Source organism: Labrus bergylta, chromosome 2 (assembly GCF_963930695.1).
Source record: "Labrus bergylta chromosome 2, fLabBer1.1, whole genome shotgun sequence".
Classification (NCBI taxonomy): domain Eukaryota; kingdom Metazoa; phylum Chordata; class Actinopteri; order Labriformes; family Labridae; genus Labrus; species Labrus bergylta.
In genome coordinates this window covers 30,786,072-30,855,432 of record NC_089196.1, presented here as the reverse complement: position 1 = coordinate 30,855,432, position 69,361 = coordinate 30,786,072, and the positions used below count along the sequence as shown (strand labels likewise).

The window sequence follows — 69,361 nt, the reverse complement described above, 5'->3', positions numbered from 1 at the left end:
AGAAATAAAGATGTAGAAATACTCAGTGAAGTTTGGTGTTTGAGTCACTGACAGCGTCCAGAGAAGCTTCACTCTGACAGTTCAACATGAGGAGCTACATTAAGAACAAAAATACTCAACTGTGCAATCAAACTGTTGTTTTTTTATTCATTGATTATTTTTTGCATCGTGCAAACAAGAGCTTTCTCCCTGAGGACGGATTCTCTCTCAGCTGCAGGAGGAAGTGTTAGAAGAGGTGACTGCAGCTTCAGCTCTCTCTTGTTCTCCTCCTGCTGGACGTCTGCTTGTCTCTGACGATGACCTTGATCATCACCATGGTAACATCTGAAATTTGATAAAGACTTTTAGAGTTTTCAGGACTTTTCAACTGGAGCAGAGTTCTTAGTGTGTGCATCAGGAAGGACTGCAGCTTCACACACTTTAGGAATTATCAGCTGGCTTTAAACACAGCAGATTGTTTTGTTTTTTTTAGCTTTGGATGTGATCTCTGAGGCCATTAGAGCAACTTGTCACTTTTTCTCAGAGAAGATTTCAACATTCAGACAGTGAGGAGGGAGACAACAACAGGAAAGCAGCTTCAACAACTAGTTTAAGTTTTGTGAGATCATGTTAGGTCTAAATCGACTTACAGGTGGAGGAGCTGAAACTCTTCAGGCAGTCCTGGGATCAGGAAGCTTTCAGGGATGTGAGGAGCAAGAGGCAGGACTTTTTCTACGATTGTTCTCAGCAGAAGATCAGCATCAAACTGTCACATCACGCCATGGCCCGTTTTCTTATAGACTTCTTTTGGAGCAGACGAGGCGCAGGTGAAGCAGACACATGCAGCTTTGTTTTGGTGCGTTATCTTGTTTAAACTTTGTTTCTTGCTTGAAACCAAACCAGTGAGGATTTCTGTCAGCGTGTCAGCAGATGAAATAGAGCTCAGCTGTTCTGTGGTCGAAACAGATTTTAGGAGGCCGGCAGACTTTTAAAAAGCAGCTCTCAGCAGAGGAGGAGGACGATCAGCAGTCATGTTTCAGCAGAGCAGAAGGACTGCAGGTTGGATGTAAGAAGAAGATTTCAGGAGGAGCTAACGTCATCTCAGAGAGGTTGTAGTCAGAGAAAGACGAGGGCGAGCTTTTTTCTGTGCAGCCTTAAAGAAGAACTACTGACTGATGAGGAACAAAAAGACAAACTGAAGCTGGAGGACTCATGGGAGGACTTGTCCACCTTTGTGTCAGAGCTCACTGATGTTGTGCTGAATAGGAAACCATCAGGAGTGAGTTGACAGCATGGTGATGGACTGAGGAGCACTGAGGAGTTCTCTGAGCAGGAGGGAGCCACAGTTTGAGCTTCTTAAACAAATCTCACAAGGTGGACTGAGGACTTTAAACCAAAGCCAGCTAGGCTAGCTGAGGAGGAGTGTTGTTGCAGGTTTCAGAGAGAACGGCTGTGTCTGCAGAAGTGGAGGGTTTGGTGCAGGAGGAGCTTGAGGAGACCGTGATCAGCTACTTGAAACGGTCACATGTTGAGGAAGAGATGGTCGGACTTTGTGCAGGTTTTTTAACAGAAGAGGAGAAATACTGACACGTGAAGGAGCAGACAAAGAAGACTGCAACTTCTGTTGTTCCAGAGTCAGACTTGACTTAATGAGTGGGTTTAGGATGGAGAGATAATGTGGAGGTTTGATTGGAGGTTTTTCAGACATGAAGTAAAAGGAGAAGGTGGAATTTATGATGCAGGAGGAGTCTGAGGAGGACAAACACGTGTTTTCATGACCTGTCAGGTGACTGAGGAGGAAGAGGCGGGGCTTTACTGAGGAGGTCTGAGGAGTGAAGCAGGTTTCTGTCCAGGTTTGTAACAGACTGCAGACACCAGGAAGGCGGTGGAGGAGATCTTTGAATGGTGGAGAGGAGGAGGAGCAGGAGGACTCAGGAGACATTTGGAGGAGCAGAGGTGAGGCGTCATGAGTGACAACTGACAACCAGCTACCAGAGGAAGCAACCAAAGGCTGCAACAAACTCAGGCAACTCACAGGAAACAGTTACTTTATCTTCAGTGTCGTCGTTTATCGTTTCTGAGAGCAGAGAGTCATCTTTACCAGAGTTTGTTTTTGAGAGAGAGAGGAGCAGCAACCACCTAATGTTTGTTTTTAACAAGCAGCATCTTTCTTCTGCTGTCATCTCTGATGCTTTCACTGTGCAGCTCTTTGTTTTCTCTCTGCAGATATTAAAAGGTGTCCTGTCTGCGAGGAGGCACAGTGTGGTGAGCAGAGGTCGTCCTCACCTGAGTCACACTCGTTCACTCACAGCTGACCTGCAGTGTGACCACGTTAAAGCGGCTTCACGCCCTCTGAGGGGGGAGTCGAGGGGGGAGGGACGGAGTGAATGAAGTTACATTTCATCTCCGGTCAGCTCAGACTTTTTTTAACCCTCACCATGACCTTTATTTAACCTTCATTTAACCGTCACCAGGTGTTGTTTTAGGATCTTTATCACTTGAACTGAACTAAACCTCGATCAGGAGAAGAGAGGAACTCAGCTGTTTGAGTTCAGAGCAGAAAAATACTCTTTACTTCTTTATCTTATTTTCTCTTTCTTTCATGTCACATCAATCAGGACTGGACGGAGACTTTAAAGTCGGTGACTGGAGCCAGTCCACAGTTTTTTAACCCTTAATGTGTCCTTTATCAAACCTGCCGATGTGTATTTTTATTTTTATATTTATTCCTTCTTTACCTCAGACTGAAACTCAACCAAAGCCCTAACCCTTACAGAGGGAGATGGTGAAACGTGTCAGTGCTCATCACCTGCTGCTGCAGTGTGGAGACGTGTGTTCATACACATCACACATGACAGATTATCAGCTTTAAGCGTCTTTATATCACAGCTGAGAGGTGATCAGTGTTTCTTTGACTCCTCACAGTTTTAAACTTGTGGGTCATTTTTCAGTTTTTTTTATTTTTATTAAAGCACTGAGTCTTCCTTTGGTCTGTTTTCCAGAGCTGTCTTTATATTTGCATCTATACCAGCAGTAGTAGAAGTGACTATGATAATGAAGTTGGAGTTGTGATCAGAGTCGTTTCAGACTGAGCTCGCAGGTCGACCCCGTCACCTTGAATCTGTGTGTCAGACGTTCACATTACAGACACTCTTCATCCTTTAAATATCTTCAAGTGTTCGAGCTATAATTCTCATATAAACGTCATGCTGTTCAGTCTCAGGTTGTCTCATTATCAGCATGTTTAAACATCCCACCACCAGGGGGCAGTAGAGCCTGAAGAGAGAGTATCAGAGAGCAGTGATGGGGTTTCTCTCTCAGTCCCAGGTATCAATAAACATGCACCACACGAGGTCAAAGCACAAACTACATCCCTCTCTAACGTCATCGTTCCCTCTTTGCAGAGGTTTTTTTTTTAAAAGTATGATGATTGACACATCAGCTGTTCTTGTTTCAGAACAGGACGGATGCTGCTGCTCGCTGTGCCTGCTCGCTGTGCCTGCTCACAGCGGCGCCCAGGTCGAGTACTCGTGACTGTGCCTGTCTTAGGTCGTCCCCAGGTTCAGCAGGGGTGATCTTATCATAGGCTATCCAGTCTGCCATACTCACCAGTACTTACAGGATTCTGGATTCTGCCCAAGTGTCTGACTTTCTCTCTTCAGGCTCATGAACTGGTTTACGACCAGTTTCTAAATTTTCATTGACTACTGCCACACACTTATTATCAGCGTGTTTAAACATCCCACCACCAGGGGGCAGCAGATCCTGAAGAGAGACTATCAGAGAGCAGTGATGGGGTTTCTCTCTCCGTCCCAGGTATCAATAAACCTGTACCACCCATCGTTCCCTCTTTGTAGAGGTTTTTTTTTTTTTTTTTTTTTTGATTATTGACACATCAGCTGTTCTTGTTTCAGAACACGCCGGATGCTGCTGCTCGCTGTGCCTGCTCACAGCGGCGCCCAGGTCGAGTACTCGTGGCTGTGCCTGTCTTAGGTCGTCCCCAGGTTCAGCAGGGGGGAGCTTACCCGTCATAGGCTATCCAGTCTGCCATACTCGCCTCTTTCTCAGGTGTGATATTCATCAAATAGCACCAGCAGTGCAGCTTTAGGGAGAGTCTGAACCAGCCCGACCTGATGGGTGCACGATCGATACTTACAGGACTCTGGATTCTGCCCCAGTGCCTCACTTTCTCTCTCCAGGCTCCTGAACTGGTTTACTGGTTTCTAAATGTTCCCTGTCTCACACACACATTAAGGCGTCTTGTGTTCTCATAGGACTCTATGAGTGATATAAGCAACGCCTTGTGTGCTGGATTTAGACCTGGACTGTAACGAGGATGAAGAACTGAAATGCAAACATGAGACCCCCTCACAGATTCCCCCGCGGGGCGCCGACTGCTCCGTTCAGCCCTCATGTCGGTCTGAGTCACTTTATTTATAGCTCCATAATCTGTGAAATAGTTCCTACGACAACAGACTGCTGCACCGTTCACCGCCGCCTGTCTGAACACTCACAGGTCTTTAAGAGCCGGAGCCGACAGCAGCTGTGGTGTCAGCAGGTCGTTTCAGATGTTTGGATCTCGTGGACTTTTATTTACACTCTGAAATAATCAAACGTGTTCTGGATCAAACGGTCACCATCAGAGCTCACGTTTCACTTCCCCTGAACTCAGTCAGGGGTCAGGGTTTGGACTGAGGTCACTTTAGGTCTGAGGTGAAGGCAGGCTAAGTCAAGATCCGGGTAGTTAAGACCCGGTTAGTTAAGACCCGGTTAGTTAAGACCAGGTTAGTTAAGACCCGGTTAGTTAAGACCAGGTTAGTTAAGACCTGGTTAGTTAAGACCCGGTTAGTTAAGACCAGGTTAGTTAAGACCAGGTTAGTTAAGATCTGGTTAGTTAAGACCCGGTTAGTTAAGACCAGGTTAGTTAAGACCAGGTTAGTTAAGACCAGGTTAGTTAAGATCTGGTTAGTTAAGACCCGGTTAGTTAAGACCAGGTTAGTTAAGACCCGGTTAGTTAAGACCAGGTTAGTTAAGACCTGGTTAGTTAAGACCAGGTTAAATAAGACCCGGTTAGTTAAGATCTGGTTAGTTAAGACCCGGTTAGTTAAGACCAGGTTAGTTAAGACCAGGTTAAATAAGACCCGGTTAGTTAAGATCTGGTTAGTTAAGACCTGGTTAGTTAAGACCAGGCTAGTTAAGACCAGGTTAGTTAAGACCAGGTTAGTTAAGACCAGGTTAGTTAAGACCTGTTTTGTTAAGACCAGGTTAGTTAAGACCAGGTTAGTTAAGACCAGGTTAGTTAAGACCCGGTTAGTTAAGACCAGGTTAGTTAAGACCAGGTTAGTTAAGATCTGGTTAGTTAAGACCCGGTTAGTTAAGACCAGGTTAGTTAAGACCAGGTTAGTTAAGATCTGGTTAGTTAAGACCCGGTTAGTTAAGACCAGGTTAGTTAAGACCCGGTTAGTTAAGACCAGGTTAGTTAAGACCAGGTTAAATAAGACCCGGTTAGTTAAGACCAGGTTAGTTAAGACCAGGTTAGTTAAGACCAGGTTAGTTAAGACCAGGTTAGTTAAGACCTGGTTAGTTAAGACCAGGTTAAATAAGACCCGGTTAGTTAAGATCTGGTTAGTTAAGACCCGGTTAGTTAAGACCAGGTTAGTTAAGACCAGGTTAAATAAGACCCGGTTAGTTAAGATCTGGTTAGTTAAGACCTGGTTAGTTAAGACCAGGCTAGTTAAGACCAGGTTAGTTAAGACCAGGTTAGTTAAGACCAGGTTAGTTAAGACCTGTTTTGTTAAGACCTGGTTAGTTAAGACCTGTTTTGTTAAGATCTGGTTTTACTTTTTCTATTTTCTTTTTGCTATTTTTTTCTTATTTTCTTTCTGAGATGCTTTTTCCATTTTTTTTCTTCATGAAACTTTAAACTGAATCATGTGAACTTTCGGATCAATCAGTTTTTTTTCTACATTTGTTGTAATAGGTGGTTGCTGACTCTCTCTCTCTCCCTCACTCTCTCTCTCTCTCTCTCTCTCTCCCTCCCTCTCTCTCTCTCCCTCTCTCTCTCTCTCTCTCTCTCTCTCTCCCTCTCTCTCTCTCTCTCTCTCTCTTTCTAAACCAGCTTGAGGGTCTTTAGCACGTTAGCCGGCTGCATGTGGGTCGATCTTCTCCTCAATCTGATGTAGATCCTCCATATTATTCTAATCCAGCCTCCATTCACCTGCATGCAGCACTCTCTCTCCTTCTTCTCCTGTCTCTCTCTCTCCTTCTTCTCCTTTTTAACTCGTTCTTTCTCCTCCTTCTCCTGTCTCTCTCTCTCCTTCTTCTCCTTTTTAACTTGTTCTTTCTCCTCCTTCTCCTGTCTCTCTCTCTCCTTCTTCTGTCTTTTAACTCGTTCTTTCTCCTCCTTCTTCTCCTGCATGCAGCGCTTTTTCTTCTCCTTCTCCTGTCTCTCTCTCTCCTCCTTCTCTCTTTTCACTCGTTCTTTCTCCTCCTTCTTCTCCTGCATGCAGCGCTTTTTCTTCTCCTTCTCCTGTCTCTCTCTCTCCTCCTTCTCTCTTTCCACTCGTTCTTTCTCCTCCTTCTTCTCCTGCGTGCAGCGCTTTTTCTCCTCCTTCTTCTTTAGCACGTTAGCCGGCTGCACGCGGGTCGATCTTCTCCTCAATCTGATGTAGATCCTCCATATTATTCTAATCCAGCCTCCATTCACCTGCATGCAGCGCTCTCTCTCCTTCTTCTCCTGTCTCTCTCTCTCCTTCTTCTCTCTTTTAACTCGTTCTTTCTCCTCCTTCTCCTGTCTCTCTCTCTCCTCCTTCTCTCTTTTAACTCGTTCTTTCTCCTCCTTCTCCTGTCTCTCTCTCTCCTTCTTCTCTCTTTTAACTCGTTCTTTCTCCTCCTTCTCCTCCTGCATGCAGCGCTCTTTCTCCTCCTTCTCCCGTCTCTCTCTCTCCTCCTTCTCCCTTTTCACTCGTTCTTTCTCCTCCTTCTCCTGTCTCTCTCTCTCCTCCTTCTCTCTTTTAACTCGTTCTTTCTCCTCCTTCTTCTCCTGCATGCAGCGCTTTTTCTCCTCCTTCTTTTGCTCAGGAGTTTCTTTGGGCTCACTGCTGAGTCTCTTCCTGTCCTTACTCCTCCTGAGATATTTATCTACGAGGAGCTGGACATTTATTCTCCTCTCTACCTTTCTCTCGTCCTCCTCTGTCTCTGAAAGGCTGATGCTGTCTCCAGGGCAGGAGGGTCTCTCACTCCCTCTTGCCTGGTCCTTCCTGAATGGGACGATGGTGTCTCCAGCGCAGGAGGGTCTCTCACTCCCTCCTGCCTGGTCCTTCCAGGATGGGACGATGGTGTCTCCAGGGCAGGAGGGTCTCTCACTCCCTCCTGCCTGGTCCTTCCTGAATGGGACGATGGTGTCTCCAGGGCAGGAGGGTCTCTCACTCCCTCCTGCCTGGTCCTTCCAGGATGGGACGATGGTGTCTCCAGGGCAGGAGGGTCTCTCACTCCCTCCTGCCTGGTCCTTCCTGGATGGGACGATGATGGTGATATCTCCGCAGGACAAAGGGCTCTCACTCCTTTGTCCTTTGGGCTTCTTGATGGTGGTAGAAGGCTTTACTCGACGAGACGGAGGGCTCTCACCCCTCCGCTCGGAGTCTTCACAGATCATGAAAGGGTGGATGTTGTACCAAAACGGAGGTCTCTCACTCCTCCGTTTGGTCCCTTTCATGATGGTGGGCGGCTCGATGTCTCCTGGAGAGGAAGGTCTCTCACCCCTTCCTCTGGACTTCTTCCAGGGCCTGGAAGAGTCCAGATCTCCAGGAGACAGAGCGTAGACCGTGGTCTTGCATCGAAATAACTTCAGGAACATACTTTCTAAAGGCTTGCCGATGTCGATAAACTGCAGACACAGAAAAACAAACACACACACGGTGGTCATTTCTCAGAGAATCAGCGAGTTTTGAACACACACTTTCACTGACTTTACTTTTGAACTCTTGAAAAACATTCTGGTTGTAATTGATTGATTGTATTTATTTACGTGTCACACACACAGAGTGCCCAACCCTCACGGGTTCATAAGACCCCAGACGTTCAGCTGCAGCGGCTCAACATTTCACAACATCACAAAGTGTCACCCCTTGGTCTTGTCCTGCCTTGGTCTTGGTCTTGTCCATCTCTCCATCCCTAAATGTCTTGGTCTTGTCCTGGTCTAGTCCTGCCTTGGTCTTGGTCTTGGTCTCAACTTGGTCTCGATCCCTAAATGTCTTGGTCTTGTCTTGGTCTTGACTCAGTCTTGGGTATGTCTTGGTCTCTGTTAGTTTGGTCTTGACTACAACACAACAGGAATCTCTGTGCCACGATGAAATCTTTGTTTCCAACATTTCGTTTCAAGAAACTTTTTAAGAAACGAGATGAGAAAACGTATTTCTTCTGATCAGCTGATTTCACACACGACGAAAACACAACAAACTTCAGTAAACACGAAGTTCAGACAACAAACAACGAACATTTGACAGATTTCAAGCTGCTCACACTAAACTAAGATCACTTCACATCTTACACTCAAAATATTTAGAATTTAACCGATGAAAAAAGTCATTTATCTGAAAGATCAACGTTCAGGGAGATTAAAAGTCTTCCTTCATCATTACACAGTTTGAGTGAGCAGAAAAAGGTGGATTAAAAAGTTTTTCTTTCAGCAGGAGAAAAAGTGACTTACCTCTTCAAGGGTTAGCAGGGGACTGATCAGGTGGAACTTCAGTGTGCTGAATGTTCTGTTGAGCCCTTATGAGCTCACAGACAACAGAGGAGCGTTCTACTGGTTCCGATTCTACACTCAGCTCCTTGTTTACGTTTGAATTTAAACACTCAGTGACTTTAACATGGAGTCCAAATGTTTAGAGCCAGTGAACACGTTTCATGTACAAACCTTCACAAACTCTGTAACATCAGTCAGAGGAGGCGGTAGTGAGCAGATTAACATTTACTACAATAAAAGGCAGAAAAACACACAAAACTCAGATTCAGGTCACTTCATCAAAAAGCTGTTTTTACAGCATAAATTAATGTTTACAGCCTGGATCAAAAATACAAATAAGTCTGTTCAGTTATTATCCTGTCTCTCACACACCCCTGAGACCGAGGGGTGTGGGAGATCTCTGGCGCAAGGTTTCTCCCGAAGCACCCTGTTTCATGTACATTGGAAAGAAGTACAAGCAACCTAACTAGGACTCAAAAGCCAACGTGTAAAAGTGTGTTTTGAGGCGGGACTTATAAGATTCCACAGAGGGGGCAGACCTGACTGAGGGAGGAAGGCTGTTCCACGAGCGAGGGGCCTTGACCACAAAGGCTCGGTCACCTCGGAGTTAATAGCGAGAGTGAGGTACATCTAGGAGGCCCATGTCAGAGGATCTGAGGGGCCTAGCCGCTGTGTAGGGGCTGAGGAGATCAGTAATATAAGAGGGTGCTTTAAAAACAAACAATGCAACCTTAAAATCAATTCTTTAACGAATTGAAAGCCAGTGAAGAGAGGCCAAAACAAATGACATTGTCATCCAGATATGCTGCAGCAAAACCAGAGAAATCACAAAGTACCTGGTCCACGAGTCTCTGGAAAGTTGCTGGAGCGCCGTGCAACCCAAATGGCATAACTGTGAACTGGAAAGGGACCCATGGTGTCCTGAAGGCTTTCCTAGTCTTTCATACAGTTCATCAATTCTTGGTGTTGGATAGGAATCAAACTAAGACATGTGTTTCAGGTACCTGAAATCAATGCAGATCCTTATGCTTCCATCCTTCTTTGGTACGAGCACAACTGGGTTACACCACTCGATGATTAGGGACAGCATCAGGTCAACCTCCCTTCTCAGTGAGGCCGACAGGCCCTCAGGGATCCTGTAACTTAATATTCTCACAGAAACAGGATTCTCCTGGAAAACTTCTGACTTACAGATACAGATAACCTGAAGACTTTGGCCGTCTGAAAGGTTACTAAGGGCGCGGTCACACTGGCAATCCATACCGTGCCTAAGCATGCTTCACCCCTAAAGTCCAGTTCGCTTGACCAGTGTGACCACTGTACACTTTCTTGGCCATGGCACGCTTCAGGGAGGTTTGCTTCGGCACGGTACAGTTCATGCATGAGCACAAGCACGCGGGTAAACAACACTGACAGCCTTTATTAGAGAGAAATCTGGAGTTTTCTGGCTGTATCTGAATAACATGACTCAAAGTAAAACCATGAAGTAGCTGTCATGTTCTCGGATGTGCGGACGTGGACTCTACCGCACGTCACTTTTATTTTTTTAATTCATTTATGGCTGTATCTGATTAAAATTACTCAAAATAAGTCAGTTATGTGAAGTACCCTACTGGAGCATGAGTGCCCTGGTTTTGATCCCTGGTATGTCGTTGGCCCAAGTTTCTTTAGGATTTGGAACAGTTTTGCCATTTAGCCAACAGTTTGTTGTCATCACTAGGTAGGAGCACCAACACTTTCTGTCCTGGGTGGAAGGATCTCTGCCTGACTGACTTGTTGTACCAGGACTTCTGTTGCTGCTGGGCATCCGCCATGTGCGATTGGGCCAGCTCACCCATTTTCTCCAGCCGCTCTCTCATCTGGATGACATAGAATACAATGTTAACAGATCCCACCCTCCCCTTGCTCCCCTCCCAGATCTCTCTCAACAGTGTGTTAGTGGTTTTTACATGGAAATATAAGAGTTGATGTCGTGAGACAAAATTGGCCACAGAAACCTTTTTTTTTTTTTTTTTTTTACATTCTGGGTATCTGGCTGCAAGTGACAAGTGGTAAATTAAACCACTGTGATGTCCTGTGGCTTTTTGCAACTACAGCGCTATCAGGGGGAAGAGAGAAGCATAGTTTCTCAGAAGAGCTAATAATAATGATCCTAAGTGAAACAAGAAGTACAGTTTAATAAATATTCAGCAGTATGGGTGACAATTCTGCAAAACAGGTTCTGTCTTTCTCGATATGAGGATGCTGTTTCTGCAAAAAGGTGTGGAAACTTCCATACCCAGATATGAGGTTTTTTTTTTTATATGAACTGATGCTGTCCATGAACAACAAGCTGCTCTGCATAGTTTACCACACCTAGCGCAAAGACACGAGAAAAGCAGAACCAGCCAGACATCAAGGAAATGTGAAAAAACCACAAACACTTTTTTTTAATTAGACGGTTTCTCTTGTATAGAGAAGCTAGCGCACTCAACGAGGGGATTCTTTTTCGGCAGCCAGAGAGGCAACATCTCTGACAACATGCAATGCAACTTCAACGGGACTCTGCTGATCAGTGTGCTGCCTCCACTGCTGGCCACAGAGTTTATTTTTGGAGCGTTAGGAAATGGCTTGGCTCTCTGGATCTTCTGCTTCCACCTGAAGCCGTGGAAAAGCAGCACAGTGTTGCTCTTCAACCTGGCCATGGCTGATTTTCTCCTCAACATGGCTCTGCCTTTCAGGGCCAGCTACTACAGCTCTGGGATAAAGTGGAGGTTTGGCGGCGCTTTTTGCAACATCTGCCTCTTCTTGCTGGCGATGAACCGCAGCGGCAGCACCGTCTTCTTGATGGTGATCGCCTTGGACAGATACATGCGCGTGGTGCATCCCCATCACCTCATCAACTCTCTGAGCATCTCTAAAGCTTGGTGCGGAGCTCTGGCACTGTGGCTGATCACCATCTGCATGACCACTCATGTTTTCACCTTAAAGCACGTCAACACGACCTACTGTGAGAGCTTCATGATCAACACTGAACCCGGACACAACCTGACCTGGCATAAGTTTGAGTTCATCTTCTCCTTCTATTTGCCTCTGCTTGTGATTCTCTACTGCACGATCCACATCGTCGTCGTCCTGAGAGGGAGGCAGCTGGCCAAGGATGCAAAGATTCAGAGGGTTCTGTGCTTCCTCATCGTGGTGGCAGCGCTCTTCATTGTTTGCTTCCTCCCGAGCAACATCATGCAGCTGCTGATTTGGATCAAGACCAAGAAAGCACACAGCACCCTGCAGGAATCTGAAGTCTGCCCGGCACTGGAAGACCTGACCACAGCTTTTTACATCAGCATCAGCCTGACTTATCTCAACAGCGCATTGGATCCTTTGGTCTACTACTTCTCCAGCTCTGCCGTTAAGACCAGCTGCAGGAAAGCTCTTCATCTGCCCCAAGCAGACACGATAGAGAGTACGGAGAGGAAAACTCGAGAGACAGGCTCCCAGTCACTCAGTCAGCTGGCTCACAGGGAGATTATTGAGGGGATCGTTGAGATGGAAGCAGGAAGATGAAAGCTCATTTTAATTTAAAAGTTTTTTTTTTATGTAAGCTCTGCAGCTAAAAAAGAAGATAACATTTTACTTTACATACAGCAGATGTAACCTAAATGTTTGCTCCACATAATTTAATTTCCTTTGCAAAACATGTGCAGGCAGCTTTACTTTGTCATTCTTTGTATAACCTCTGCACTTTAAGCATTGTTGGGTAATAAGACACTTTATCAGTTGTGAAGTGGAGCTACTACTGCAGGAAGTTAGAAGGAAACAAGCTGATTGATTCAGCAGTATGAAGAATGGTAACACAGGAACGCACAAAAAAAACAAACACATTAACTTGTGCAATATTTTTGGGGGGCTTTTGGGGACGTCAGGGGGCTCCGTATTTCTTGTCAGCAAAAAAAAAAGATGTAGTAATTTGCCAGGAAAAGGCATGTCTGATAGAGGGATTTAGTGTGTGTGGATGCATGTTTATGTGTTGATGTGTGTGGTGAGGGGTGGAGGGGCTTGAAAGATTTTCATCTACGATGGAGAGGACTGAAAAAGTTATTACAAGTGGGATATCTCTTTAGTTGGAGTGTGTAAATAAAAATGCATTAAAATCTATTTTGCTATTAATTGTTGAAATATCTTAGACTGTTAATAAAAAAAATAAAAAGACAACTCAACTATTTTGTTTTATGGGAAATAAACCTTTTTTTTTTTATCTCTCATCGTGTAACTTAACTGGCAGTTCATTAAAGTTCTAGTGCACCTTTAATTTGTGTATTTATAAATAATGAGTTTCATATTTAAATACTTTTTCCCCTTTTATTATATTATTAACTCTGAACACAAGAGGAAGTGAAACACTGCTGCAAGAAGGCAAAACATGTATTCAATCTCTTTACAGTGACAACAGTAAAGTCAGACTACTTCCAATGAAGCTACTGTGTGAAATAATATAATATTTGACTGAAGACCTCACATCTTTATATTTGACTGAAGACCTCACATCTTTATATTTGACTGAAGACCTCACATCTTTATATTTGACTGATCAGCAGATTTCCATTCAGAGCTTCCTCACAGAAACATCATCTGAGTACTTTTATGATTGATAACGGCACTAAGGTTGTCAAAATGTACAATACTTTAATGCTTTTTCAGCACCATGTGTTTTGAACTGATACCATCTCTGTTATTTATGTGATCGATAGTAGACAGGCCTGGCCAATAAGATCGGTAATGGCTTTTTTTTAACCACAGATATCTGCCTATATTACCAGATTTATTCACCAGTAAAAACCATTTAATTTGAGTTTCATTGTAATCACACTAGCAGCTCTCTTTCACCAACAGAGGACGCTATACAGATTACAACAAGCACCATCACTCTCCAGTGTGTCAAGTGATGATGTTCGTAGGTGCAGTTACTTTCCAGTTGAGTGACCGACTTGTCTTCATTATGTTTTTTCCACAAGTGTTTCATAACTGCATTTGAGGGATCATCAAAAAAAAATGTGTATAACTATCTACCGCTACAGATTGAAGATAGATCTAAGAAAGATATCGGCCGATATGAAAGGTATCAAATCTTCTCTTCCTGATATCGATATCAGCCCCAGAAATCCCAAATCTGTCCGGCCCTAAGCGATGATATTGAAAAGTACCAAAACTACTTCATTAGACAGGTGTGTTGGAGAGGAATGAATTCATCAAACATTTCAGGTAAACTCCAGCACTCCAAGCAATTTTTGATCATTGAAAACAAGAAATGAACTAATATTGGAGCCTAAGAATTCTGTTTGCTGCCATGGAATCGAAACAGGTACACAACAGGAGAGTGGGGGACGACATGCAGCAAAGGGCCGTTATTGGATTCTAACCCACAGCCACAGCGACAAACACTATAGCCTCTGTACATGAGGCGCACAACATAACCTCTAGGCTATCAGCGCTCCCTAGATCAACTTAACTTTGACTATAAATCTACATGAAATGTCACATCTAGACAATATGAGAAGTCAGATCTCTCCCTGTGTTCAGCTGAATGAAGGTGGGTAACTAAGAGAGACCACAGTGTGCGGTGTGCCTCAGGGTTTAAGCTTCTGACGGCACTTCATCAAGAGTAATGTTTGCTGTTACACATTAAAAAGATGCATGTTGCAGGGTCACACTTTGAAGTTGCAATTAAAAGAACTCCTGAACACATTACAACAACAAGCAGTAGCTCAGTCTGTTGCGTCTTGGGTTGGGAACTGGAGGGTTGCTGGTTCAAGTCCTGGTATGGACCAAAATATGGAAGTTGGTCTGGTAGCTGGGGAGGTGCCAGGGTACTTCCTGAGTACTGCTGAGGTGCCCATGAGCAATGCACCCAACCCCCCCCTCCAAGAGCTCTGGTGATCTCTGTGTGTAGCAGCCCCACTCTCTCATCACTCCATTAATGCATGACCACAGCTCCAGTGTGTGCATGTGTGTGAAGCATTTCTCAATAACAGAGGGTAAAACAGAATTTCCATCCAGGATTAAAAAAATAAATAAAGCATATAAAAAATAACAAGTGTGCTCAATGAAAGTCTCACATGTTGTGAAGCTACAATATTGTGGCACAACCATACTATACCCTATTCTGCCAAGGTGGAAACTGAAGATACACTGCAGAGAAAATCAAAGAAACTGATTTAATCTTAAAGGCTTTGTATGTGATTTTTTGATCCAGCAGATGTCGCCCTTGAGCACCAGCATGAAACCAAAACAACTCGCGCTGCATTGTTGTGTTAGCATGCTAATCCTAGCGATATTTATTATGCTGGTATCTTCACACTGCATGTAAATTTACCTAAAATGAGCGTGATCTAGAAACACAGTTAAGCAGTGAGTACAGTATGTTATTCTTCTTTTCTCTAGTCCCTCAATTAAACAACTTTTATACATGAGGGGAGGAGTCAGCCGGCCGTCCTGGCGATGTAAACAAACTGAAGATAGGACTCTGAAAACATCACAGACAGTGGGACTCGGGTGTTACACCCATTGTAGACAGTCATGACTCACAGAGTTATTTTCAGAGGAGATACTTGATTTCTATTATATTTAAGTATGAAAAATCACATATAAAGACTTCAAGTTTTTGAAGGAACGAAGACATTTGTACAAGCTTCAGTTTATTGATGTGCATTCTCCCAAGAGGAGAAAAGGCAGCGTTTAGAAACTTCTTTTCAAATATACGTTTGACATTTTATGACACGTTTGTTATCCTGTCTTCTTATTACTTTACCTCACTGCTTCTCTACTTCATGCGAGTCATCAAACACAATACACACATGTACTGTATGAACAAGTCAGGAGGTACTATAATAAAATATAAATGTGAGTTTTATTCCCCAAAAGAATTCCTTTATACAATGAATAAAGAACAACATCTGATTAAATATGACAAGAAGAGGAGAAAGGTAAATGGAGAGGTGCAAATGTTGAGTCCCAAACAGAAACAGAAGAATAAAGCTGCAGGAAGAAGTTCATCCTGAAACTCCATTTTGCATGTTGAGAAACTCCTGAAACAAAAAAAGAAGAAAGAAGAATTTAAAGTCTGTTACGAGTTAAGAAGATGAAAAAAACAAAACATTTATGTATTTGAATGTCATAAAGCCACCGGTTTATTCATCATATTATTCTCCCTATCCTGCATTGTGTCTCAGATTAAACCGGCTGAATGACGTCAGCTTCAGTTACCTTCAGGCCGCTCGGCGAGGGGGCGCCGTTTGTCGTCGGTTTCCCTCTTTGATGCTCTCCGTGTTTCACGAAGGCTCGAGCGAGCGAGTTCGCGTCATCCTGACTGAGAAACATTTGAACATGTTTGATCTTTGTTACATTCAGTATGAAGGATTCAGACGTCAGACCATTCACCTGTATACAGAGTGTAAAGATGGACCACTCAAAAGTACGGTGGCTGGGAAGTGAAAACCCAAAATTACACAGTGAGACACTTTTTACATGTTGGGAAACATTTTTACATTAAAAAAAAATAAATTTACAAAAAGCGAAAACACTTTCACCGAGGACAAAACAAATGTATATTTTAGAAAACAAATTTACAAGATGCAAAGCACTTTTACGAGCGCTGATAAAAATTTACAAGAGGTAGAAACTTGGCGGAAAATGGAACGTACCAAATGCCAGAAGTGAGCGAGTGAGCTGTCACTTATATTGGCAGGGTGGATTTTATCGCCTCATTTGACACCTACCCTGCAGCTGAAGGCATTAAAAATAACTACAGAGAAATAAACCCATCTTCTGTGATTTTCTCGCTCAGAGAGGCTTCAGTCTGTTTCATACCCAGATAAAAACTCCTCACAGAGGCTTTCAATTAAATCAAGTATTAATATGTTATTTAATCTAATTTACAATCTAACCGGAGAACAAACCACAGATAAGAAAACTCCGGTGAACGCCAGAATATTCATGAAAACTGCTCAAGAATTTACCAGTTCTGGCTGATCAGGAGGTCCACCAAGTCCTTCACCTGGTTCTGCTGTCCCCGCGACACGATCAGCTGCTTCAGATGCTCAAAGTGTTTGGTCTTCAACAGTTTCTGCTGCTCTCCGTTTTGGATGATGAAGGTCAGCACGGTTTCCCTGACCTGAGGACACATTTAAAAGGTATTCATGTCAAACAAAGCAGACGCACAGAGTGCTGCGTGGGTGATGCAACACGTTTTAAAAGAACGTGTCCCTCTGGTGCTTTTCAGCGTGGGGACCCAACTTAGAAACTGTCGAAGACACTCAGCGAGGTATTTAATTTTAAACAAGCCTTTAATTCATCGGCGCTACGATTTATAAAAACATGCAAACATGTTGGTGCCCTGATGAAGGATATCACTCACACCTTTAAACCCAAACATCACAGTTAAGATCTTCACACCTTTCAGTCCTGCAGAAGTGAACCTGATAAACAGGAAACTATGTTGGAGGAGATATATTTCTACAACATCAACATCAGTGGTGTGCATTAACTGCAGAACAGAGTCCCAGAGTACATCTGATCTTATCAACACATCTTTCTTTGAACAGCAACAATTCAGAACACATGTTATCTCGAGACCTTTGACAAAAGAGTTGTTGCTCCATTTGGCATTTTACTGAGTTAAAGAGCTAGCCATAGCACTTAGCAGGGAGTGACTGATCATCCCCCCCCAAAAAATGAAGTTCAGCAAACAGGAAATTATGTAAAAGGGATGCTGCAAAAGTCACAGTGTGATGTGGACACTATATCCAATATGAGGATGAAGCAACAGAGTCTGATGCTCTGATGACATTTTCGTCCCCACACTTCCCCTTCAACATTTCCTGCTTAGTTCACACATCAGCTGAGCTCTTGCAGAGATCTTACTGTACGAGGGGGCTGGCAGGACAAGTCTGGATAGAGTCATGCAGCTCAACCCGGACATTTCAGGACATTTCAGGAGTGCATGTGTGAGAGGGATATGTGCGTAAACCCTTATTTTACTCTGAAATCCTAGACTAGATGTTGTCTGACCTGTGAGGGGATTCCTGCCAAGTCTCCCGTGTTCATTAGCTCCTCCTCCTGCTCCAGGACAGCCACGGGGTCACACACTGACAGAAAGCCCTGGAAACAACGAAGAGACACTGTGAGGGTCACAATAACGTCATGAGAATTAAAGATCTAACCTTCCTGTTTCTTTTCTGTCATTTTGATACTCACCTTGATCTGCTGCGCCTTTTTATGAGCACACGGGATGAGCAGCAGAGTTCCCAGGGCGAAGGCTGGAAGATTGAACTGTGCAAAACGATTTGCAATTCCTATCAGGTCCAGATTTAACAGGAAAGGGCACCTTGGGAAGAAGGCGAGGCAAGTTTAACTTTGTTTGTACCCGTAGGTAGATTTGATATACAGTGAGTGAGTCGACCTCCTTTTACATACAAAGAGGAGGACGGGACAAAACATGATGAAGTCACTACAGTGCTCAATGCTAGAGCAAAAAGCGCTCCATCAAGATAAAGGAACAACAAGATAAAATGTGCAGTGATCAATAAATAATCTACAGCACTGCTGCTGTTTTATGTGGGTGGTATAAATCTATGCTTGTATCTTTTAGTTTTACAGGATGATACTTTAAACCTACATCCAGACGAGGGGAGCAGAAATTCAACATCTAAAGGGCGGGAGTCATATCTTAAAATAGAGCCGGGTATCCTCTGTTACTGTTATTTAAGAACGATCTTTTTTTCTTCGATCTCTTTGCTGTTATAGATTTTATTCCGCCTGAGGTCCAAACTCCACCAATTTTTCATTAAATCAATTTCATTGGTTAAAAAAATCTATGATTTCTCTTTAAGGAGTTAGTGGTTTTCTACTGTGCTAGTCTTAGGACACACCCCTGATCTAAAGGACTTGCAGGAGCCCTTTATTAGGAAAAAAAGATTGTAAAAATGTTGCACTGTCATTTGATCAATATGATCCATTTTGATTGTTTTCCCAGCGTTCAGAGCAGTTGGCTGTAAATGGTTGAGATGGGAGAAAAACGTACTTGAGCAGAAGAACAAAGGTCCTGTACAGCGTGGCTTGTTGTTCCGGACTCAGAGGAACAGAAGCTGTGGACAAGAGGACAGAACAGACAGTGAGTGCAGACGTTTATTTAAAACCTTTAATACAGGTGGATATTTCTCTCCATGTGCTATAAGCCTAAATTAAACTCGTGCAAAAGGGTTCCAGTATTTAATTTTACTTTTTGGATTTCATTCAGTGCAAAGAAACAAGCTCCTTCATGCAAATACAAAAAGGACAACACATATTTTTAAAGGCTGTCAGCATTAACTAATTAAGCGCAATAAATAAGTCCAGAAATAAATTCTTTTTTTTTTTTATTGTGATTAATCCCATGCTATTTTGTCCCTTTAGGCTCTCCGTAGATAGTCCTCCTCAGTGTCTCCCTGTAGTCACAGTGATGTAAAAGAAGGACACTGCTGCATCTTTGAATGTCTCATTTCACTTTAACAAACTCTCAGACAGCTCAGCCGACGAGTCCAAAGTAAAAATCCACCTCATGACATCAAACAGTTCACTTTTTAATCGTTCCTTTTCGCTGTTTTTAGCAAGTTTTGGATCCTTTTTACCTCGTTAAGTTAATGTCGTAATCTTCGATCTACCAGAAGGTCCTTAAATTTATTTCAAAATAAAAGCAGGGATGAATCCAAACAGCAGGTACTCTCAACAAATCCTAAAAAAAAAAGCTCTAACAAGTCTTGTTTTTAAAAGTGAAACAATGGAATTTCAAATATGCCATTATCTATTGTAATTTTGGGATTAAAAAGTGTGATCATCACACAGCATTTTTTTCTCATGTCTTTTTAAGGCTGCATCGGTCATCCATTTTTTTGTAATAAAGTACCTGAGACAAAAGGAGCCAGGATCATACTCCTCCACGTCCTGGAGAAACTTGAAATCTGAAGAGGAAGAAAACTTTTATTGTTGTAGTGGTTGAGGTGTAGAAGAGGTTGATTTTTCTGTGACATTTATGGTCGTGGTCTTGATCCCTAAATGTCTCGATCTCTGAGCTCTCTGGTCTCGGGTATGTCTTGGTTTCAGTGAGGTCTTGACTAAGACACTAATTTAATCTAAAAAACTGTTGATTCAACTTAAACTCCAATTTTACCCTACTCAATAAAATATGACAACTCAATGGTATTTGTAGGCAGTGTTTCTCGATGTGTTCGTATTATGACCATTATTTGCATGTTGCATCACGTTACCTCCCACAGAGCAGGCACAGCCATTACTGCCTCTAGCACCCTCTGAAGGTGGTTGATCTGCGGGGGGGAAATCAGAAGGATGAATATATATTCATAACACACCTTTGTTTTATTGAAGCACTTCTTGATAAAGTTTTTTTCTCCTCACCAAGTTGAAGCCCAGCAGCTTCTGCAGCAGACTGTTCCACAGCTGAGCGTCGTACACCTGATACTCCAAACACAGGTCTGCAACCAGCCGCACCGCCTGAAATGACAAAGGGGTTTCAGGATCCAGATGTGCAGTTTTCCGCTAGGCCATCTGCACCCCTATCACTCAGTTTTTTTTGTCTGTTTGCAGTGTTTTCATGTTTAAACAATGCCTGTGTTTGCAACATGTCCCTCCTGAATCCAAAATTCCCCCACCCCCCAAATTATTTTAACCACTTAATAGTGACCTATTGATGCGAGGGTGGCTGATGGATAGGTCAGCAGCATCTGACTGAAACAAAACGATGTAAAAGAACGGCAATTGTACTCAGGTCTCCATCCAACAGGTAAAATGTACGCATGAAATCATTTTTTTGTAAGAAATTCTGAATTTTGCTACAATTCTTGATTCTTGCAAATCTTTAAATCTTGACAACGAGTTTCTTATTGGTCTTAGAGAGAAAGTACCTGTGGCTCATGGCTGTGGTTCTTCCACAGCCCTTTGACCAAGCCTTCTTTGGGACTGTTGAGAAAAGACTGCACAGTGTACGGGATGTTTAAGGCCTCCAGTTGAGAAACAAAGATGTAGCACTTCAGGTAATACCTACATGGAAATATGACAAACACAAACATCAACACATCCTGCACATCAACTTTCGCTATCTGTCAATTAATAAAGGTATTCAACCATTACAGTTAAAACAGATTCCATGTTCTCTTACTGGATTTTGGTACTTGGGATCTGCAGCTGAGCCTCCAGAGTTGCTGCATCAGCGAGGCGTACAAGACAAAGCAGCGCTCGAGTTCGATGGCAGAAGGTGAGACGAGGCCCAGAGGTGCTGAGGGGCTACAGGGAGTGACAAGAACTGAGATGAGGCATTCCCTCTTTGAAGTACCCACATCCTGTTTCTGGGCGTGCACGCTCATGCAGCGACCGGCAGTGGGTCTTCAGCTTCCTTTACCTCAATCAACTCTGCACAACAAAATTACTTTTCTTGGTATTACTAAAAATAGAAACCTTTACCTTAAACATCTTGAGCTCCGTATTTAACCTTCCTCCTGGTCCTAATTATTCATTCTGATGCTTAAATGTGTTTATGTTCTTAATATTGTTTGACTTAATTTATTTATTCTTCTTCCTCCTCTTGGCTCTTGCACTTTATAAAAACACGGAGAGAACAATGTAGTTCTCTTATCTGTTAAAATGTTTTATAATAAAAAATGATATAAACTTAAACAATGAGGAACTCTCTCTGAAGTCTTGTTCCTATATTGTCTCTCTGCAGTGCGTTACTCACCCAGGTCTCTGCTGATAGGATGGGGCTTAGAAGACGCAAAGCATCATTCATAGAGCAGGACTGCAGCATGTACACCACCCTAAGCTCGTCAAATACACAAAACAAGACATGAAGCAAAACATATAACGCTGTAATGCAAAAATATAAAAAGTGCTTTTTTTTCTAATTCAAATACTGCAGGAAGTTACAGTGACGGCTCTTACCTCATTAAGTCTGGATCCTCTTCGATGTTGTTGACACATTCATAATTACCGATATCCTTCATAAAAGAAAAAGATGGACTTGGTAAATTGTCTTGATCTTGTTAGTTATTTTCTAGTCTTCTGACTTATTAAAAGAGCTTTTAAACTACAGGTCACACCTACACATTCACACACTGGTGACAGAGGCTGTTGTGTTTTTGACTGAGATGCAAACAAACCATGATCAGCCATGATAAGCGTGTGCACATGAGGGTAAGCTCAGGGGGGACAAACCTTGGTCACAGCAGGTCCCGTTTTGCAGATCCACTTTTCTAACATCATGTTTCGGATTTTCAGGAGATCCACGCTGTTGATGGAGGCTATTTCCTTAACGGCTGCGTGTATATCTGATCAAGAAAAGGCAAGGCAGGTTTATATAAAGAGCACATTTTAAAGCAACAAGGCATTTCAAAGTGCGTCACACAAGACACCAAAAGCATCATGACAAAGGGGGAAAAAGACATTAAAAGAAGACATTAAAACAAACCTTAAAACAAACCATTAACAATCACGATGAATGATCCAATTCAGAGGTTTGAGCGTTGTTCAAGTTACAAAATGTTAACAGAATATAGTTTTTAGCTCAGATATAAACAATTTGTTGTCTGAAATAGGAAAAAATGTAAAGGCAGAAAGAGGTCCGATACCTTGCGGAACCGCCAAGACAGTGTGCCTTGTGGCGCACTCTGGACAAACTGAATGCGCTCACCTGGGTAAGTTTGTCCTCCTGTGTCTCTGTACTGCTGCTCCACACTGCTGTGTTCGTACAGGGCCACTATGAGCCGGGCTGGCAGCCCAGTCAGCTTCAGAAGCTCGGGGCTGTTGAGCTGGCCGGTGATCAAGGTGTTCTCAGTCGCCGAGCGCTGGAACTGCAGCTTCAGCTTGGACAGGAAGGTCTCCCCTCTGGCCCTCGCTGCCTCCTGTTCAGGATTAAAACCAAAACAGTTTAAGAAAGACTAACCAGATTAAGACTTTAGAGGCTGTTCGGTCTGATTTCTTCAGGTGAAAATCTGATATACTGACCTCAAGGTTGGGATCTTTCAGCCAGGCATCTCCCAGAGCCAAACAGAACTTGAGCGACTGGGTCTTCTCATAGCCTGGAGAAAGGAGGAAAACATTCAGTATACAGCTAGAAAAAGCAGAGCGGCAGTGTAGCTGTGTTGTCTTATCTGCGGGGTCAGACCTGCCGGCAGCTCCTGGGTGATCTTGTGTGCTGTGGCTGCAGCCCACTCCGGGCTCTGGATGCAGTGGATGTACTTCATCATGGTCTTGGCCACCTTGAATGTCTCCTTGTTTTGGCCGTAACCCTGACCCTTCTTCCTCTGCTCTAAGAGTAACGGCTTCATCTTCTTCTCAAACACGTGGTTCGCTGCTGACATGTACAGCTTGTCAAGGCTCACCTGGAACGAGACGGGTCAGGTTTAAATAAGCTGCGTAACAAGTCGAGATGTTCTGTAAATGGTTTTGTGACATGAAAAGTGAGTGACTCTTCTTTTGGATTAGTGTGCTTTTACCTTCATCAGTTTGCTGATCAGAAGAAGTGTAGGGAAGGTCTCCTCACTGAGTTCAGGAGCTAAACACAGAAACAAACATTGAACACTTCTTGTTTAGTAAAAACATCTTTTTAAAACATTAATGCGAAATAAATTAAATAATTAAATCCAGAACAGAATTTAACATGCTGAGCTTCACATGGCGAACACAGTGATGCATGTTTGAAGCCTCTTCCGTCAACCATTTCAGTAACTCAGCTTCAGGATGGTAAAAGCTTTATTTATTAACTCAACGGTAATAAACCGGTAACCAGCTCAAACCGGTTTAATATGAAATGGAGTCTCAATTAAACATTGTGTCCCTTTTAGCGTTCTCACACTTTTCTTTTAAGATTTATTTGGGGGCTCTTCATGACTTTATTTTGGAGACAGGACAGCGGATAGAGTCAGAAACTGGGGGGAGAGAGAGAGGGGGGAACGACATGCGGGGAAAGGAGCCAAAAGCCGCTCTCGGAGACCCAAGCAACCGTACATGGGATGCGCACACTAACCGCAAGGCGACCAGCGGCGTGGCAAAATTTCAATGGTATATTATCTGCCTTAAAATACATAAACATATTCTGATATGTTTATACAGCTCCACAGGCCGACACTTCTGCAGAGCACTCGTCAATGCAAATATTAAGAGGGGTCTCTCTCTCTCTCTCCCCTCGGTGCAGAAAGTAGGAATAGACGCACTGCTCTACGAAGCAAGAACTACTGAATGATCCGTTATTAAATCTGCATTTTGTTTACAGATAACTATTCTTACATATTTTAATCAACAGATTTATAGAGGTTCTCATCTTTGCTGTGGATGAGCTTTGTTAAAGGCTTTATATGTGATTGTTTGATCCAGCAGATGTCGCCCTTGAGCACCAGCATGAAACCAAAACAACTCGCACTGCATTGTTGTGTGTTAAGTGTGAAAAATCACATATAAAGCCTTTAAAAAAATATTAAAGGCACGTCTCGAATAGATGCCAGTCCCAAATAAAGGCAGGGTGATTTCATAGAAGAGGGAAATAGAAACCCAGGCTATCAATTCATGTGTTAAAATAACTTACAGATAATCTTCCAGTAATGTTTGGTCTGCATGAGCAGGTGGAAGGGCAGTCTGCTGGTGGACAGCAGGTTTGGCAGCAGGCTGTTTTCTAGAAGATAAGTGCTCTCCACGTCTGACTGAGGAGAGACTCTCCTGTATGACTTCAGGTGCTGAAGGAGGCCCATCGCCTGTGGATAAGAAGAATAATATATAAGATACAAGCATCTGTTTAATAGCAAAGGTGCCACTGTGTTGTTGTTGTTGTTGTTTTTTTTACCTGACTAACAGAGAAGCTTGTCACGTTCTCGTCTGCAGCCTGTATGATCTTCAGCACCACTTCGATCCGCTCATAGTTGTAAGGGCTGAGCTGGAGGGTAAAGACATTGTCCATGTTAGATGAGCAGCAGAACTTACAATTAGTTTGAACACTTTCAACACAGGGAGTTTTTCATTCTGTTTTGTTCTTCTGACACGAACCTTGAACAGAGCAGCACAGAGGCTTTCCGTGAGCTCGCTGGTGCTGTGCAGCATGGGGATAACCTGCAGGACTCGCTCCAGTGCGTCTGCATGACATAAAGGCTGCATCTCTTCCTGGCCTGTGCTTGAATCACCAGCAGCCTCCTCGTCCTCCTGTAGCAGCAGTAAGGTGATGATGTACTGGTTGATCACGCCGTCACGGTCTAGACCAAAGGTGCTGTAGATGGAATTAGATAAAAAAAATATTATTTTTTTTTTACACTGAGAGAGATTAAAGCAGATTTCGATCGTGTCGAGTGAGCAGTTGACCTGCAGTACTGAAGGATAATGTCCGGGGTGATCTTCCTGTTTTTCACCAGATCTGGGATCAGACTTCCCTTCATTTCAGGCCGCTGACGGAAAACTGGCTGGATGGAAATCTGGAGCAGAGCAGGAGTAGACGTGGTAAAATTGATAAAGTCATGGCTTTGGATTTGAACAAGTTATTCATTCATTCAATTCAACCTTTATTTATAATAATAATAATGTATACTTTATTGAAATACACACACATGCACAAACAGAATCCTATGGACATGCACTAATGGAGAGATCTCAGAGTGAGGGGGCTGGTGGGGGCTCGGTGCCTTGCTTAAGGGCACCTCGGCAGTGCTCAAGAAGTGGACTGGCACCTCTCCAGCTACCAGTTTTCGGACATGGTCCGTGCCGGGACTTGAACCTCGACCCTCCGATTCCCAACCCAAGTCCCTACAGACTGAGCTACTGCCGCCCGGAATATACTGGAACATCGAGTCATTACAGACTCAATTAAACTTGGGGTTTCTAAGAGGCTAAGACAGTAAGTAAGTACTGGAGTGTAATAAAAAAGTCAAAAATGCACTAAAATAATTAAGCGAGCACAAAAATGCGATAAATAAAACACACTTACAAACAGAGGTTTGGAGGTTTAAAATTAGGTTTCTAAAATGCCCAAAATGTAAAAGTTCATTTCCCACAAGAAGAAGATGTATGTTGGAAATAGGTCCCATCTGGGGTGCCATTTTTTAATCTAACGTTTGACCATGTGCCGGGGTATCAGTTAGACTTAAAGCCTAACAATACTGAAGTCAGGGTAATGTGAGTCAATATCTTGTTATCCTTTTAAAAGTGTAACAACATTAGAAAGCTTATTTATTATGTATTTCACATATTTACATGTGTTCTTACAGTAAGAACTCTTCAAACAGTCTCTCATATAAAAGTAAATATCAAATAAAAGATGAAGTCAGAAAGGGAGTAATTAAAAGAAAAGCTTTCCAAACACGTACCTCCAGTTTGCCGAGCTCGATGCCCCACTCAGCATCAGTGATTACAGAGAGAAACTTCTCTCGTTCTCCTGCCTCGTTGTATAGGCAGCTCAGATTGGCCCCGATCCTCGCCACAGCCTGAAATCACCCAGACACAGTCGACCAGTTAGACTTGTTGAGGGTAATATGAATGAAGATGCTTAAATATATAATGAAGCAGTGATCACTTGTTACACAAACCTCTGTGTTCGTTGGATAAGTATGAGGTGAGCGAGGTTAAGGGGATTAACCTTTAAGGGGCCTCGGCATGACTCAGGAATTGAACTGGCACATAGCTGGTGCAACAGGTTACCAGTGTTTACTCAGACAAGAGTTTAACCTACTAAGGACCAAACTTAAAACTGTTATGATATTTGAAGGCAATCCTTTACACTGTGTTTTTAACAGACTCCGAAGCTCCTTCAGTGAGCGACTAGTGATGCCTCAATGTTCCACTGAACGGCTCAGGAGGTCCTTTGTTCCTGCAGCAGTCCGACATTGAAATGAACATTTTTAGTTGTGTTTCTGACTCGTGGCTGTACATGATTGTTCAAATGGTTTCAGTGGTGTTTGTTATTTATTTACTTGTTGTGTACTATGATGTACTGTCGATATTGTTTGTTGTGTGTACGAACTGACCAGGTGACAAAAGAGTTTCCCTGCTGGGGATCGATAAAGTTTTCTAATCTAATCCAATGTGAAACTTCAAGTCTGACTGAAGTCTCACCACAACTTAAATATGTCTCAGGATTACAGCTTTCTGGAGTTCTCTCATACCCCATTGACGTGTTTGGTAAAACAATACATGGTTTGAATTACAGTACAATACAAAAAGGGATGATATTGCCTACCAAGATTTTGTCGTAGTTTTGCCAGGTGTTGTCGATAACCTTCCACAGTATCTTGAAGACTTCTGCTTTAGAGAGGAGCGTACAAAGTCCAAAAGCCAAATCACAATCCACCACTCTCCAGTTGAACACCTGTAACCCATTAGGAAATAGAGATTAGAGGTGATTCTAAAACAAAAACAAAAAATGTATTTCTGCTTCTACCTCCCCCACAACATCTGACTCACCTTGTTCAAGAGAGCCACAGCCACAGCATTCAGAGACGAACTGGTCGTCTTTCTGACATTATTCAAACATATATTGTAGTTCTTCAGCTCTTGTGTGTCATAAAGCTGAAAGAAAAGGTTACAGTAAAATGTTCAGTGCACACGTTGAAGTTGTAACACCATAGCTTCACTGATAATCTAAAAGGTAAATAACATCTGTGGCTGCTGCACCTGCACACTGAGCTTCATGTCCATAACATTGGAGGTGACGTGCTGCAGGCAGCTGCCGTACGAGTTGACCAGCACTCTGAGGGCCAGCTCCAGCTGACTGCACTCCTGTAACATCTGCAACATGTTCCCCAGGGGACCCAGGAGGGGCCGCAGGTAGTTTGAGCCTGCATGAGAACCGGAGGGAAGACACAAGGTCAACTTTTACAATAACAACGTCCTAAAAAACAGAAAGAAATATATTTACATACCGTCTTCAAATGAGCAGTGTGAGAGGCAGGAGCAGTCCAGAGGGTACAGTTTGGTATCTGCAAGATTGGGCATAATAACCATTTTGCTTAAGCCCGACTAAGGTGGTTAACTCATAAATCAGACAATGAATTTGAGCATCCTACCATGAGAAATAGGCAGCATGCAGTTGGTTATTTCATACTGGACTGGAAGCACACACACCGGGTCCAGAACAATGCAGTCCTCATTAAAGACATCCTGAAAACTCTGAGAATATGGATCTTTTTCTGCCTCCAAAGTCAGATCCTGTGACATCACATCATTAAAAAAAGAACACATTTAGTTAATTTCACAATTTGTTAAAGGGAGACTTTAATCAATTTCACCTGGAAGATCCCTCTGTGAAATTTAAAGACTGATTTAAAACATCAATCACAAAAGAGAGCCAGTGAAGTGGATCACAAAGATACTGACCTTGGCTAGAAAGCCGTAGTTGTCTGATAACTGGCACTGATGATACACATCCATAGCTATGCGTGTACATTTGCAGAGCTCCAGACAGTCCAGCAGCAAATCTGTAACAGTTATCAACACATCAGGATCAACTTTAGGATAGAGAGCAGCCGAAAGCTCAGGGCTCAGGTTTCACACCTGCTGCCCGGCTGCTCTTTAATTCTGTTTTCTGTTAATCTTGGAAGCTATCTGCGGTTTCAGGGCTTCCTGTGTTGCAAGCTGTAAGCAATAAAGGCCACGACTTCTATTTTTGTTTTTGTATACAGTCAGACTAGCAACTAGGGAGCAAGAAATGCTTGTTCTTACACAATGTTCCTCCTCACACAGACTGTTACCTGCGCTAAATTATGGCTAAATCCTTTTATATTACTACAGGTGGGTTCCAGGAAGTCTTTCAGCGGATTGCATACCACTGCCTTTTGCTCTGCACATGGACTGAGTGGGCAATAGCTGTATGCAAGAAAACACACACTATTAGACAATATTACTTTGCCTATGTATGCAGAATCTGTAAATAAAGTTAGGTTGTTACTTCTTGAAGATGCTGACTGGCTTTAAAAACAGTCAAACTATTGCAAATATCTTGAAAATTATGATTTTATTTTTGTTATTCCGCTGTTTGCCTCTAAAACTGGACAGAGGGTACATTTTAAATCATGTTTTATCTGAAAAAACATTTTCTTTTTGTCACTGCACAATCTCAGCAAATCAACAAGGATCCAAGGTAGATGAAATGCTTTGAGCATTATAGTTTAGTTGATCTGCCTGAAGGAATTGCAGGAAGTGGCAGAACACATTTAGAGTAGCAGCAAAAAAAAAAGAAAGCAATTCAATCCCCACTCTCTCTCTCTGATGTCCTACTCTATTCATCGTCCTCTATAATAAAAGCAAAAAAGCCAAAAAATAATTCCCTAAAATTTTTACGAAACAACATTTTAAGTTTACACATGTTCCTCACCAGAGTGGCACACAGTGATGGCCTGACACGCCAGATTGTGGATGACTGCTGGCAGGTCCATGTCATCAGGAAGCACCATGGGAACGTCTGCCTCCAGCATCTGGCATAAGGTCATGGCAGCAGTAAACAAAACCTTCCCTGTGCTGGTGTTATAGTGATGTTCATACAGCTCACTGAAGACCAACGGGAAAGAGAGCAAAGGAGAAATCTACCTTGAAAAACCTGGAATTAGAAATATAAAAAAGCATGCCGCAAAAAAGTTTCCCACACATGGATTCATTCAGCAGCACATGCAGACCTGAGGATCTTGAGGGCCTTGTCCACCTTGCCCACACGCAGAGCTCGCAGGGCCAAGTCAGACCAGAGCTCCGGCTCTGTGCGCTGCAGCTGCCTCCCTAGACGACGTAAGCCAGCTTCTGTAGAGATAGTCTTGGTTTTGCCATCAGGATCATTAGCCACCACTGGAGTGGCTGTGGCCTTTGCTTTAGAAGGACGGCGGCCTCGTGTGTTTTCATAGGCTGTGATGTGATGCTCCTGGATCTGTTTTTGGATGTTCGGATCCTCGTAGTTGGAGGGGGTGAAGAAAACTTCAAAGTCCTCCTGGAAAAAAACGAAACAGAGAAAGAGGTTGAAGGTAAAAAAAAAAAAAAAAAAGATTCAGGAACAGCTGGAAACACTTTCAAAACAGTGTCTCTATAGGAAACTTACTTGTAGGTGGGCGATGGCCTTGAACATGATGAGGTTGTTTTCACACTCCATGCTTTTAAGAACATCATCTGCAGAGGACATGAAACCAGGTCTCACTATAAACTGTGTTTACAGTCTGGTGTCTTTGAATCATTTCATGAATGAAGCTCACTTCAAACCCTCTACAGCAAAGAGAAGGACTTACGTTTTTGAATGATATGCAGGTATTTCAGAACCTCCACCATCACCTGAGCTATGACCATCTGGTTCTTCTTGTGCTTTTGAAGACAGAACAAGACAAAGTTAAGATGTACAAAATACCAGAATGAATTATTACTCACTAAATATTGTTATTCTTTCAGATCCTGAGGTGAGGATTTGTATGTACGTCATGTATGTTGGCATGTTTGTGATACTACAAGTTGTCTAAGCATAATAATAAGAGTTCAATCTTGGTGCAAAGGGAAAGGCACAGCTCTACTAATCCGTCGAGGGGCAAATTATTTGGAGCAGCTTGTAGAAGCAAGACATAAATAAGACACAGTGACGTACAGACAACAACAAATTAAAAGAAAGAGCTAAAAATATGAAACAGAATGAATAAATAAACCAGCTGAATAAAAATGATAAAAGGATCAGTGTAATTAAGGGATAAAAGGATAAAACGTTTGCATTTAAATACAAAACCCAAGGTGCATTTAGTTATCTAATTGCAGGTAAAGCATAACAGCATCAAGATCGCAAGAGCAAAAATTCACTTAAATGACCAGAAAAAGAGAAAATAAATTCTGCTTTTCGTTTTGGCTACAAAAAGAATTAAAATCTCTCTGTTTCAAAGCAGAGTTTCAATATGCAACCTGTTGCTCAAAAAAACAAGCTTTAATGATTAAAAATAACTTAAAATGCTCTCCTTACCTCATCTGATATGTGACGTTTGTCCTCCAGCTGCAGCCGAGCCCACGATGTGAGACGCTCGATCACACACTCTGCTTCTGCAGAGGACAGCTTCTTCAGGACAGTCATGCAGTCCTCAGTCTGAAAGCAGCAGAAAATACATTTTTTTTTAAGTATGTCATATAATGAAAAGAGACAACGATCAGATATGAATGTGAGAACAAACCTTTCCGAGGCCAATCAGCTGGATGAGGTACAGGTAATTTATCTGCGAGGTGGGAAGTTTGTAAGCTTCAGCTAAAGTCAGGGAGTCTCCTAAAGACATGGGCAGGTCTTGCTTCAGGATGTATCTAATCAGAGTCTGTGGAAGATATGCAGTTTGTGACTAGAAGATCAAAAGGAAACACACAGCTGGAGTCAACTCAAACATCGAATCCAAATTACCATAACTTGAGTACTGTTAGAGAGGTTGAAGTTCCGGATCCCGTATCCTCTGAGAAGTTTCCTGATCTCCATCAGACGGTAGCTTTCCTTTAAAAGCTCTTGTCTAGTGAATATACGGGGCAAAAGAAAGTTATATAGACGCTTATATAACCACATGTTTAAATATCAATAAAAAAGTGAGGAAAACGGGAACATACTTTGGTCCGTCCATCTCCAGGTACTGCTGAACCAGTTTTTCTATCACATTACTCCAGGGCACCACAGCTTTCTGCATGATCTCCAGCACAGCGTCCACCATCAGCTGGCAGTAAATACAATAATGTTAGATGGAAAGAGTCAAGTCTTTAAACCATCTTACTGTTGCTTTTACGGCGGGTTTCCATTGCAAATATTTGTGCTCTTAAAGCTTACGTACGTTACAAAATGAGTGAGTGCAATGGGGTCAAAGAACCACATATTTGCAAGGGAGCGCCTGAGCTCTCATGTCTTGAAGGTTCCTCAGGATTTTTGGTGGGGACAGCCTGCTGCTACGGCTCTATACAGATAATGATTGATTGATTGATTGAAAGAAACTTACATCTGTGTCAGACATGCAGCCGAGCACTGCCACCGCTTTGGCTTCCCATTCTGTGAAAAGCGTTGTCGTCTGAGAGCTGCAGCGCTCCAAGAGATCCTAGTGAAGGTCAGATTGAGAGGGAAACGTCTTCTTTTTCATTCTGCACTTTTGGTATTTTAATCGCCCCCCCCCCTCCCTCCCCAGTTGGCTTAGCAGTGATCTTGTTTTACCTTGATGTACTGTAGGAGAAGCTCGTCAAGAGGAATCTCGTGCTCTTCAGTATACGGCAGGATACTGCTCTCCACTGTGGCGCCAATCAGCTCTGGCGCCGGCACTTTATCCAGCATGAAGAATGCCACACTGCGTACACTTCCCTGTCAAAGTCAGTTCAATTTGTATTAATAACCAACTTAAAATGCAGTCGGAAAAACATCAGTGATAAACATGTTCCCAATGATCCCAATACAGTTTAATTCATGGATACACCTCCACAAAGCAAGGGTGGGACTAAATATGGATAGAGCAATATACTGCTGTCCTAATTCGTGTGGTACTAATTATCCAATTGCTGGTGCCCATATCAAAATTTTAATACAAAGGCACAAAAAACATGATACTTTGTAAAGGTTTTTCCTGACAATTTGACTCCAGGGAGTGGTGCTTATGAGCTTAGTGAAAGTAACGTTGACGTGAGTTAATTGCAGTGTTTCCCCCTAGGTGTCTCAGTTAGGCGTCCCTGGGGTACTGGGTGGGGTGGCGCCTGAACTCAACAAATCAAAGACATTTTATTTTTTTTCCTTTTTACAGTTTCTTTGTTTTTTGTTTTTAACAGTCCATTTTCTTTATAAGGTTAAATATTATACAATGACATATTTTAGATTGACTACTATTACTCTAAGAAGTAGATATGAATAGTGGGAACAGTAAAAGTTAAGAAATGATCCTTTGTGTGCATGAACTCAAACTTCATGACACCCCTGCAAAAGTCGGGGCCCCGGTTGGAAAAGTCTGTATTCGCCCATGCTAGTGAAACTAATGTTTGCACACACATTCTTACATTCCTATAGTATGTTTTGCCTTCCTTTCGGATGGGTGGGGATCACATTGGTTGAAGAAACACTGAATAACAGGGATAACACCGACAGCGGGATAATGTCAGACAAAGGTGAAAAGAAGGGTGAAGTGGTAAGAGGTGAAATTGACACCAAATTACAGTAGATAAATACATTAAGCCTGCACTTTATCTTTTTACAGCTATCTTGTATTTTTCAATTAATCAGTTTATTATGTTAAATATATATGATAGTCCTGTAATGAATCAATTATCTCAGATTCACTTGATCTTAGTATAGTTGTAATTAGGACCACTTATAGGCTATCGTATCACAGCATGAGTTCCCCTGTAACATCATCAATCATCATCTTTCCCACCCCTAATGTAAACTAGAATGTCCATGAAACTCCTCTGACATCTACAGACAACCTTTCATTTTATCAATACTTCTGCACTTGTTTTCTTGCTGGTGATATCAGATATTGGTTTGAATCTCTTATATACTTGTGCATTATAAAATGGGTTTTTCATAAAAGACAAACCTTCTCAAAGACTGAAAGGGAAAGTCTGCAGTTGTATTTGTTGTGCAGGTCCAGGAGCTGACGGAGGTGAGTCACCAGGGACTTCAGATTCTCCACCTCTTTGGAATCATAATTATCCTCCTTAAAAAGAACAAATTTAAAACATAGGTCAAGGTAGGTAATAGAATGCCGAAGTAACTGCAGTTTCATCGCTATCCCAATAAAAATACTTTATTTTAAGTCAGAATTTATCAGTTTTTTATAAGGACAAGGAATGCTTTCTCACTCATGTTTACATTTTACTGTGATTGGTTCGGATCAGCCTGTAGACCATGTGGTTATATGTCAGTTGCATACAAAAGCTGGACATGTAATTGCACTATCATCCAAAGCTCGTCCGATAAATCAGCCAGCCGATAATATCCGCCCATATTAGCATATCCAGTGACCATCGGTATCTGCTAATTTTATCACAGATATGCGCCGATATTACTCGATTAATTCACCAGTCAAATAGCGTTTCATTTGAGTTTCATTGTATTACACTAGCAGTTCTCTTTCTGGCTGTCACCAGCAGAGTGTGCTATCTGGATTACACCAAGCATCCTCACTCCCCAGAGTGATGAGCCGATCTTGTTTACATCTGTCATGTCTTTCTTCACCACAAGTAATTCATTTTTTATTACTTTTTATTGTCATCATGTCTTAACATACAGTACACATATTTTATATTCAACATAAGGATGACAATATTTTTCATTATTATAAGTGGTGTGGTGTCAAAAAGGTTGTGTCCCCCAGTGATGTGGAAATTCTAAAAATAACACTTGAATTACAGTTGTTTAAAGTAGCTTGAAGTAAAACTGAGGTAGCTTGGATCTGTGTTACATAAATTCATGAATTTCTCCCTCCTTTAAGGTTTTCTTCCCTTTCTCTACGATATTTAACATCTTTAGGAAGGGCAAACAAACAAATTAGTGATACCGTGAGTTAATTCAGGGTCAGGATCTGACTCTAAAAAGTCTCTTCCCTGAGCTTTAAGCTTCCAAGGTCCAGAGATAAATCATAACTGTGAAGGCACAGGCAGAAAGAGAGAAATACTTACAGATCTTATCCAGGTCCATAGAGAGGGAACTCCAAGCATTGCCATGTCCAACCCGTTCCGAGGCCAAGCACCCTTCAAGAAGATTTAAAATCATTGGTTAAACACTTGTGATTGATATTTTCAGTTAATTAGACTCATAACTGAAAATATAAGCCAAAGGAAGTTCATTTATTCATCACATTCAACAACAAGATAATTCAAAGAGCTCCACAAACGATATCAAAACATCATGATAAAGGGAAAGAAAAAGCATGTAAATGAGTGAACGACTGATGAGCAGAGCTTCATTATCCAGTAGTGTAATCTCTGCGTGCAATACTTTTCTCAAGCCATCAAAAAGCATCTAGAAATCTAATAATGACTATCTTGTCATGCACACGTAGAAAGTCCTGGATTTACTTAAGAGTAGGGTTTCTGGTTTTTTTCTGTACCTTTTCCGTTAACTCCAGATTCCTTGCCCTCTGCTCCAGCCATCGAGCCAGGAGTTTCTACACAGACATGAACACAGAACTGTTAACAAGCTCTGTATGGAGAGGACGACATTGATTGAGGTTTCAGAGGATAAATCCTACCTGTCCTGTTGGAATCACTCTTCTAACGAAAGGCACAAAAACAGTCCTGAACCAAGGACAGAGGTGTTGAGAAGGCAGGTCCTCTGGGATGGCACCGAGCACGGCCTCTAGCGTGCTCTCATTGAACTCTACAGCAATTTGTCCCTGTCAAAAAACACAGCAGCACACAGAAGGGTTGTCATGACATCAGAATTTTTAACTTCGATATCGTTCTAGTAGAAAATCAAACCATACAGATACCTGTACAGGGTGAATATGAATCAGAGCCCGGCCGACATTAACATATCCAGTGACTATTGGTATCGGCTAATTTTAATCGCATATATGCGCCGATATTTCTCGATTGATTCACCAATCAAATAGCTTTGCATTTGAGTTGCATTGTATTACATTAGCAGTTCTCTTTCACGCTGTCATCAGCAGCGTGCGCTTCATGGATGACAACAGTTATCATCACTCTCTCTGGAGTGTCAAGCGGAGATGCACGTACATGCGCCTTTTCTTTCCAGTTGAGTGACCATCTTGTCTTCCTCGTATATCTTTTCCACAAGCGCTTGATTAGTGCATTTGAGGGATCAACACCATAAATGTGTATATCTCTACAGATCTAAGACAGAAACCAGCCGATATTTGGCATCAGTTTTTTTTTTCCTACTCAATATCGATATCGGTATTGGCCCCAAAAATCCCATATTGGTCGGTCCCGAATATGAATGAGTTTTTTTTGTGTCTGGTAACTAACATGACCCATCCCAGCTGAAAATCTATCAAACGTTCCAGATACCAACACCCCCCACAAGGCGCTACACACTGATACAAACAAAACAAAAAAACAAATAAGAGTATTAAGTCTGTACTGTTACCACGGCAACACAAAATAGAAGTCCCTTGGTACATTAAGAACTTTCTTGTTTTCACTTTAAATCACACAAATATGTTCTCAATTTTTCTGTACTTAAATGTTGCCAACGTATTTGTCCAGTTTGTGCAGTGTGTAGGAAGTTGCTCGCAATTTTTGATGGATTTATTCCCCTCCTGAGCACCTGTCTTAGAAACAAACGTAGATTTCTCTAAGGCATAGAAACTTATTGATACTATCGATCACTAAAGTTCCTACAGTAATTTTAATGACCCACAGGGTAGGCTAACCCGTGCTTAGCCAACCTACGTTCCAGGGTGCTGCTCCCACTTTCAATCACCAATGAGTGTTGTCTCGCTGTGTGTAGGAGTGCATTACTGTAAGCTTCTTCTAATCTGCACCTGTGCTGTTTGACTCTGAGGAAGAGGAAGTGCGTTGAAACGTTATTCCTTTATACCTAAATAAATTGAGTAAAGTGATTTGTTTGCTCCGATACTTTCTTTGGATCCTGTCTAAGAGAAGGAGTCCACTGAATTACTTTGGACATAAAGGGATGATGTTTAAGTGTTTATTCTGGTGAGTGCATGAAGCTGTTCTTTACCTCATATCGGAGCCAAAGGAGTTGTGCACCCTTCATGTCTCCTTCCCTCAGGTGGGTCAGAATGTCTCCTAGGTCATCAGTGCTGTTCAGAAACTCGATCCAGGCGATGCCACTGAGGGTGATGGAGGAAAAAATAACAACAAAATCACACATTAATGTAAACAATAAACAACCCTCACTTTAGAAAATTACATTTAAAAACACAGGAGGCCGCGTAGACTTAGAGTTTACTTGAAATGTTCTGGGCCGTGCAGGCTGCAGAAGGTTGCCAGTCTAGCTAAAGCCTCCTGGATTTGTAGCGATGAGTATCGTGTGGCAGCGTGGTTCAGCATCTTCTCTGCCGTCTCGAACGTCGGCCACGGAGCTTTGAGGCAGTACTCCACCACGTAGTGCTCATCCTAGGCAACACCATTTATTGACCTCTATTATTCAGGGGTTAATACTCAATATGTCTAACTCAAGAAGACGTTCAGATGATTCATGTTGAGGTTAGACTAAAAAATAAAAAAATATTTTGTTAATAGTTAAACTGACCGTGATCTTCATCAGGTTGGTCTTGGCCTCCTCCACAAGTTCAGACCATACATCCTGTCCATAACCTCCCACTGACGCAGACGCCAGCTGCTCCAGCACAAAGTCAAGCTTCACCTTGTAAACAAGCTGAACAAAAAGAAAACTGAAAGTTTATCATGTCCACAGAGAGAAGTGTAAATCATGTATTCCCCAGAGATGCCCTTCTTGTGTTAAGATCTCTTAGTTTAAAGGTCACATATTCTCCTCCTTTTCAACCAGTATAAATAAGTCTCTGAGCTCCTCAAAACATGTGTGTGAAGTTTCTTGTTCTAAATCCACTCTGATCCTGTATTCGATCATGTCTATAAACCCCTCTATTTCAGCCCTGCTCAGAACAGGCTGTTTCTGTGTCTGTACCTTTAAATATGTAAATGAGCTGTGTCTGACCACGCCCCCTCTCTGGAAGGGCTTAGGTGGCTTTGGCTTTCTTATACCAAGCCCTTTACAGTGAGAAGGCAGACTCAGAGGGCAGAACAAACACCTAGCTGTGGGAGTGTCACCCACCTGGAGGAGGGGTTACTGCTCTTTGTGATGTCATGAAGGGAAAATCTCCAAACGTAACATAATGGGGTGTTTGTAGACAGACTAGGGACATATATGAGACACCTGTATTTACATATATGTGTATCCCATTTTGCGTTCTTTTTAAATAGAGACGCATCATTCAATTGTTTTTGCTCTATTTAATATAACACTATAAAAAAGGGGAAAAAAAGATCACTCTGGAAGCTGTCTCACCAATGATTATTGTAAAACCATTTTTAATACAGTATGATTGGAAGTAAAGAAATATAAATCCTAAAATCTCTTTCTTCCCAGAATAACACATGAATACATATTTTATTACAGTGTACAATAAGGCCGAGATAGACAGACGGGTTAGACACTTACCTCTAAATCCAGCTCAAACGCAATGGCAAACTTTTCAGCCTCTTCAAACATATGTTTGTGTAAAAGTCTGCTAAGTCTGTGAATCAAAGAGAAGTCCACTAAGTCAAAATAATCAAAATAAATTAAATAAAATGGAAGAAATGCATCCAAATAAAGTGAAGTACCTGTTCTCTGGCAAAGCCTCTGTGAAGCATCGCACGACAACAGAGGATATCGGCTCTCCTCGACTAAAACAAAAGAAAAACAAAAAGGCCGCCTACTATGTTAAAACTTTTATCACATTCTTAAGTAGTTAATGAGCAGGTGAGGAAAGCAAACTTGAGACTTGAGAAACAGCACGTCTGTGGAAGAGCATGTTGGCTCCAAATCTCACTTAATAAATCCTTCAAACGGGAGCTTCTTGGTGCGTGGCTCTTGATTTGCTTTCTTTACCTATTGTTTTTTTTTGAGGGATGCGTGTATTTTTAAAAAATGTTCATCATTATTGAGCAGCACATCAAAAATAATACATTTCCTACCTTTCTGGGTTCTCACAAATGCCTTCAACTAAATAAATGGTATCCTGAAATCAGAGAGTAAAATATGTTACTTAAATATGCAGACATGTATTTATTTAATGCATGAACGACCCATTTACCACTGTAATAAGTGTTGATTGTTTACCATGTTTATTTTAGTCTGGACGAGACAGGAGACTGAAGAGACATCCAGAGAGTAACAAATGGTCATCCACGGCAGGAATCTTATTTGCAGTGAGTTGATCTGAAAAATCATAAAGCTTTATGATTCTGAGTTCTGAACAGCCTCGTGAAAATCACATATCACAGTTCTTTAAAAGTGTTTGTACAAATACCTGAGAGTTTTCTTGTTTTGTCAGTGTAATCATCCTCATGCTGCTTTTGTCTTGGCTGTGAAACAGATATTTCATCATTATTTGAGTCCCAGTTCTCTGTATAAATCACAGCTGTAGTATGTTTTAAAACACTGATACATACATGGAGGCTGAGTCGCACTCTGTGGTCAGTTCAAAGTCATGAACAACCAGATCGGGCCAGCAGTGAATCATCACCAGGAAGTGAAGGTCCCAAAGACTCAGAGTGTCCTTACCCAGACGAAAAGAAAACAACAAAAAGAGGCTCAAATACTTGTCCAGATGTGTAACACAGCTTCAAGTGAGAGCACAGAACTCACCTCACTGTCAAGAACATACAGGAGATTTTCAACAACCACCATCTTCCTCACTCCTTTAAAACATAGAAAGAGAAAATATTAAACAATCGTCACACAATCTTTTCCAACAGGCCTTTTAACTTTGTGCAACTGTTTCAAGTTGTGTTTCTATTCGTTTTACTTTCTCTTTTACCTATTAAAAATTACAATCAATAAACAAGAAGACATAGAGAATAAAATACAAGCAAGTGAAACAATTGCTGAGAGGTCATGATCTGCTAATTCGTTGCCACCTGTTCAGTCAGGCTTCGCTGCTCCCACTGGCCAATCAGCAGCTGGGAAGCTCAGTTATAAAACGCACACTCATCCTCTCTCTGTCAGTCTTTCTGTGAACAGCTCGTGCTGCAGGTTAAAAGGTTTGTGGTGAGAGTTTGGACCTGGGTAAGTTAGTGTACCTCTACATTTATCCATTCACATATTCGACTTATGTTAGACACACTCTGTCAGTGTGGTTTGTAGGTTTGTGCCAGCTTTGTTCTTTTTTCCATGACTATTTTCTAAAGAAGCCAGTCAGGTATTTTATGGTTTTCTTTTTATTCCTTAGAAGTAGTACGTAGTCGGGCCCTGTTTGGTTAAGTTCATTCATCTGAAAGATCTGTGTATGATTGTTTCAGAGGTTTTTTTGGTACAATGAACTCTCTTTGATTGCACCTCTACATTTCTTTGGTTGTCTTATTATGTCACTGCATTTAAAATAACATAACATTTAATAAAACAAGATGAATAAAACATTACAAATATTACATGAAGGCTTTTTGATAAAAACGTCTTTAAAAGAAGAAACTGATGTAGTTAGATCGTTCCATAGCCGCAGAGCCGGAACCGCAAATGCTCGGCCTCCTTTGCTTGTAAGGTTTGATAACACATTACTGTGTGTTGCTGTTTGTTCCAAAAACCCTGAGCCCATTAATTTGTCTCTTATTTATGTTAATAAGATGATAATAAATCTTCAGGAGTTGAAAGGGCATTTAAACAGTGTTTAGCTTTATACTGTGCATGAAAGCAAGAGAGTACCTGGAATTAAGCCACCGCTGACAGACTGAGCGAGACGCATCTTGGCCTGATGAGGGTCCATCCTCCAGTGAGTCAGGACATTTTCTTTATTGCCCTGTGAAGAGAATAGTGTTATAAAAATCTACACCAAGACATACAGGATGCTTTTCAATCTCTCCAACATTTCCAAGAAAGCTTTTACTGAAAACCATTCATCAGAATTAAAGGAAGAATGTGCAACTCTTTGATCCAGTAGATGTCGCCATCTTGAGCTCCAGCATGAAACCAAAACAAACTGTTTGGTGACACCTCCTCTATTCTGAAGCCTCCGCTCTCCTCCAGTGACACACCTCCAACCCCTCTCCACTCACGTTCACATGAAGGAGTTATCAATTAGAACGCACCATAATTAAGCACCATTTAGAGCAAGTAGCAGACAAAATTGTCCCTTTGTTCGAGCTGTAATCACCTGTGTCATGCATTGTTGTGTTAGCATGCTAATGTTAGCACACTTTGGTTAACTCATAGCTTCACATTGAACATAAATTGACACAGAATGACCGTGAACTTAAAACACTTACTGACATCCAAATAATCAGTGAGTATGTTCTTCTTCTCTAAAAAGCTTTATACACAAGGTCGTCCCGTCCATGTAAACATGATGTAAACACAGCTCTGACAACAAAACAGCTGGTGGGACTCGCGCTTTTCACTCATTGTAGACAGTCATGACTCAGAGAGATCTACTTGATTTCTGCTGTATTTATGTGTAAAATGTCACACATTCTTCCCAACCAAAGTCCCAACAGACTGAGCGACTGTCGCCCAAACGTTAGCATATTCAACTTTCTAAACATGACTAGTTAATGAAGCAGCGAAATAGAAAATGTGTGATTTTTTTTCAAGCACCGTAATAACACAGTAACTCACTTTTACCCAATGTATCATAATTACAGGCGGTGAAAGACACTGACCCCGATCACCAGGTGGATTTCATGGCCCAGACTGAACATGACCGCTGTACTGCAGCCCTCGTCGTGGTAATCCTCGGTGGAGCAGAAGTCAATCTTGATTTGAGACTGGAGCTGAGTGTGTGGAGAGGTGGGATTAAAATTCTGCTTATCAGAAAATAAAAATGAGCACACTAACAGAAGAAGGTCTCAGCTAACCTCTTTCAAAGATCCCACGTCCATTTTCTCTACGGCTGCGATGACAAAAACAGGAATTAATGCTTCATTTGGTCAACAATGAGGCTGCGATAAAAAAAAAAATCTTTGATACCTGTCTCGATCTTTGCCAATGCAAGATTTGAGATGTGGAAAAACCCGTCCTTTACGAGAAGAAACACATTGTATATCCCTGTTGATAAAAACATAACACATATTACCATTATGTCACACCGACAAAACCATGCAGAGCAACGATTCAGAGAATAATCCTCAAACACAGACGGATCAGATTCTTAATTCCTTCATGGTACGTTCATTAAACGTGGCTCATTATAAAAAAAAAAAATTGGTACAGAGTTTTCTCAGAATCATATAAAAACGTTTACCTTCAGAACCCTCGTCCTTCTGCGTGAGGAGATAGCGGTACGTCTTATCGTCCCCACTAGATGGTTTCTCTACCAAAGCCTAAAAAAGAAGAAGCTACATCTTAATGTAGGTAATGAAATCCATGGGGATTATTACAACTGGTGACATCATCAAAGCCGTAGGTGAAATCAGGCAAACATTTCATGGACAAACACAGGCTACACTTGTAGTGTGCCTTATAAACACTCTTACCCTGGTGAGAAGGATTCTCTTGTGGGGGACATAAATCAAATGAAGGTTGCCATTCCTTTCACAGACCACCAGAAACTGTCCGTCCAGGCACACATCAATTGCGTCCACATCGGTTTCTGAAAAGTATGTGACTCATCAGTCATCATTTACAGAATCCTATAGAATCAGTTAAATTCATTATTGTCAATAAAAATATATTTCAGTAGGTATTAAGAGGGGGTGAGATTTCAATATCTGGTTACATTGTCTGATTTGTGTATTTATTTTTTCTGGTACGATGGCTGTCTTTTCGATCTTTGACCTGGCGCTTTGCATTGTGGGAAACCATAAGCGAGTAGCCTGATGCATACTTCAAGTATTCCTGAATCTGGGTATTTTTGGCACTCTGAGGATCTTGCATTTGTTCACATACTGCATTATGGCCAAGTCAGTACATAGTGAAGTATAGTCGGCGGTTTTAAAAACAGCCTGAGAGTTTATTGAACCTTCCTCTTGACCGATTGCAAACAGTGAGGCAGAGATGAGAGAGGAACATACTGAGATGATGCATACCAAAGTGAAGCAGCAGCAGGATTGTTTGATAGCTCTGATCAAACAGGATAACAGTCTTGTCAGCAACAACAATACTCCAGTTTGACCCACTGGAGGAGGAGAGACTGGGGTCTGCCTGTACCTGAAAAAACAAAAACAGCATTACTGTAAAAATCAGCACCGTAACTAGTGTCCACATTGATAGATTAATAGGGCTTTTTTAACCATCCAGACCGCTCAGATCATCTGGGACAGGTTTGCTCTCTGTCCCCAGATTCAGAACCAAACACTGAGAAGCAGCGTTCAGTTTCTATGCTCCTTATATCTGGAACAAACTCCCAGAAAACTGCAGATCTGCTGAAACTCTCAGCTCTTTTAAACCCAGGTTGAAGACACACCTGTTTACAGCTGCCTTTCATTAAACAGCTTTAATAAAATTTTAAATTTTGCACTGTAACTTTTAACTCTTTCTATATTTTTTTTCTTCATTTATTTCAATTAATTTCATTTGAATTATTTTTATTTGAACATATTTTCAGATTTAATAATTTCAGTGATTTTTAAATGTTCTATTTTAATGTTTCTTTTCTTTCCTCTGTCATGATGCGTTTGATGTCTTGCGTGAAGCACTTTGAATTGCCTTGTTGTTGAAATGTGCGACATAAATAAACTTGCCTTGCCTTTATTGTCAGAGAGGTGCCATGTCACTTCCTGAGTACTGCCGAGCGCCTCTGAGCAAGGCATCCAATCCAATCCAAACTTTTTTTTATAGAGCACAATACAACAGAGTTGACCAAAGTGCTTTACATCAAATAGAATGACAATAGACAAAGCCAACACCTGGCTAACACCAACATAAAAGATCATTACGACAGTCGAGGCGAGTTGAGATTAAAGCATGTATAACCCTCTCGAGGTCATTAAAAGACAGAAAAGTCTTAGATCTTAGACAGTTGCTTCAGCTGGAAGAAGATAGCAGCCCAACTCTGACATCTCTCCATTAATACATGTCTATAGATCCTGTTTGTGCATGTGTGTGTGTAATACAGGTTTATTTATGTGTGTGAGAAGCATGTCTGTAAATTACACAGGGGGGTTAATACAGTATGTAGAAGAAGGTGGGTGTAACAGTGTATTGTACTACAGTAGTATTTTTTTCAACCTCAGAGGGAAAAGATAACCCCATAAAGTCTCACTAAGAGTCGTGTAAATATTGACATGCATTACCTCAGTGGCAGTGGAGATCTTGACCAGTGTGTCCACCTGGTACAGGCCGCTCCCACTCTCCTCCCTCGACACACCGCCGAGCCGGACAGTGTTTGTGTCCTCGTTGGTGAGAAGCTCCACGTCGCTCCACATCGCCATTTCACAGAGCTAGACACATGGAAAAAGAAATGTCAGTCTCAATGTCATGTTTTTAAGGTGCTAAGGCTGTAAACTCCCCTCGTTGTTGCCATAGTGATAACAGAGATAGAGTTACGAGACTAAACACGATTAACTGCTTATATCAACGGAAACATTTGTAAACTTGAAGAATACAAAGCAGATAAATAAGTTAGAATAGACAGTAACTCACCTCGTATATTATTATAGTGTAATATCCAGACAGTTTACATTACAACAAGGGGAACAGCATCACAACAGTGTCAACTTTATAGTTTGGCGGTTCTTCTTCTTCTTCTTCGTGGTGCTTAATAAGGGTTTGAAAACAACGTTAAGGTGCAACAGCGCCACCAACCGCTGTGGCGTATGAATGAAAGACAACTAATTCTACACACGATTTAAAAATCTTCTATAAATAAGGAATGCAGCCAAGAAGGCAATTACATTGAAATGGCTTAAGAGAGATCCCCCCCCCCCCCCCCCCAACCAACGAGTCTTGCAAATTAGTTGTAAAAGGCATTTACATAATGGAAAAGATAACTTTCAAAATAAGACTGCAAAATGCAAAATTCCTTGACAGATGGTTTCCATGGCAACATGTGATGGAGGATGATTTAGATACAGGTTGGCAAGGGAAAATGTGGTGATATCTTTAATTTAATAAAATATATGATGAATAGGGGATGTATGGAAACATTATTTTGGTTGCAGAAGCTGAAAGTAAATCATGGTTATGTCTTTGGTGATGTGTGTGTCACTTTTTTGTTTTGGGTTTGTGTGTGTGTTTTTTTTTTTATGTGGGTTGCTTTTTTGTTGTTGTTATATTCTTCAAAAAAAATAAAAAATAAATGAATGCAAAAAATAACGAATACAATATTACCTTTACACGTGTTATTGTTATTCTCATAAGACGTTTAACTAACAATAGGAGACACTTCAAATTTAACACATCTGTTTGATATTGTAGTTGAGTTTTGCCTTCGAGACATATTACAACAATTAGTAATATTTACTGTCTATGATTGACTGTTTGGATTGCAGATGTAAAAACATGTAAAACATAACACATATTCATAACGGATGGATTAAGATTATGTTAGGTGGGGATTATTTCTGTAGTAGATGGTCAATGATGAAAACGGAAACAGACTGTGGATCATTTTAGGATTTATTCAGCCATGGTCAGACAACACAGAAACACAACAAAGTGACAAAGTGCGGACCATCGCTGACCCATGCTGACCAAGATCTCACAATCGCTGGCAATCATTGGCAAAGTGGCAAAGTCTTCATCACACAGTGTGGCTTATATTCTGCTAGAAGGTACAGCCCACAAATTCCTTTCTATTTGGGTACATCACTATAAAACAATAAACATGATATGACACTGATTTGTATACGTAACAGATGTAGACTCTTTGTCTAGCAAACAGTTGTTGACAACATATGGTTGGCTCCTATCCAAATATAGATCTGCTACAATTTACATGTTTCACCATATAAGGTTAACGCTTCACAGACTCAAAAGAAGAATTTCCTTAGATGGTTGACACAATTTAAAGATATGTCCACAAAATTATTAAGATGAATGAATCCATGAAAATGCGTACTAACAGATTACCAATGGTGGATAATATAAATACAAGACTATGTTGATTGAAACATTCATTAGTGGGGTTGTTGGAAAATGAATTCCATAAATCAAAAAAACAAAACAAACAAATAAATCAGGTGATGTGAACATGCCAGACTGTAAATGTGGAACATAAAAAATAGCACAAGAGGGCAAGGTAAGAGACATTAAAGGTAAAATATTAACCTCTTTTTCCAAAAAGTTTAATTAATCTCGGAGCTCCCCAAAACATGTCTGTGAAGTATCTTGTTCTAAATCCACTCTGATCCTGTATTTGATCATGCCTATAAATCCCTCTATTTCAGCCCTGCTCAGAACAGGCTGTTTCTGTGTCTGTACCTTTAAGTTTGTAAATTAGCTGTGTCTGACCGCGCCCCACTTGAAGTGCTCGGGTGTCTCTGGCTTTCTCGCTCCATGTCCTATTGTTTACGGTGAGAAGGCAGACTCAGAGGTTCAGAACAAACACCTAGCTGTGGGAGTGTCACCCACCTGGGGGAGGGGCTACTGCCCTTTGTGATGTCATGAAGGGAAAATCTCCAAACAGCCTGTTTGAGCACACATTTTCTGAAAAGTGGAGCAGACAAAAGACAGAGAGGATGGACTTTTCTCATTATTGGGGGGTTTGTATGCAGACCAGGGACACATATAAGTGGTAGAAAAACTTCCTTAAGTGTATTTTGCATAACATGTGACCTTTAAAAGATCAAGTATTTAGATACCCGGATAAAGTTTTTTGGCCTTTATTTCCATATAGTGAAATGATTTGCAGTAATTGACAAAATAACACATAAGCACAGAATATGAGGGGTTGATGCTACAGAACAATGCTGGAATGGAATTCACTCCCAAGTTATGTTAAACAACAAAGCACTTCTTAAAGAACATTATCTACAGAGAAACTTTAGTCAGTACTGATAGGACTACTGGGCCTTTTTTGTATAACCATGTTATGTCTTAGATGCTGTAAATCAGACGGAGCCTTGTGTTTGTCGGTTTCTCTTCCTTTTTTTTGTTAATTTATGTCAATTTTTAGTTATTGGAGAAATGTTGTGGAATGTTTGTGTAGTGTGAAAAGAATAATATATAATACAAATTTGTAAAATGTATTGTCACAATATAAACGGAGGAAGAATAGCTTCTCGCTATGCTGAAGCGAATGGGGATCCAAATAAAACAAACAAACAAAAACACCATTTACACATATTTATATAATATTTACCCAAAATAATGATAAGGTTAACAATGTTTGAAATGATTAGGCTTATGTCCTTGTATGAAGATGTAGGAAGTTATCAGTCTTTAAAGACAACCAGCTTTGGACATCAGGCCAAAACGTTTACATGTACAAACAATCAAAAAAGTTTAATGTTTAAAGTTTAAGGTTATTTAAACCTTAACATTACATCAAGCTTTTATCCTCCTCACACAAAGGGGGCGGGGAAGAGCCTGGATGGTGGTTGCCAGGTTGGAAATCCTCTTTCTATTGTAACGTGGTTTAATGATATATCAACAACGTTATCTGTTGTGAGTAAAAGCACATTCCAAAAATCATTGAGATGTCGGGTTCTCCTAAAGTTAAAGAAATTTAAGCATTTAAAGATCATTCATATTCGATATAGGCTACATTGAAAGGATCCACTCAGAGAGGAGTGGGGCCCTTTCCTTTCTTTGCCCAGTTGTCCCTGAATGAATGATCCTGCTCTGTCCTACAGACGTTTATTTAGCCTATTAATACATTTTAATGTTATCATGTTGATGTATTTTTCTCTCTCTCCTCTGACTTCCCTCTTCTCTTACTGAGATTTGCATAGGCTGAACAAGCTGACTGTTCTGTTTTTCCTATTTTCTTTTTTTTGTATATTTTTGTTTGTATGGAACCTTTTATAAACAGCCTATCTACCCATTTATCGTGCCCTTTTAATCCTTTACTGGTTCGTTTAATATGGGTTCACCTGCTCTGTTTTTCACCGCATTAGGGGGATTCAAGACGCACCTGGCAACCCAGATCATCCTATTCTGGCAACACACACTACGGCTGTTCAGCAGCTAGCTACTTCTCCGTGACCGTCTGCACGGTGACCCGACACATCCGCTTATATTCAACGCCTTCGAGCATTATGTCGGTAAGTACTATTACCTAACGATAAAGGACACCTACATCATTCTAAACAACGTGAATTCGAGTTTCTCAGTTGTCTGGAGATATGTTTCTCTCTCTTAAAGATGGCGGCTAGCTTAAGTTAGCTTAGCATCTGATGGTATGAATGGCGAGCGTCGTCGGGTTTAGCTAAAGTGGTTAGCATAGATGCTAACTTAAATTACATTGAGACTGGCTGATGTTTCTTTATTCTGCTCAGACTTTATTTGTGTCTACACAGCATCACCATGACATCCACCAGATGACCAGTCAGTGATGAACTAAAACAGTTCTGTCCTCGATGATGTCTACAAAGTGTTGTTATGTTTAGATTAAGAGGGGGGGGCAACTGGCGGCCCGGGGGCCACATGCGGCCCCCATCAACCCTCAACGTGGCCCCCAGGTTCATTTTTTACACATCAATGAATTGGAAACATGAAGAACACATGATGAAATCTGCCATGAAATCATGAAAACCAGAAATGTGTCCATGATAATATTTGATCACAGGTATATGTTGAGATAAATTTGAGACTGTAATCGTTTAATTTGGCCCCTCTGGCAGTGAGAATTAAATGAATGTGGCCCTTGCTGTCATAAAGGTGCCCATCCCTGGTTTGGATTAAGGCAGGGCAGTGGTGTAGTGCAGGAGTAATAGTATACACACTTAATTTTCAGTCACCAGAGGGTATAACTACCTCTAAATCCCCTCTGGGTCACACTATTATTGACGTTTATCTTCTGCTGGACGGTTCACTTAATAAAATAATTTGGGGTTAAAGGTTAAGAGTTTCTTCAGGCTTCACTACACCTCTGGATTTAGGCGACTGAAGTGTTGTCACATTCAGACTAGCTACATCAGTATCTTCTTTTAAATCACTTTTAAAAACACATTTTTATAATATGGACCAAAACTCATATCTCAATATTGATTAAAGTTGAAAGGCAATACTTGATATATATCACATTTTATTAACAGTGAAAACATGTGGAAAATAAACTACCTGTTTGTGAATTTAAAAAGTAATATTATAAAATAAAAATGTTGCTTAAATACAATAAAAGAGAGAGAGAGGAGGAGCAGGGTTCAGAGGGACAGACAGACAGTCATCATCAGTGAGATGAGAAAAAGGTGACCTGGCACCTCTGTAACGTTATTTTAATGCAACATAAACTATATCGATATTGTCTTACCCGATATCTTGTTTGAAAATATATCGATATATCTTAAAAACTCGATATATTTCCCAGCCCTAGTTTCATCCAGGATGTTTTTATTTGTTTTACTGTTAACTTTAGCCGATCTTTGTCTCAGTTGTTTCTCTTTTCTCTGTTAGTTGGATGATTGCTGCACTGTTGTTTTATTTTTCATGCTTTTAATAGGATTTTATTGTCGTGTATTTGACAGTTGGGATTTTTTCTTTTTTCTGTAACGTCCTCTGTGACGTTGGTTTTGATAAGTGCTTTATAAATAAACTTTATTATTATTATTTTAGAGCTTGTTGGTAGCTGCCTGACACCGATCACATTAACTCAATCTGACCAACCCTTAAACCCTCAACTTTAATCATCAAGAGCTGCATTTATTTATTTATCAGGGACAATACATTTAATTAGAATTTATTTATTTCGTAGGGACAATGCTAATTTCCAACTCTTCAGATTCAAAAAACTTTATTTATCCCAGAAGGGCAATTCAGTTTCACAACCTACCGAGCCCTTGAAAAACGCTAAGACAACATAAAGGAAACAAACACATCACCACAGCATTCAAACAGTTACATTCACATGTCAGAAACAACAATTCAACAGACGAATAGGTCGTCAAGTGAGAAAGCCAGCGCTATCAATCTACAATTTCCTAATACGATGACAGACTTGTTCAGCATCAATAGCCTGATAGCTGAAGGGATTAACTCTTGTCCCTATTTGGGCCCTGACCTATTTGTCAGGGACAATACATGCATGCATTGTTGCATATTATTAAAGTGAAACTGATGCAATGTATATAGGACTTCTAGCCATGGCTAATTTGCAGTATTTGTCCCTGGTTAGGCATTTAGGAAATAACATATATGATATAAAAACACTGTAAAATCGACAGACAAACAGACAGTTGCAGCAGACATAAGATACACAGCAACATAGATGCATAAAAACAAACAGTAAAGCAGACACAGACACGCAGATTGATGATGATGACTAAGAATAAGAATTAAGATAAGCTGCATGAAGGAGAATAAAAGCAGCCTGATTAACATTTAGGTGAAGTAAGTTAGTTACCTTATTGAGTGATCAACCTACTATTTCAGCATAAGCCTTTCTTAGAAACAAACCTCATTGTAGTAAAAACAGATTCAGGATACAGTGACATGATGAAATCGAGCAGACCGTCATTGTTGGTGTGAATCTCATTTGAATTGAAAAGTTTGATGCAAGGAATCAGTACATAGTCTTAAGTCTTTATCATTCATCTCTATTTTTTAGCTTCATTCATATTAAGGTTTTCAAACAGGCTTATTTTAGAAACAGTTCAGGCTGCTTGCCTTTGGGAGGATAATTCAAACTAGGACATTGATTCTTGAGCATACTCTACCTCACTAATTTGCCCATGGTGTTTCTTTTTTTAATTCTTGCAGGCCAGTGACAATGACTCGGACGATTTGACCAGAACAGACTCCCCAGTTCATCACAGAAAAAAACACAGCATGGAGGCTTCTCGATCTCCAAGAAGCTCTAAACACCACCATTCACGGTCGAGGTCACGCTCCCGGGACAGAAAACGTTAGTATAAAGTAACATCACTGAACATGATATGTGTGGTATGAAATCATTTGACGCTGCATACACACTCGTGAGATTTCAGGCACCCTATGATTGAGTCATAGAAACCTCATTCATCACGAACATGTAGTGTTGGAATTTGATAGATTTTTTTTTTTAATTCAGCCTCTGGACAAAGTCTACATTGTAATTTTAATTTCAAAGTTTCATCATAGAAAGGGTCATTTCCCAAACGACACAACTAACCATATCAAATGCTTCAGTGTATGTTTTTCATAATGTCTTCTTCTAGTTGTGATTTTTTTGTAAAGGTCAGTTATAACTGTATGACTCTCCTCTGCTGTTTCCAGGTGACAGAAAAAACAGACGGAGTCGCAGCAGGAGCAAGGAGGTAAATAAAACATTTATTTCTATGACTAGAAACACATTTGATGTGATTTGAGAGGTCATAAGTTGTAATTCTTGTTAGTTTTTTGGTCGAGGTGAGTATGTTTTGTTACATCATAAAAAGCTACAATAACCAAATTAAAAAAACAGAAGACATAGATGGGCTTGCTCAAATGGCGGGAGGTCCTTTTTGACCCTCCCACTGTTGACATGTCTCCTTCTATATCTCTCATCATTTGTATTTGCTATCTGAAATGGTGAAGAGTAGATTTTTTTTTTGTTAAATCCTGTGTGTAGATCACATGATAACATTTCTACAATAAATCATACTCAGCGTGCTAATGCACGAAGAGACTGAACAGAAGACCCTGCTGACATAGCAAAATAATATGTCTACTACTGGGACAGGTAACTATCTGCCATTCAAACTCTGTATGCCTCACACTTTTAGCAGAAACATGATCATTTACTCTTGAATCTCTTTAAGCAAGGGATGGGCATTATTATGCGAATGAAGCCAAAGAGGAACTTGAGTGATTATAAAGTTTTACCTGTCAGAGTAATTCATCCATATTTAGTTTGATGACCTATTCCGGCTCACCTGAGAAAACGATTCTGTGAAAATTTCACTAAAGATGTTGCTGAGGAAAGTTAGAACTGAAAAAAATAGAGGAAACATTTGTATACATGGATTTGTGTAATAAAGAAAGTGATTCTTGTTGTTTTATTTACATTCATTAATCGGCGTATGTGGTATGATTTCGGTGAGATAAATTAAGTACGTTGGATGCCCATCCCTAAGTCACCTTTGAGTGGGTTCAGGCTCAGAAATGTAGGCATCATTGAACTGATGTTGTTGCTAAATTGACAGTTTTCCCTGACTGGATTGGCACATTTTAAGGTTTGCATGCAGACAGATTAAAGACCCAAGAGGTTCCAAACATTGCTTTGATTGATTCCTGTAATTATGTCGACATTTGTGTAGTGGAAAAACTCGAGCATGACAGACTTCTCACTCTTGCTATCATGGTTACAGAATGGTATCCTATAAATGTTATTTCAGTAGATTTGCAATGACAAGGTTTTTTTTCAGCCTCTCAAAAACTTATTACATACCTTCTGCTGTAAGCCATGGTACTAACTCTTTTTGTTGCACTATTTTCCTGAAAGAGACAACTTCTTCTTAAAACAGGCACGAAAGAGGGACTCTGAGAAGCCAGCCAAATCACACAGAAAAACAGACGAGCAGGAAGAGCCAGAGAGACTCTCCGCTGAGAAAGGCGAGGAGCGGTCCAGGCGCAAAGACAGAAAGCCCTCCAAAGGCCGAAGCGTGTCCAGGTCACACTCCAGAGAGAGGTCAGTGCCGTCATGGACGATGCGTCTCCTTGATGCTTTTGCTGAAAGCCTTATAGCTTTAAGTATCTCTATCATCATTAAATATACATTAGACCTTCTTTTATTCTTGACAGTCAACGCTTTGATATTGATCCTACTGCATTCAGGCGGCATCACAGCAAAAGTAAAGACAAGCGGCGATCGAGATCACGCAGCCGGGACAAGAAGAAGAAGGCCCGGTCTCGCTCAGGTTCAAGGACCAAACATCGTCATCACAGCAGAAGTCGCAGTAAGAGCAGGTGGGTTTGATCAAAGTGTTGAATGTCTTGCAGTGGTCAAGTGTTTGTGAACTTCTTTCTTGCAGTGGTTGCCACTCCACATTAAATTAACAGTATTTTCATTGTTTTTTTTAAAACATTTTTTCCCTCCAGAGAGCGAAAGAAGAGGAGCGAGAAAGTGCGCAAAAAGAGTCGCAGTACACCCGTTAATCCGCCTGCGTTCCGGGGCCGAAACACAGCAATGGATGCACAAGAGGCTCTGGCCAGGAGGCAAGACAACAGCTTACATGACATTTCAAGACACCAGGGATTGGCTACTTCAGTTACCAAGAGGGCCACATTCATTCTGTTTACACTGCCAACTGAGGGCCAACTGGTTACAAACTGTAGGGAACTCTCAGTGAGACGAGTAAAGGAACTTCTGTTTGAACAAAAGGAACAAATATACAGCTTTCATCAGAACATATTAAACCCACATTTACATTTTTAAACCCAATATTAAATGGTTAATTCATGAGTTAATTGAAGCGAATTCAAGCGCCTTTGTCAGTGTAGTGAACAGAGTGTTTAGCTGGTTGTTAAAGTATATTTTACTTAATATTTCTAATTTGTTTCAAAAGCGCTTCATAAAAGAGATTCAACATTTATATCTGCTCATTTCTTGCAAAGAAATTACTTAAAAAGTCTAATATATTTTTTCTTTATGCAGGTTAAAGTCTTTTATGGCAGATTTTGTAATGTTTCTTTCATGTTTACAATTTGTTGAGATTTGGCTTTGACTTGCGGGCACAGACCGTGTAACTTACACATCCACATTTTCAGTGTGGCCGAGGACCGTTGTTGCATTTTCTCTTCAATCCCTAACTTTCCCCTGTTTATTTTTGTCACACATTGTGGATGTCTCCAACATGTAAGGCTATGATTCTTTTGCTCATAGGTTGCATTTTCCCTCTAGGCTACACAGCAGTGAGCACAATATGTGTTAAAATCAATTGAGTAAATGCTCTTCACTTGTTTTTCTGCCCAGACTGGAGCGAGCCAAGAAACTGCAGGAGCAGAAGGAGAAAGAAATGTTTGAGAAGCAACAGCAGCAGCAGGAGATAGCTGCAGGTAAGAGGAGATTATCCGTCCAAATATTAAAACCTCGATTCATCTAGACTTATTTATGCTGATCCATATATTTTATTTGCAGTGACTGCACCCATTGCAGTAGCTGCTGCTGCTGCAGCCGCAGCTGCCTCGAACCCGGGCCTCAACGTTGCAGCCCTGCTGGCTTCTGGGACGCAGGTGACGCCTCAGATTGCCATGGCAGCGCAGATGGCTGCCCTTCAAGCGAAAACACTGGCAGAGACTGGCATCGCTGTGCCCAGCTACTACAACCCATCGTCCGTAAATCCCATGAAGTTTGCAGAGCAGGAGAAAAAGAGGAAGATGCTATGGCAAGGAAAGAAAGAAGGGGTCAGAGTGGGTTTTCAACTTAAAATATGTACACTTGAAAATGACGGTTTTAAAAAGCAAGATATCAAACATTTGTATATGAAGCTCATTGTTTTTTGTTTTTAATCCGTAAGGACAAGTCCCAGACAGCTGAGCTATGGGAGAAGCTGAACTTTGGGAACAAGGACCAAAATAATAAATTTCGCAAACTAATGGGTATTAAAGTGAGTGTAACTTTTGTTTCTTTCTCTTACTCAGCAAGGTTTTGGACAAATCGTTCGTTTTGGCCTTTGAACATTAAATTCAGAGTTGTTTTTAATTTGCTTCTTTCGCTGCCTTTGCAGGATGATGAAGCCGAAGCTCCCAAACCACTAAATGACGAGGGCATGCAGACTCTTCAGAAGCAGGAAGAGATGTTTAGGAACCTCGACGTTCAGTACGAGATGGCTCGCTCGCAGACGCACACCCAGAGGGGAATGGGCCTCGGCTTCACCTCCTCCTTCTCCCGCGGGATGGATTCTATTTAGAGCTAGACGTCCGGTGTCCGCTGTGTGTGCCACACTCGTCTGATCATATAGGACCATAAACTCATCGCTAGCCTTCAAGCTTGCATGGATGTTGCTCTGAAATCTGCAATTAATTTAATGACAAGTATCTTACACATTTGAACATTTTCGTGTAAATAGCCGGATGCTGAGTTGGTCTCAGTGATTGTGAATCTGTACATCTACCAAAAGAAAGCATCAGGTGGACTGCTCGATGCTGGTTACAGTTAGATATTTGTTTGACTAATGTGGTAGCTTTTTTTAACCTCAAATATATGTTAATATGTGATTGTTTGAACATACGACTGAATATAATGTGGTTTAAGTGCACACTGTTTACATCCTTTTTAAAGAAGGTGTCTGAAGTCGATCTAGAATGGTCTGAATCCCAGAGGTTTGTGTTTCCTGCTGGAGACAGCGAGTTATAAAAGACACTGTCTCCAGCAGACAAAGATGTGCGGGAGAGGAGGAATCACATGTTTCAGATGTTAAAAATAAATTAGTTTTGTGTCTAATACTGTTTTTCATACATCACCTTCCTTCATTTTTGTTTTGTGTGGCATCCATTTTTCTCTAGCAAGGACAACGCCACAAAAATATGTCTGAGATCTTCAATGATAAATCATCTGACTGTATGTTGAGGTCGTGATTGTGATGCACGAGGATGTTGTCAGTCGGCAGGTCTGGGAGGATGGACTGACAGCAGAGCAGAGAGAGTCCTAGGATGGGGGTTTTAATCCTGCCTGAGCCGATCAGAGCCCAGACTGTGCCGAGAATTAAAACAATATGAAGGGACGAGGAAAGAGGATGGTTAGAGGAAAGGAATGGAGGATGGGTGAAACATCTGAGACAAACAGGGTGGTGTGGTATAGCTGGATAGTTGGCTTATCAGGTGGTTGAAGGTGTGCTTTGGGTGTCGCCCTGCTCCCGAACATAAGGCGCAAGTTAATAAATTAACTTCATTTGTTGAAATAAAGACAATGTGGGTGCTAGGGCTGGGTTTCAGGAAACAAAGAAACATCAAAAGTTATTTTCAGTATCAGTTTAGATTTCTGTACGATAAGGTCGTTTTAAATGTTCAAACCTTTTGGACACCATGTATTTTTCAACTCAACAAAGCAACACTCGATAAAGACGCAAAAAGTTACGTCCATATCTCTTACAGATACCAAAGGAGTTGACAAGTGCTGTCTAAATTGCACAAACGCATTGGAAATGTATGTATGCATATGTATATATGCAACTCAGACTGCGTGCACAGGTTTGCCTGGATTGATTTCTCTACATATGCTTTAAACCTTGACAGCAAACATAGAAGATAATAATAATGTGGCCAAAGTGTTCAAAACTGGGATATTTTTCTTTACCACTGTACAATCTCTTGTTAATTTAGTGCTTAATAGTATTGAAAAGTATCCAAGCTTTGGAAAAAACAACTATTTCAAAATAAAAGCATGTTGAGAGGAATAGCACAAATACTGTACATTGGCCACAGTTTGCTTTGGTGATGTGCTAATGTGTTTGTGCTTTTTAAACAGTGTTAGTCTGCAGTTTATGATAATTAAAAACATAAAATAATCAAAAGCTGGATGCCTTGGACATGATCTATTTTTGTTGCTGTGGTGTCCATTTAATTTGAGATTTACTGGTATTACATCAAAGCTTAAAATGATGGTATCAAGACAGCCCTGCTACATAATCAAATAATATTATATAACAGATTAAAATGGACAGCTTTAGTCACCTGCAATTATATTTATGTAATTGGAAACAGGATCACCCAGCCCGCCCCCTTTTTACAAAACCTGGTGTAAGAATGCAGAGAACAAAGACTCAAAGGAAAAAAAGCACAACTTTGAATTAAAAAAATAAACTCATTTATTAGAATAATCAAAGTGCACATCTTTCTGTTTCCACCCAGCTCTATTTACATATCAGACTTGAGTACAGCACGTGAGCCACACCAGTGATGAGGTTGTGGTTGGCGAACTCGAGGATGAGAAGCAGGATCGGGTACTCGCTGCGTCTCTTCTCCAGGGTGGACTCGTCACTCAAACCCATCCAGTGAAGCAGCAGTGTTCGCATGGCTTCAGGGAACAGCTCCGTGGTCAGCTCCTCTGCGGGGGGCAAGTCGCTGATCCTTTCGATGTGGTGAACTTTAAAGCCCTCCACTTTGTGACTGATGCTGCTGTTGGCTGCGTGAAACTGCTGCCCAAGCCAGCGTCCAACACAACATAACAACGGGCTGGAGTAAACACCCCCCCAGTCTTTGGCCTTCAGCAGGGCTAGCACAGCCTCTTTCACATCTTTTTCTTCCAGATTCCCGCTCATGCATTGATTAACGGTCTCTAAAAGCAGCAGGATGGTTTCAAGATAGTCTGCGGGGCTTTCAGAGAGTTTGTCATGCAGGTCCTGCAGCTTTCGTCTCACTGTGGAAACGTCTCGACTGCGTGGCTCAGTGTGCAAAGTTTGCTTTGACTGAGAACAATAATCGTGATCGGCCGACGCTGATGGGTCACCTGTGTCGCTATCGTACGCGTCCACCGACTCCTGGCCAACACGAGGTAGTGACATTTCCTCCTTTGATTGTGCATCATGCACGTTGCTGGACGGTGTTAAATCCAGCTGCACACTGAGGCTGTAACTCGTTTTCAGCGGGCTGGCATTGATCTGCATTTTCCAAACATCCTAAAAAGGAACGGCAATAATTAATATCAAAATGTATGAAATGTTGTAGCTTAAAATAGATCATCTTAAGTGTTCTGTACCTGGAAGTTCTCGAGCACAGCGAGCTGCTCTTGCTTACTGTACATCTCAAAGGCGACTCGAAAAAGCCCTTGAATACTGTAGAACCAGAGGCTGTTATTTACAGTCGGCACCTTCAACCCGTGGAACCTGAAAGCTGACACAGGCAGAAGAAATTGTAAAAATGTTCCTGTGCGTAGGCGTGTGCATTGATTTTTTTATTTATTTTTTGCCCTCTCTTGCATTTTACCTGAGGAGAAGTGAATCTTTGTTGCCAAGCCTTTCTTGGCAAACTTGGCATGGTGTCTCGGATGGTTCTCGGTGCGGATGTCGGTGTTGGAGAAGAGATCAGCTCCTAAATAGAGAGGGACGGCAGCACTCTGAAACGGACACAGAGATGAAATGTTTGAAATCAAAGTGCCATCGGGTATTTTTTATTAAGAAATGGAGAAAAGTGAAACGATGAAAAAGATCATTTCAAGAAAGAAGTTAGGAACTACATTAAAGTCATTGGTAACAGTTTGTATAAATGCCATCGATGTTAAAAACTAAAATATGGAAACATGGTATGGGACCATTTTTTCAGGATATTTAAAGTCCCCAGTGAAACAGAACTTTGAGAGTAATGCTGCATTCATGTGCTCCCAGTTTCCGAGTTGGGAAGTCGTTCTTCCGACTTCAGTGTGTTAACATAATTAGTTTGTTAAGTCGATGCTACCAAGAAGATGTGAGGAATGTCTCTGTTACAAGTTAAAGTCGAGTAAAAAGTAAAAAGTTGATGTGCAATACGTGAATTAATAAAAAAAGTATCATTAACATTAACAAAACATCTTTTGCCCCGCATGTGATGACGATTATGACGTCAAGTCGGGCCCCTAATTCTTTGGCATTCATGTGCATTTTACAACTCAGAAAGTTTCCGACACCTGTACATGTGTTGGTAGTATTTTTCAAAGTGATGAAAAATCTCATCCTTCTGTCTTAAGTTAAATATATCACTCATTATTATATCTGCTAATGGAACTGAAGAAGGCTGTAACCGCTTCTGTTTATTCTACAATTCACTTTATCCAAAGCGACGTACATCAGAGAGTAAGTACAACACAAGCAAGGATCTAGAAAAAAGGGAACAATGTCAGTAAGAGCAAACGATCAGCTTTGAGTCTGATTGGACACACAGGTGCTGACAGGAAGTGACCCGAGGCAAAGCACAACATTGAGGGCAGTTCTTGAGAGCTCTAATCAGTATAGAAACCATCTTATAAGTCATCGTTATCAAACAAAAACCATCGTCATTACCATCATCATCATCAATAATATGGAGACCATCATCATTAAGTTAGTAGGTATTCATGAAAGAGCTGGGTCTTTAGTTTTTTCTTAAAGGTGCAGAGGGACTCTGCCACCTACCCATGGCAGCAATTACAGGCTTAAAAAAACAAGCATAAAGAAATAATCAATCATATTTCTGATGGTCATGTTAGCTTTTCTATCTCATACAGAGGCATCAACATTGTATTCAGATTGTTTCATAACCAGATAAAACTCCCTCACAGGAGCTTTAAGTGAAGGGATTGTTTGCACCCTCTCGCTGGGCTTCTGGGAAATGAAGTCATAAAAACAAAACTAACCCCTTCCTTTAAAGAGTTAGGCACACAACACATCTTGAGAGCATTGCAGTGGGAGCACCAACTCACCTGGTTGGGACACTCTGTCAGGCTGAACGACGTGAGGTTCGCCCATGGGTTCGCCAGGTAAATGAAGCGAACTTTCCGCGAGCCCCCGTCCCACTGCGGTAAGGTCAGGTGGATGGTGGAGCTGCTGGACATCGCTGAAGGCAAACGAAGCTTCTCACTTTGTCATTAATGTGTTTCAATGTGTTCTGTGTTGTAGAAAAAGCTGAGTAATTCACTAAAACCATGTAAGCAAAGGTAGAGAAGTCAAACTGACGTAAAAACGCGAGGAGGCACGACGAAACGTAACAAATGACGAAGCAGTGTTCAGCCCTCAGTTCTGTCTTACAGACCTAAGACGCTGTGATAAATGCAGATGTTAATGTTAACATTTTCCCGATTGTTGTTTTTATCCTGTGAATCACTTTGTAAACCTTGTTTTGGTAAGGTGCTATATAAATAAGGTGTATTATTATTATTATTTTTATGGCTTCCATACATCATTCAACCATAGCATTCAACATTGACGGGCTGTCCCTTTATTGACATTTTAATGTGAGCATTGTGTATCATACAGTGTAAAAAGTACGCTATGTGCTATTTTCTCTTAATTTTAGGCCAAAACTTGTCATATACATAGGTTGGGAAAAGTAGTAGTAGTAGTAAATATTTATTTCGGTCCATGACCACAAAGCATAAAACATACACGAACAATAATAAAAACCAATGGTCGAAAAGGTGTAAGATGAAGCCGAGGCTTATGATGCCTACCCTTTGAACATTTCATTTATACAGTATATCAAAACAAGAGTAGCTGCAAAACAAACAAACAAAGTAACCTGATTTCACAAAACAGAAAACAGTTGTCAGTTAATCAAATCAAAACAACAACAGGGAAAAAATAAATAAATGAAAAGCTTCCATAAATGATAAATTATAGTCAGACTATAGTTATAAACTATTATATACTTTCTATACGTTTATATTCCATATGTCATAGAGCAACAATATTACCATATGAATATACATTATACTCCAGGCTCCCTCTATACACACTGTTATACATTTACTAATTTACTTTACACATTAAAACAATCTATCTTATCCTGTTGACTAATCTGTTGTTCAGTGAACCTTAAATACAACGTTGAGGGCCTACGTCACTGTTGTCAACTGGTTGTCAGGTGACAGCAGGAGGACCAATGAGGACGAAGAGCAGTTGATTTCACCTCTGACCTCCGTGTGTGCGGCGTTGAAGCTGGATAAAGATGGCTGAAGTGGATTTCGGGGATAGTGAGCTCTTTGAGCAGCTCGATGATGACTCTGCTCCTCTCGTCCCGACACACATCCGCTTCACGGAGGATGATAACGATGAAGAGGAGGAGGGGGAGCCGGAGGAGACGATCCGGATGCGGAGCAGGAGCAGACTGGAGGAGTTTGATGAGCACATCCGGAGACTCACGGAGGAGAATATCCTTATGTGGGCTACAGCTAGCTGTTAGCATCATGTTAGCATAGTGAGGAGCCTTCTGTCTGTAAACAGAAACATCACCACCTGAAAACTGTTTTTTATTGTCTTTATGTCGTTTTTCTTTAACTCTAAGTTCACATAAAGGTTTGAGAAGAAAGTTAAACATCCTCACACGACCAAGGTAAAAACACTGACTGTCGTTTAACTTGATAATAAAACGAAACTGCAGATCAAACACTGATTTGCTCCTGACTTTTCAGCGGGATCACGATGGAAGATGTCAACATTGACGGACCAGTGCTTCAAATCCTTTATGCAAACAACATCATCTCCAAGTAAGCATCATTTCCCATCAGTAAAAGTGTGCAGCTGTCTGGTGTTTGCACAAACATGGCTCTGAAATCTACTAAAAATACTTAAAAATAAATAAAAAACACAGGCGAGATCCCAAAACTACGGAGTCCCTGAAGTCCCAAAATGTAAGAAATAGTATCTTGTGAGATAATTAAATTGGGCGCATAAGATTTGTTTCCATACCACAGTAATGTAAGTCCTGCCCACCCCCAAATTGAGATATTTTTTTTATTTTCTGTTGTAAGAAAACTCCTGCACAATGTCTAGATTGCACAAATACATGTGCAACGTTTCGGTTCCATAAAGGTTTCCAATGTATTTGTGATATTTAGACCGTATCACCCTCACTGCTCTCTGTATGTTTGTAAGAGACGTAAAAGGTAAAGGTGTGTCTTCATAATGACAATAATAATAAGACATGTTATTTAAAGGCGCCTTACAGAGCAGAGATAAAAACAACACAACGATAAGATTAACATAAAAAACAGAAATGTACAGGATGTAAAGGAGTTATGAGAACGGGTGGAGAATGATCCGTTTAAAAAGATGTGTTTTGAGATGAGAGTCGATATTACAGATTTGTGGTGGGAGGGAGTTCCAGAGGTGGGGGGGCAGAGCGGCTGAAGGCCCTGGACCCCCCCATGGTGGACAGGCGGGCGGGTGGTGCAGTGAGTTGAATGGAAGAAGAACCTGAGAGTGCGGGTAGGTGTGTTGATGTGCAGGAGTTCAGAGAGGTGAAGCGGGGCGAGGTTGTGGATGGCCTTGAAGGTGAGAAGCAGCATTTTGTGAAGGTGATGCGATGTTTAACCGGGGAGCCGGTGAAGCTGCTGTAGGACAGGGGTGATGTGATTAACAGAGGGATTTGTAAAAGGAGGTGTGAAGTGTCAGCATGTGCCAAACTTTGACTCTGAATTGACCGCCTCGTCCTTTTCTCTGATGCCAACTTTGGATTAAAATATGACTGAAGTTTCTGAACGTTTACTTCTATTGAAATCCGAGCTTGTATCATACTAAAACCTGTGGTATTGAAAAGTATCAAACATTTACAACCTTATCCCTAATCAGCTGAACTAACAGTATATTAATTTATGTTCTTGTTCAATCTAAGTGTGCATAATGAAGCCTTAAACAACATGACCTGTCTCCTCTTTAGACAATGTCGTCAAGAAATAGAAGACGGTATCTGCAGTGTGATTTTGAAGCATCAGCAGCTGGGCAATGAAACGAAAAAAACCACCTATCAAATTAAAGCGCAGGTATGAATCCAAAATGTGACTGTGAGTAATAAAAGGTGAGCTCTTACTAATCAAAAACATTTTCTTTGTGTGTGAAGAATTCAGCTTTTGCTTTGGACGAAGAGCCACAGAAGTCGTCCTTCAGTGGAGTGAAAACAGAATCCTATACAGTGAGTATTTAATGTTGGTTTTAGCACGTCACAAAATGTCTGTGTGTAGCTTTTAGAATATATCAACATGTCAAACTGTCCTCTTATTTCTCTGTCTCAGGTGGTTGGAAGCGTTTTACATTTTACTACTTTCAGTGTTGACAAACTTGGCCAGCCTCTGGTGAATGAAAACCCCCAAACGACGGATGGATGGGAGGTTCCAACGTATCTTTAAGATGGAGAACATTGACTCATCATCAGGACTCGACAGCTTTTGTCTGTCGGGTTATTTCTTTAGAAGCTGTAACGCACAAGTAGAAAACTGTTCCGCCATAGAGGAAAGAGTGAGGAAAGAAAAGACGTCCACATTTAAATTTATTCCAAACAATCTCCTGTGAGCTCTAAATCAAAAATAGACAGGAAGACGTAGATTTTGTGAGTTTTCTTTGCACAAGCATGATTAAAACTTCCTGAATTGCCTCAAAGCTATCACCAGGTTTTCAACCAAGTCATTGGCACGGATGGAGTGGAAGTAGAGATGAAAGATAAAAGGTACGTCTGGTGTTACTTAATGAGCTTCTATATATTAACCTGCTTTACAGTGTGTGTGTGTGTGTGTGTGTGTGTAAGCATATAATGAGTCATCACTTATCTGTTCACTGTAGATCAAAATCCATTTGTTTCAACTGCGGTCTGAGCAGCCATCAGATGAGAGACTGTCCCAAGGTAAGAAGGAGTAAATATTGATTTTGTGAACCAAGCTCAATCAAAGTGTCACAACTGTATTAACCATGTGTCCACGATCTTACCTTCTTAGCCTAAAGACATGGCTGCAATAAACGAGAGAAGAAAGGAGTTCAATCAGGGCAACAACCAGGCCATGCAGAGTAACCAGAGATACCACGCTGATGAAGTGGAGGAGCGCTTTGCTAAATACAAGGCTGGAGTCATGAGGCACAACTCTTATTTTATACACATCATACAAAACATACTGAACATGCAGTACCTACTGGAGTGAGTTTAGGTCGATCTTGATCACTGAATGTTGTACACTGTTGTGCTTTATGACAGCGAGGAGCTCTTGACTGCTCTGGGACTCGATGGCAACGCCCTCCCCCCTCTGATCTATCGCATGAGGCAGCTAGGCTACCCACCAGGTTGGCTCAAAGAGGCGGAGATGGAAAACTCCGGCCTGGCTCTTTATGATGGAAATGGTACGTTTTGAATTGAAAGTCTTGTGGAGCCAGATGTTTTCATTTCAGTAAATTTGTGTTAAAAGTTGTTAGACTGATATTGAAATATGCAGAGGTTGGGTTGAAACTTAGTTTTTTTTTGTTTCTAGTTTCCAATGATGGTAATGCGACAGACGGTGCCAATTCCCAAAACACCTCCTATGATGTTTCCAAACTGGTGGATTTCCCGGGTTTCAATGTCCCTGCCCCAAACATGAAAGATGTAAGTCTGACAGAGTGATCATAGTGATAGGAGAGCAATGTGTCCATCAAAAACCTAAAGGTCTACCGAGTCAAGACCACACTAACCGAGAACAAGACAAACCTGATACCAGAGTGCCCCGAGACCAAGACAAGACATTTAGGGATCGATAACGTGTTGAGACCAAGACCATAAATCTTGTTTGCATTTGGTCTTTTTAGAAAGTTGTGTTTTCCTTCTAATGACAATAACGGAAAAATAGCCTTTCAGTGGTGGTGATTTAAAATCAAGAGTCCGCCCAGTCTGAGACCGAGACAAGACCGAGTAAAAATGCTTTAGACTTCGAGGTTAGACCGACACTTTCATTTTACTCAAGAAACCATGACGATTGATCGATGCTATTACTTATCCATGGAGTTTGTTTGTTACTGGGGTGTTACGTATGTGTGTGTTACTTCTTCTTTCAGTCAAAAGGCGTCTGCATCATAATGTTTATACACTCCGTCTTATTAATTAGAAATTTGGTGTGTATTTGGAGGCAGGATGAAACCTTCACAACATTTGCACTGCTCACACTCTCTCTTCTTCTGACCTGCAGGAGTTCATGCAGTACGGCTCTATTCCAATGCAGAGCAGCCACATGAAGCAAAACTATGCGGCCTACCTGTCCAACAACTTCCCCATGGTGATTATCTTGAAGCCTCTGGTGGTTCAGTTTTTCCTATCAACACAAACTACATTAAAACTAGAATAAATCCCTGTCCCACAGTGAAGCTCCACCTTATCCTGACTTTATGGATATAATGTTCCTCCATTAGTGCAACCACATTCATCAGAACAAGATGACATTCTTCTTTTTAAAAATACATATGTAGGACTCTATTATTCTGTTGTAGTGTAAAATATAAAGTTTTAGAACGGTTGTTATTGTGGTGGAATTTCTGTAGTTATTTAGATTATAATGTACAGATGTCATTATTCACTGTTCTCTAGTGTCAGTCAGACCTGACAGAGTTCAGCTGTGATTAGAAACACCAAGTACAGCTTAGAGAGTGTCAACTGTTCTTCCTGATATCTGTAAGGATGTTTGGTAGACTTATTGTCTGCTCCAGTGTTATAGACGTCACAGTTTCCTCTAGGTGGGTCAATGTGACCCTGATAAAGTGTCTTTTAGGATATATGCGATGCCTTTTGAGAAGTTCAGCAGATGTGATTGAGCAAGACACGAGTACAGAAGTGTGATGTTGAATCATGTTGAATCATGTCTCCTCATGAGTATTCATCTGATGTATAAACTTTCATCAACGTAAGCCATCTGAGTCAACTGAGTCTTATTGTATGAAGTCAAGTCTCAGTAATTTTTTCAACAGTTATAACCTCATTGTATTGGTGCAGAAACAAAAGCCCCAAACAAACATTAAATCTGCTCTTCTCCATCTTTATGACGCTTTAAAATAAGAATACAGTATGGGAAGGTTCATCAAGCTATCAAAGGGATACATCTGGGTAACAAGGGGATGAACTCAGGAAATGTATTTCAAAAGAAAATAAATACAACAGATTCTAAATAACAGTGATGTAAGTGTTGTAATGTTAATATATATATATATATATATATATATATATATATATATAAAAACTACTCTGGTGAGGTGTATTTTGCACAACATTTGACCTTTAATGCCAGTTTCTGGAATTTTCCAATCTTCACGTGTTTGATGGAATTGATAACATGAGATTGTGTGATGACCTTTTATTGTCCCTCCCTTCAGTACTTTAAGTTCACATATTCTTCTTCTCTGTGAACAGCCCGGTGCCAACAGCAACAAGAGACAGCTTGAATGTGACTCATCTCCCCAGCTGAGGAAGAAGACGAGGTCCAGTCCTGATCGGACGTCTGACAGAAGCTCAGACATGGATATTGAATCAGGTAACTTAAGACACTTTTTTTTTATCAGCAGTCAGATCTTTGTGTGCCATCCAAGTCCTTCACAAGTAAGCTGAACAGAGTACGTTTATTTCAAGTTAGCTACAAGGCAGAAGGTTAAAATTAAAATTTGGGGAGTAAATCTCTTCACCGTTGTCTTCACCTTCAGGCATCAGTTTAATTTACTACCCTCTTAAGTCACTCAGGACAAAAATGTCCATGCCAAAAAACTGCTATAAAAATAGAACACATTGAGGACAGATGGAGGGCTGAAGTTGTGTTAAGAGATTTATGCAAAAAAAAAAAGTAGAAAACAATATGAATCTGTTCTATTTTTACAGCAGTTTTTATAAATTGGACATTTTCACCCTCCAATGTTCAAACAGGGAACTACATTTTAAATCTGATGCTACACAAAAACTAACAATGCATCAAAGTCAATATTTTGGATAATCTTTGACATATCCAAGACTGATTTAAAAAAAAAAAAAAAAAAAAATCCCCCAGCCATTGTTATATGGAAAATAACTAATTTTTTAATAAATAACATTGAAATCAAGTAATCAAACTGGCATTTAAAGGGTAAAATTCCTAAAAATGATTGAATGTTTGGTAGTTTTGAGCAGGGCTGAAGTTGTTTAAGAGATGTATGAAGAAAAAAGTTGAAAAAAATATCAATCTGTTCCATTTTTATAGCAGTTTTTTGTAAGTGGACATTTTTGTCCTTAATGACTTGAGAGGGTAGTCAATTTGTTTCTCAGTGTTCTATTGATCTATTAAAAAAAATTAAATGTGCATTCTAAAATTTGTCAAGAGAGAGTCTGTCTTGAAAAATGGTGCCAAATGCACTAACACAGACAAAGTGATGGCCAGATGAAGAGGAAACATTTGACCAAATGGACAAAAATGTCCATAGTGATGCATGAGACTCAATATTTGGCAGCTATGATTAGATTATGCCCTCACATCCTGAGGATGCTATATTCTTGTATGAATATTTTGCCCCACCTCTATAATAAACATATTTTGACTGAATCAGCTGCTTCTTTGTTGGTCTTCCCCTCAGACCCAGGAACACCTTATCATCACGGCTCAGGGGACTTCCAGTTCCAAACTCCTCTACCCCCTGGCTCTCCTTGCTTCAGTTCACCTCCTCCTCTACCCCAGGGCACTCCTCCTGCCACGCCCACTCCTCCCCCTCTCCCTAAAGGTACACCTCCTCCCACACCCACCAATGGCTCTCCGGCTCTGCGCGGGGGGAGCTGGACAGTGGTTGATGAAACTGGGGATGGAACGGAGGATGAACTGTCACTGGAGGAACTGGAGGAGCAGCAGAGGTTGATATGGGCTGCTCTAGAAAACGCAGACACCGCCACCAACAGTGACTCTGAGACACCTGCAACGGGAACTCCTGTACCCAGTTCATCGAGCGTATCCACACCTGTGCATGTGGACACAGAAACGGAAGAGGGCGAAGAAGCGATGGACACAACAAAACCTGAAGAGTCTTGTCAGAACAATGACAATCAAAGGGAACCGGAGGCTCTGAGCCCTGGGCCGATCAAAGGCGAGGAAGACAGTCCTCAGAGTCCTGAACCAGGTCCAGTCAAAGTCAAACATGACAGCCCTCAGAGTCCAGGTCCAGTCAAAGTCAAACATGACAGCCCTCAGAGTCCAGGTCCCGTCAAAGTCAAACATGACAGCCCTCAGAGTCCAGGTCCAGTCAAAGTCAAACATGACAGCCCTCAGAGTCCAGGTCCAGTCAAAGTCAAACATGACAGCCCTCAGAGTCCAGGTCCCGTCAAAGTCGAAGATGACAGCCCTCAGAGTCCAGGTCCCGTCAAAGTCGAAGATGACAGCCCTCAGAGTCCAGGTCCCGTCAAAGTCGAAGATGACAGCCCACAGAGCCCGGACTCGATGAAAATCCAGGAAGGATCCATCCAACAGGAGCCTGATCAGGGTGTCCTGCCCGGGGGTGCCGCAGATTGTGTTTCCCCTGAGCACTTTGAGAAGATAGGAGCTGTTCCTCATCGGAGCAACTTCGCAGCTGGCATTGTTCAATTTGAAGACACACCAGAATTCACTGAAGTTGCAGAAGCCACAGGAACGTACCTCAAGATCAGAGACTTGCTTAAATGTTCCCCTCGAAATTTGGCAAAGAAAAAGTAAAACACTTTATTGATTTGGAACACCAGGATACCATTTTTTAAAACAAATACTTTTATTTTCATGACCGTTTTGTCAAGCATGTGTTTTAGCTCTTTATTTTATTTTTTTACCACACTGAATTTCTGTGATTTATGCATTTGATCTGTAATCATACTACAAGGGAGAGACATTGAGGGATGTTGCAACAGCAAATGGTTTAGTATAGCTGGGGCCATTTAGTTGCATATTTTTTGTAACAGTAGTTCTTGCTCATGCTGTTCATTTTATTGTTAAAGTTATAAAATTGTCAATGTCCTATCTGCATTCTTTTCAGAATCATTGTTTGTAAATGGTTTTTCTATTTTTGTCCCTCTTACATTGCTCTTAAACCATAAAGCAAACAAGCTTGTATTTCGCTCAGTGCACTACTTTATTCAGCAGACATTTTTAAATGCAGGTCTGATTTCTTTCAGGTTATATCTTCCTAGGACAGAGTGCCTCATATGTGAAGGGTTTGATTGTTCTAGTCATTTTTAGCAGAGCTCAGTGTAAAAGTCGTCGCTGTATTGCTGTAAGCAGCTCGTGTTGATTTTCATGCACATTTCTAATGACATAGTACTACAGCAGTTTGCATTTTTTCCATGGCATTAGAATATCTTGTCGACATTCCTTTAGTATGCAATTCATCCAACTAGTGTCAATAAAGTCTGTTTCCTCTTTCAACTGATCTGCCAGAATAAGGCATCAAAAGTCTAAATACAGATTTGTACATTCAACAAAGCCAACACTTGCAGCTCTCTTCATCTGTAAATGACTTGCACATACATGCATACTGAATGCTCACACACACCTACAAACTGTACATACTTATGCAAATGTGTAGTCACAGGCCCATGTGCATGGGTGTGCAGAAAAGGCCAATACAAGGGTGGAATTATAACCCTTTGCAAAGTCATGTGAAAGCAATGGTATCTGGATTTTTTGTAGTAAAGTGGTCAAATTTCAACCATGACCTTCGCGATGACTTCCATTGACAGATGTAGGTTTTCACAGCATAATGCCTGCCATGCTCAGAAGCCTAGCACGACTGAGTGCTGTGTGGGGCCCCCTTAGGGAAGTTTCCAATTGTAGTTGCAAACTTTGCACATTTTAAGCCAAATCTATGGTTAAAGATTGTCAGCCCTCGGGGCCCACTACTGGTCGGGGCCCCAAGCAGTTGCCCACCTTGCCTGTGTTGGCAAGCAGCACCTCTGTGCTTAACACCTTGGGTTGGGAACCGGAGGGTCGCCGGTTCAAGCCCTGGTGTGGACCAAATATGGAAGTTGGTCTGGTAGCTGGAGAGGTGCCAGATTACTTACTGAGCACTGCCGAGGTTCCCCTGAGTGAGGCACAAAACCGCCTACCCACCAGGACCGCTGTGGGCAGCTCCCTCACTCTGACATCTCTCCATTAGTGCATGTCCATAGGATCCTGTTTGTGCATGTGTGTATATTTCAGCCTATGTGTGTGTTAACAATCTAAAATCTAAATCTAAACATTTCTCTACCAAAAACTCCATAGTGCACCTTTAAGGTTTTATCCACAGGGGGCGCCAAATCCAGTGAAAACAGAGCTCCTCATAGCAGCTTTAAAATCTAACATTTAGTTTGTTTTGAACTATTACAAAAAAAAAAAAATTGACATCGAACTGCTCCACAATATGGACATGTACATCTGCCAGAAAAAAAGTACAAACATATGTCACTTAATTTAAATTCCTTAACGTAGGTTGTTTAGTGTGCCTGTGTAAAAATCGTTCAGCTCTCTCAGAAGTGAGGGAGTGAGTCATCTTGCTCAACATACCATCTTTGGTCGGCACCAGCCGTTGACGTTCCTCCCGGCCGTCGGGCAGTGCGCTGGGCTGGGTCTGATCGGGTAG

At 41.2% G+C, this 69,361-nt stretch overlaps 6 protein-coding genes across 11 annotated transcripts in view; 4 read left to right on the top strand and 2 right to left on the bottom strand.

The window, feature by feature from the left end:
• Nucleotides 1-10,850: 10,850 nt before the first annotated feature.
• Nucleotides 10,851-12,859, top strand: LOC110000592 (hydroxycarboxylic acid receptor 2). Its single transcript, XM_020655921.3, has one exon. The coding sequence runs from the start codon at nt 11,246-11,248 to the stop codon at nt 12,266-12,268; it is 1,023 nt and encodes a 340-aa protein (XP_020511577.2). The 5' UTR covers nt 10,851-11,245; the 3' UTR covers nt 12,269-12,859.
• A 2,516-nt stretch (nt 12,860-15,375) lies between these two features.
• Nucleotides 15,376-44,056, bottom strand: kntc1 (kinetochore associated 1). The gene is made up of 62 exons (XM_020655909.3): nt 43,965-44,056; nt 43,616-43,762; nt 42,410-42,530; nt 41,858-41,973; nt 41,626-41,704; nt 41,352-41,429; nt 41,240-41,274; nt 41,045-41,155; nt 40,092-40,185; nt 39,039-39,091; nt 38,843-38,949; nt 38,701-38,755; nt 38,511-38,609; nt 38,366-38,409; nt 38,012-38,074; nt 37,848-37,923; nt 36,918-37,043; nt 36,615-36,781; nt 36,384-36,495; nt 34,924-35,067; nt 34,783-34,839; nt 34,352-34,423; nt 33,268-33,387; nt 31,902-32,045; nt 31,693-31,788; nt 31,313-31,416; nt 31,116-31,218; nt 30,898-31,032; nt 30,693-30,812; nt 29,983-30,055; nt 29,799-29,866; nt 29,389-29,690; nt 29,091-29,263; nt 28,094-28,194; nt 27,784-27,925; nt 27,640-27,696; nt 27,392-27,555; nt 27,182-27,286; nt 26,958-27,086; nt 26,089-26,205; nt 25,091-25,200; nt 24,782-24,998; nt 24,582-24,671; nt 24,327-24,492; nt 23,242-23,300; nt 22,911-23,127; nt 22,751-22,824; nt 22,437-22,647; nt 21,962-22,074; nt 21,689-21,744; nt 21,486-21,564; nt 20,910-21,034; nt 20,656-20,791; nt 20,150-20,245; nt 20,002-20,058; nt 19,641-19,695; nt 18,780-18,843; nt 17,954-18,083; nt 17,768-17,857; nt 16,717-16,871; nt 15,965-16,067; nt 15,376-15,786 (listed from the first exon to the last, which is right to left on the bottom strand). Exons 2-62 carry the CDS (start codon nt 43,751-43,753, stop codon nt 15,751-15,753), a joined length of 6,639 nt encoding a protein of 2,212 aa, XP_020511565.2. The 5' UTR covers nt 43,754-43,762; nt 43,965-44,056; the 3' UTR covers nt 15,376-15,750.
• A 3,330-nt stretch (nt 44,057-47,386) lies between these two features.
• Nucleotides 47,387-54,822, top strand: rsrc2 (arginine/serine-rich coiled-coil 2). 2 transcript variants are annotated; one of them, XM_020655912.3, is made up of 10 exons: nt 47,387-47,527; nt 50,181-50,325; nt 50,676-50,716; nt 51,905-52,068; nt 52,215-52,346; nt 52,479-52,595; nt 53,353-53,435; nt 53,518-53,783; nt 53,897-53,986; nt 54,107-54,822. In XM_020655912.3, exons 1-10 carry the CDS (start codon nt 47,522-47,524, stop codon nt 54,287-54,289), a joined length of 1,227 nt encoding a protein of 408 aa, XP_020511568.1. In that variant the 5' UTR covers nt 47,387-47,521; the 3' UTR covers nt 54,290-54,822. The 2 variants fall into 2 exon arrangements, with proteins under 2 accessions (XP_020511568.1, XP_020511567.1); XM_020655911.3 differs by having other exon boundaries at nt 53,518-53,789.
• Nucleotides 54,823-56,167: 1,345 nt separating this feature from the next.
• si:ch211-110p13.9 (uncharacterized protein LOC562347 homolog) lies at nt 56,168-59,040 on the bottom strand. The gene is made up of 4 exons (XM_020655920.3): nt 58,750-59,040; nt 57,303-57,432; nt 57,076-57,209; nt 56,168-56,995 (listed from the first exon to the last, which is right to left on the bottom strand). The coding sequence occupies exons 1-4, from the start codon at nt 58,879-58,881 to the stop codon at nt 56,231-56,233; spliced, it is 1,161 nt and encodes a 386-aa protein (XP_020511576.1). The 5' UTR covers nt 58,882-59,040; the 3' UTR covers nt 56,168-56,230.
• Nucleotides 59,041-59,959: 919 nt separating this feature from the next.
• Nucleotides 59,960-68,170, top strand: zcchc8 (zinc finger, CCHC domain containing 8). The gene is made up of 14 exons (XM_065951573.1): nt 59,960-60,198; nt 60,338-60,377; nt 60,457-60,531; nt 61,704-61,806; nt 61,884-61,955; nt 62,056-62,159; nt 62,421-62,486; nt 62,600-62,660; nt 62,752-62,888; nt 63,006-63,148; nt 63,277-63,389; nt 63,967-64,053; nt 65,178-65,298; nt 66,362-68,170. Exons 1-14 carry the CDS (start codon nt 59,994-59,996, stop codon nt 67,462-67,464), a joined length of 2,430 nt encoding a protein of 809 aa, XP_065807645.1. The 5' UTR covers nt 59,960-59,993; the 3' UTR covers nt 67,465-68,170.
• Nucleotides 68,171-69,316: 1,146 nt separating this feature from the next.
• The window catches only part of clip1a (CAP-GLY domain containing linker protein 1a), a 29,928-nt gene continuing 29,883 nt past the window's right edge, over nt 69,317-69,361 (top strand). For 4 of the 5 annotated variants that reach the window (XM_065951559.1, XM_065951564.1, XM_065951562.1 and 1 more), the window contains exon 1: nt 69,317-69,361. This exon is cut by the window's right edge and continues 118 nt beyond it. The gene's annotated coding sequence lies outside the window, so the exon portion shown is untranslated. The other variant, XM_065951569.1, reaches the window with a different exon arrangement.

Coding starts and splice junctions, on each gene's coding strand:
- LOC110000592 (XM_020655921.3), top strand. CDS start 11,246: ATGCAATGCAACTTCAACGGGACTCTGCTGATCAGTGTGCTGCCTCCA.
- kntc1 (XM_020655909.3), bottom strand. CDS start 43,753: ATGGCGATGTGGAGCGACGTGGAGCTTCTCACCAACGAGGACACAAAC. Junction 37,044..37,847: donor CGTTTGAGCTGGATTTAGAG/GTAAGTGTCTAA, acceptor CTTTTTGTTCAG/CTTGTTTACAAGGTGAAGCT. Junction 21,035..21,485: donor TCCTATCAGCAGAGACCTGG/GTGAGTAACGCA, acceptor CACTCCCTGTAG/CCCCTCAGCACCTCTGGGCC.
- rsrc2 (XM_020655911.3), top strand. Junction 52,347..52,478: donor AGAAGTCGCAGTAAGAGCAG/GTGGGTTTGATC, acceptor TTTTCCCTCCAG/AGAGCGAAAGAAGAGGAGCG. Junction 53,790..53,896: donor GAAAGAAAGAAGGGGTCAGA/GTGGGTTTTCAA, acceptor TTAATCCGTAAG/GACAAGTCCCAGACAGCTGA.
- si:ch211-110p13.9 (XM_020655920.3), bottom strand. CDS start 58,881: ATGTCCAGCAGCTCCACCATCCACCTGACCTTACCGCAGTGGGACGGG. Junction 57,433..58,749: donor TGACAGAGTGTCCCAACCAG/GTGAGTTGGTGC, acceptor TGTCCGTTTCAG/AGTGCTGCCGTCCCTCTCTA. Junction 57,210..57,302: donor AAAGATTCACTTCTCCTCAG/GTAAAATGCAAG, acceptor TGCCTGTGTCAG/CTTTCAGGTTCCACGGGTTG.
- zcchc8 (XM_065951573.1), top strand. CDS start 59,994: ATGGCTGAAGTGGATTTCGGGGATAGTGAGCTCTTTGAGCAGCTCGAT. Junction 60,378..60,456: donor AACATCCTCACACGACCAAG/GTAAAAACACTG, acceptor CTGACTTTTCAG/CGGGATCACGATGGAAGATG. Junction 64,054..65,177: donor TGTCCAACAACTTCCCCATG/GTGATTATCTTG, acceptor CTCTGTGAACAG/CCCGGTGCCAACAGCAACAA.